This window comes from Toxorhynchites rutilus, chromosome 3, assembly GCF_029784135.1.
Source record: "Toxorhynchites rutilus septentrionalis strain SRP chromosome 3, ASM2978413v1, whole genome shotgun sequence".
Taxonomy (NCBI): domain Eukaryota; kingdom Metazoa; phylum Arthropoda; class Insecta; order Diptera; family Culicidae; genus Toxorhynchites; species Toxorhynchites rutilus.
In genome coordinates, this window is record NC_073746.1 from 21,662,254 (window position 1) to 21,723,201 (window position 60,948).

Genomic DNA, 60,948 nt, shown 5'->3' on the forward strand with positions numbered 1-60,948 from the left:
TTTCAAAAAAAAAAAAAAAAAAAAATGAACATCGATTTGGATCCAACTGGACACCCCTGAGATCTGACGGAAGCAGAGGCACCCACGCCCCCCCCACCCCCGAGAAGAGGACACTTGCGGAGAAAACGTGGCGTAAGTCAGACTCGAGTTAGTCTAATCCTTTTATATACGGATATCATGTAATAAATTTATAGTCGAGGCACAAAATATTTTTTATCGTAATACCCACGCGGCAGTAGGAATAGGTAGTAGGAATTAGAAAAAAAAAAAAGCAATTACAATACCCACAAAATTGGTTTTACATATGTACCGTTGAAAATGGGGTTATTTAATACCAAACCCGTTAGTAACACGGGCGACGCTCAAATCCAAATTTTAAATCACCTAGAGAACCACAGTGTAATGCACGAAGCTCAAGGAGCGATTATCTGCGTCACACTTGCCCTCATATCCATACTACTAATTTCGAAAATATACAAAGCATATAAGGCATGCATGAATGCACATGCTATGCAAGCGGCAAAAGCTCACGCAGCCGTAGTCGACACCGTCTAAAAGAATTCGAAAATTTTAAAACATGCGTTCGAACGCAGCCTCAGCATAATAAATTCTTTACCGATAACCATTTTTCCTTGTCTCCTTGAATGGACGAAGTAACAAAGCTCATCCAATTGAATATACAAAAACTAAAACATATACACCTGACTATACAACAGGAACTGGTCAGAAAACTAAGGAAAAGTACTTTAGCCAAACGCCTCACGGAAGCGGAAGCGCTCGTGAAACAGATTAAAAAATTGTCGTCTACGTTACTAGACACAACCCACGGCTCAGAAATCATAAAAATAACCGAAAAGGCGGACCAACTTTTGAACGCAATTAAGGCGTCAATCGAAAAGGGTAGACCAAGAACACTCAAGGAAATTGCGCTAGCCGTCCTATTTTGCCTCAGGTTACAAAGAAAACCGAAAATGGCTAGCATACTCGAAATAATCAAGACTACATCGTCTATAGTTCCGCAATTCGACGGAAACATAGACAAACTGAAAGCCTTCGCTGACGCTTTAAACTTGGTGAAAACATTTGAAACACCGGAAAACAAAGCAACCATAATTAACGTCATACTAACCAAACTAGAGGGACGGGCGAGAAATGCATTCACTGAAACACCGACATCGGTGAGCGAGATAAGCAAAATTTTAAAAGCTAAAATAACGACCAGCCCACCGGAACAAGTTCTAGCTAAAATGGCTAACTTGAAACAAAACGGTGGAATCGAACAATTTTGCCTGGATTTAGAAAAATTGGTGTTCAGTTTGGAAACAGCGTACACCGCTAAAGAAATTCCGCCCCAAGTTGCCAAATCTATGGCAAACAAAGAAGGCGTCAAACATTTAGCCGGAGGGTTAAAAAACGAAAAAACCTCGCTCATCATAAGAGCAGGGAATTTCAATTCATACTCCGACGCGATGACTAAAGCGTTGGAGGAAAACTTAAATAATGCGAGCGCATCAGTATTTGCATACTCGCAAACCAACAGAAACGCCAACCGTTTCAACAACAACGTTGACACACATTATAATAATTACAGGCGCAGGCCAAACGACTTCCATAACCGCGGTAGAAACCAAAACAATTTCAACCGCAACAATTTCAACCAAAATAATTTCCAAAACCAACCGCGTAATAACTATAACCGTTTTGGCCAGCAAAACCAAGTTCGAGACCAATTCTCAAACATAAACCCACAGCGAAATAACAACAACAACAATAGGCGGAATACAAATTTTAACCGCCCTCAGCAATACATTCGCCTAACGGGAAACGAGTCACAACCGACGGATGCCCTCCAGTCCGAACCGGCATTGACATTGGAGGAAAACAAACATTACGGAGACCAACATTAAATATTTTTAAATGCGACGTGAATTGTTCAATGTTCGTTACACTATACTTACAAATGTCAAGCAAACCATGTATATTAATAATTGATACAGGCGCTGACATCTCAATAGTAAAAGAAGAAAAAATTAACGGAAAACAATTAATACACCCCGGAAATAGATGCATTATTAATGGAGTTACGGAGGGAAAGACCGAATCCATAGCGAGCACAAATACAAATATCATTTTTGACGATATCCAAATTCCACACCAATTTCAAATCGTCAACAACAAGTTTCCTATAATTGCAGATGGCATTTTAGGCAGAGATTTCCTCACCAAATATGAATGTAACCTATGCCTCAAAACATGGCTAATGACCTTCAACTATGAAAACACCAAAATTGAAATTCCGATTCAAGATAGCTGGGAAAACAATTACATTATTCCCCCTAGATGCCAAATTATAAAACACTTCCCGTCACTCAACCTAAACGATGATGCCCTTGTGATCGCACAAGAAATCAAACCAGGCATTTTTTGCGCAAACACAATAATAAACCCAAACTCACAATTCATTACAATAATTAACACAAATACCACACCAACATCAATCCCAAAAACCTTTGCCCCCACCACTATCCCCCTTAAAGAATACACCATAAATCACATTACAACGGAATTAGGAGAAAACCCAAAAGGTAGACACGAGAAACTGATTAAGGAACTCAATTTGAATCATACACCCCAACATGCCCAGGAGAAATTAACAGAATTATGCACTAAATACAACGACATTTTTGCACTAGAAGACGACATATTGACAACCAACAACTTCTACAAGCAAACCATTCACCTTCAAGACAAGACACCCGTTTACATAAAGAATTATCGAACCCCGGAAGCACAAATTTCAGAAATAAATAACCAAATCAGCCACATGCTAAATAACAAAATAATCCAAAATTCCACCTCACCATACAATTCCCCCATCCTCTTAGTCCCAAAGAAATCAAATACTCAAGATAAAAAATGGCGATTAGTGGTTGACTTTCGACAACTAAATAAAAAGATAACCCCAGATAAATTCCCCCTACCAAGAATCGACGAAATCCTCGATCATTTGGGCAGAGCCAAATATTTTACAACCCTAGATTTAATGTCAGGTTTCCACCAAATCGAACTTGACGAAAAATCAAAAAAGTACACAGCATTTTCGACCTCTAACGGTCACTACGAATTCAATAGGTTACCATTCGGTCTAAATATATCACCAAATAGCTTTCAGAGAATGATGTCCATAGCACTTAGCGGACTCCCACCTGAATGTGCATTCCTTTACATCGACGACATCATCGTCGTCGGCTGCTCAATAAACCATCACCTTATTAACTTGGAAAACGTTTTCAAACAATTACAAAACTACAACTTAAAATTAAATCCCAAAAAATGCTCCTTCTTCAGACCAGACGTAACATATCTAGGTCACAACATTTCAGCGGCAGGTATACAGCCCGACCAATCAAAGTTTTCAGCGGTAACAAACTACCCCACACCATCATCAGCAGATGAAGTGAGGCGTTTTGTTGCCTTTTGCAACTATTACCGGAGGTTCATACAAAATTTCGCAGAAATAGCGTACCCATTAAACAAATTGCTCAGAAAAAACGCAAAATTTGATTGGTCTCCCGAATGCCAAAATGCATTCAATAAATTGAAAAACGAACTTATCTCACCAAAAGTTCTCAAATTCCCCGATTTCACACAAGAATTCACCCTAATAACCGATGCTTCAAAAATAGCATGCGGCGCCGTCTTAGCCCAAGAAAACGACGGTATAGAACTACCCATTGCATACGCAAGCAAAGCCTTCACAAAAGGTGAAGCCAATAAATCGACAATTGAACAGGAATTGACAGCAATTCACTGGGCAATTACGTACTTTAGACCATACCTCTACGGGAGGAAATTCACAGTAAAAACGGATCACAGACCGTTAGTATATTTATTTTCAATGAAAGATCCCTCATCAAAACTCACAAGAATGAGGTTGGATCTTGAAGAATTCCATTTTGATGTAAAATACGTTCAAGGTAAGCTAAATGTGACTGCAGATGCGCTATCACGAATAGCAATTAATTCCGAGGCACTTAAAACTATAAAAGTCCTGGGTATACAAACCAGAGCAATGACTAGAAAACTAAACGAAACGAATAACGACACAGAAATTACAGACAATAATTCAAACCCCGACGATACTGAGTCTGATCAGCTCAGAGCGTACGAGGCTATTGAACCCCGAGAATGGCAAAACCTACCTAAACTTCTATGCGGACGCGCATTAGAAATGAATAAAGAAACAAACGCTAGCGGAAACAAAAATTTGAAATGCGCAATAATGAATAAAAAAAGAACCGAAGAAAAGTCGTCGACAATAATTGAAAATGCAAGCAACACAAAAGAATCCCTGGGAAAACTAGTAAAGAAAGTTGAAAATATGGCCAAAAACTTGAAAATTAGCATGATAGCTCTAGCGTTATCAAGCGTAATTTTCCAAATATGCAGCGTGCAAACCTTTAAGAAGATTTGTAATGACACGCTCAAAGACTTGCAAATAGTGCTCTACACACCCAAGCGTGTGATAGAAAGCCAAAACGAAAGGTTCGAAATTATAAAAAACAATCACGATACACCCACTGGTGGACATACAGGAGTCACCAGACTATACAAAAAGTTAAGCAGACTCTATTCTTGGAGTGGCATGAAAAAAGATATCAGTAGCTACATCAAGAAGTGCATAAAATGCCAGCAAAATAAACACACAATACGAACAAACGAAAATTTCGTCGAAATTAAAACACCCCAAAAAGCATTCGACTGCGTATCGATTGACACAATTGGACCATTTAACAGATCCAATAATGGAAACCGATACGCACTGACCATTCAATGCAACTTAACAAAATACATCATTATTAAACCCACAATAGACAAACAAGCATCCACCATAGCCAAAGCCTTCATAGAAAACTTAATTCTGGTCTATGGAATTCCAAAACTCATCCAAACAGACCAAGGAACTGAATATAAGAACGAGTTATTCGAAAACATAGCTTCATTACTGAAGTTTAAACAAAATTTTTCCACTCCATATCACCCTCAATCAATAGGAAGCCTGGAAAGGAACCATCGTTGTCTTAACGAGTACGTAAGGCAATTCGTCAACCAAGCACAGAGTGACTGGGATGAATGGTTGCCTTACTACACATTCTGCTACAACACAACACCACACACAGATTTCTCATACACTCCATTCGAGTTAGTTTTTGGAACGAATGCTAAATTACCACAAAACCTCACAACAAGCACATATGTAGAACCAATTTACAACATGGATTTATATTACAAAGAACTTAAATATAAACTACAAATAGCATCAAATACCGCTAGGGAAATAATTGATAAGGTAAGAAAAGCCAGAAATGAGACACAGAAAACCATGGCTAGACCATCAAAAGTAGCCATTAATGATCTAGTATTTCTATCAAACGAAAACAGATCCAAATTAGACAAAGTATACGTAGGACCATATATAATAATTGACATTAAACACCCTAACGTAACAATAAGAGATGATCAAACCAATAAAGTCCAGACTGTACATAAAAACAGAATAATACCATATGAGCAACCCCACCCTAAGGGGAAAGGGATACCTAGTTAGCAGTTAATCCTTCCGACAGTTATTATCAAATGTAAAATGTATATATTAGTTAGTTAGCAGTTAATCCTTCCGACAGTTATTATCAAATGTAAAATGTATATATTAAACAAATATTAAAAATAAATATATTTATAAGCAAATAGAACACCCAACGAAGACAACCCGTATAATCATATTATAAGGATAATCTTTATAAACAAACTTAATTTTTACCTGAATACACGAAAAATGTACATATCACAAACATTGAATAAACACTAAAATTGTAAGGTCAGACGAATCTTTCCACCTAATTTAACTTGAATGACTTCTCAATGTTACGTCATTCTCCGAAAGGGGAAAGGTGTAATATGATCACGCTTAAACCCAACTCATCAATATTCAAGGCCTCTAAGGCAATAAACCACCCCCGAGGGCGCTGGGCGATATAAACATAAAATGTGATACGATACCCGAGCCAGCAATCTGGCCCAAGGGTTCGTTTACTATTTATGATTGTATAACTCGACGCGCACCAAGGGCAGCGGCGAGTTTGTCTTCCTTCCGCCCCGCTGCGAGTTTAGCTAGCAGCAGAAATTTAACCAAACATGTGGCGCGCATCCGGCACACATGTTTCAGCACTTTCTTTTCCTATTTACTTTGACCCACAAAGAAGTGCTTTCTCTCTCTCTCCGAAGAACGCGTCTGACCAAGGCCATCACAGCCCACTCTAACTGCTGGTGCGATGCTCCGCCCAGCATAATTTGTAAATATTCTGTGTAGAGTTTAAGCCTATTTTTGTAAACTAGTATTTAAGCCCCGAGAGTCTTTTCTTTGAATACAGATGTCAGTTGACAGTATACAGTATAGAGGCGACGCTTGTACGAATAGCGTTTGTGTTTATTAATTTACCAAATCCGAAAGTCGACGCCACCGAATGGCGTAAGTTCCTTCTTCTCGTTTACAGTGCCATTTTTGGTCAAACATCCGTTCACAATGATCAATCGATGAGCTGTTGCATTATCTTGCGCAAAATCCAAGTGTTATCCTTTCACAAATCTGGCCGTTTACGACAAATTTTCCGGAAGGAATTCCAAGGACAACACCACGAATATCAAGGAAAACAGAAACAGGCATTATCTTCACTTTCGTTCGATTTTGACGTTGTTTTTTTCGGTTTCGACTCGTTTACAGGGGTCCATGCTGATGATTGTTGTCTCGTTTGCATGTCATATTCGTACACCCATATTTCGTCGCCAGTAATTATGCGCTGGATGAACCTGGAATCAAAATTTGATCGATCAAGCATGTCTTCAGGCATTTGATTACGATTGAATTTTTGAAGATGTTGTTGCTCTTTTGGCACTAGTTGAGCTGCAATGTTTCTCATTCCCATAACATCAATATTGCGAACGGTCTCGTGAGAGATATTTACATCACAAGCTAGCTCTCTCAAGCTTGAATGACGAATCCCAAGCACCACTCCTTTTATTTTGTCGATGTTCTCATTAGTCAAAGAGGTGAATGGTCGTCCTCGCCGTGGCATCTCGTTCATCTCTTCTCGGTCATCTCTAAATGCCTTATACCATTCATATACCCGTATTTTCTACATGGTAGAGTCACCAAATGTATCCTGCATTGTTTTCAATGTTTCGGCATTGACGAATCTACGATAGATTTACAACCAGATGGCGCAGCGAGTAAAATGATGATTTGGGATTGAAATACGATTGAATTTTTTAGAAAAATCGGAATTTTTCTCCAAATTTTCCGGTTTCAAGTTTTTTTCTTCATCAAAAAGTTTAGGAAATCATCATTACACATTGTTTTATTATTAACATATAGAGAATTACATGGTATAAGAGTTGTTATTCACATTTTTATAAGGCAAACGATGAGTGGCATATGATGCGCTTCTAATACTGCAGATCCTTCTCATATGGCCGAACGGAATCCTCTACATAATCAATGATATCAACAAACTTAATATGATACCGACTGCATCGCTATTAACCATAACATAAGCTTTTGGGAAATGTCCGGAAGTAAGTACTCATAACCTATATGCATTAGCAAACTTAAGAACTTCGAAGAATATCTATGACTTTTGTCCAATCAAGTGTTGACACCATTGTAAATATACAAAAATCTAACTTTCTCACCGTTTACTGATAACATTTAGTGGACAAAATAAATTTAAAAAGAAATTAATAAAAATAATCACGAACGAATCTCGTTTTTGAAGCGCGTAGAAATACAAACATCATCACTTTTGTGGTTCTGAGCTTTAAAGTAGGTGTCGCATGAACTGAGCTTTGCGTGTCCATGAATTTCGTTTCCAACATAAAACTTCACACTTTGACCAATACAAACCAATATCCATATCAAAAATCGTCAAGCAAAAAAAATAAACTTGTTCTCAATGACACTGTAAACAAACTAAATGACAGACCGCGCTCAAAATTGAATTCCCGGCATATATTTGATAGAATGTAGAAATATAAAATCAAAGCTTCCCACAAACGGTGTTTATTTGCAACGAAACTCAACATTTTGAAGTTAAAATTAAACTTGTTGTGCAAACAAACGATATGTGAACAATATGTGGTTTTAAGATGTCGACATTCCACGATTCAGCAAAAATCAGCTGTTGCCGCCGACTATTTATAAAACCTTCAGCCATATTGTGGATACGGAACGAATCAAGTTGTATACTGTGTGTCCCTGAGCGTCCGCGGGATTATCGGTAAGATGACGGAAGATATACCGAGAGCCCAACCCACTTGATCGCTAAACTGACGATGCTGGTGTTGCCAGAACTGGGCATGCCACACATCTTCTCTCTTCTCCGAAAAAAATAATTGATAAAAAAGGCGAAAGAAAAACCAATACATATGAATATTGTTCCAGTGTATTTTACTTTACATAAAACATTTGAAACACCTTTGGAATGTATGAGCTAATTGATGACGTTTAAGTAAAAAAATATCGAGTCAAGTTCTGTTCTCCATACGGTCGTCCCGACCCCGTACTTGTTCTGCGTGGTCGTCTCGATTTTACTTCCATTTTTACACAGCACGATCGTTCCGATCCGCACTCTTATCATTATCAGTTTTTATACGGTCGTCCCGATCCGCAAATATTTTTACTTCCATTTTTTCGTACCCATTAGAGATGAGCACATCAGCTCATTACGGTGAGCGACTCAGAGCCGTTCAGCCCATACAAGTGAGCTGATCATTTGGAACAACTCTTCAGCTCAGTTGAATTTTGCGGTTGTTCACACTTGCATAAGAAGCGTAACTACCATTGGACATTGTATAGAGTGTATTTTCTTAATAGACGGAAAGCAAAAAAAAACTAATTGTACACAAACTAAAACTGATATGAATTGTAATAACATAAATATATAACAAATACTGAATACTAAAATCCAACATAGAAGATGCTTAGGAGATGCTGTACTCAAACAACAGAAGAAAATGCCTTCAGAAACATTGTCCGAAACAAAGTTTTTTGATAAAACTGAGAAGGCGATCTGGCGTACAGGTAACGTCCGTCCGTACCTTGAAAGTCACTATAATACAGAAATGTAAATTTCATGTAATTTCAAGGTGTTCCCCCAAAAGGTTCTACTGCCCTTTTACACACATACAAATTTTAATGAAAAAAAAACAGATTATTATAATTTCTGCTTGGAATAAGTCACACACGGTGGGAATCACACCAAATGCACTTCGGAAACGAGAAATTTTAGTGTCACTTAATTTCCACGCGGATTCCCTGAAAATATTTCGGTTCAAGGCGGTTTCCGATTATTCCATTTAAGGTGAAGGTGGAAGCTAGCCATTGTAGTAGTATAGGTAAACCCTCGTGTAAAAATGGGGTAATAGTGTTTGTGAGAGAAGAGCAAAGCACACGTAAATAGATCAATTCACTTATCAGACTGTGTGGCGCTTCATTGACACGAGTCTTCGAATACATTTGAAAAAAAAAACAAATAACAATTCAATACTAAAGTAAAATGTATGAACGATATGTTCCGATGAACAATTGCAAATATAAATATATATAGAAGGTGCATTTGCATATGATTCTGATTATACGCGAGCGTAACATGAGCAAATTTATAACACATGCGAATTGGGGCTCTTTTGGTATTAACAAGTTCTTCCGCATAGTAACTCGATGTTGATAATTCCTTAATATTTTCCTTCGTTGATCGTATTGTTTTCACATATTCACGTTGGAAAGCCTTAACCCTTCTCTTCGTTGGCCGAGGCATTTAGATTGAATTTAATACTTTTCCGTTTACTGTTTTTGAAAGCATAGGCAGCCGTGGCAGTGTTCCGAGCTCTGCAATACAATTTTCTTACCCAATGTTAAAGTTGCTAAAACTTACATTATAGACCCATTAAACGTAAAAATAATAATTGTATTGATGTCAACACAATTTTATTCTATTGATTTTCATGACATGGGACGCTATGACTCCGGAATAACATTTTATTGAGTGGTTTTTATAGCTGTTTCGATGATGTTGTTTGGCATCAGTGTCGAAAAAATAACGATGCTTCCACCAATACAAACAAAACCATTGCTGAAAATTGGAAAACGAAAATTTCACTTTCAGAGCACTTGCTCGAGTTTTCCGACGTTCTTCACTATACGGTGCGGAAGCAGATGAAAATTTAATATCTTGTGAGTAATCGATTAAAGTTTGGTTGATATTACTTGATGGGAAGTGTGCAAAAACGATCGCCAAATTATTGATTTTCTGGCGAGGGGTGAGGGAGGGAGATGAAAGAAATGAGCGCCATTGTAGCAGCCATTTGTGGCTAGCTTCCACCTTCATCTTAATTCTCCCACGGGATAACCGAAGACCGCCCGTGGGTCAAGTGTGGAGCAGAAAAATCGCTGTTGAGAGAAGCGTAATCCCTGTGGCTCTTCAATAATTACGACAAATCTCACAAGAATCGCATGCAGGCATCGTTGCTATAAAGATACATTTACGACAGAGAGTATAGTGGTCCGTCGTGGAAAGGCAGGCAGGGAGGGAGGTTAATAGCTGTAACTAATATACGAATGCCAGATAGAGCATGAGACCCTGAACGCTGACAGTGGTCCATAATATGCAAGAGAATAAATTTACGAACTCTGCCAAAAAAACAGTAATAACATCGAAGGACCACTCCATTTGGACCACAAGCCAAAGACGAAGTTGATTGTGTAATGAAACGATTACGAAACATTTGAAAATAAGTGAATTGAAGGAAACTTAAAAGAAATTGGATTTAAGAATGAGTATGATGGACTGGGATTTCCTGCGGATTTGAGAGGCCAAGTTTAATCTAATCACGACAAAAAAAATCTTTATTCTTGAACGATGTTCACACATTGAATATTGAAACACGAATGAAAAATGGTGATTACCACTGTTCAGCTTCCTCTTTACACGGGGCTGCCATCCGTCCAACCAACATGACAGTATGAATGACAGTATGACAGTATGAAGAACCAAGGTATATACGAAAGTAGGTGGCACAGTAGTTGCAATCACAACAGAATATACTTAGGTTTAATTCAACACCTCACACAACTACGGGAATATTTCCATCTCTTTCAATGTTTGGAAGCATTATTCGTTCCCAGCTGTAAATCAGACAGCTCTACTCTGGCATTTCCCTATGCTGGTGAGTCAAATACCATGAGAAAATTTACCATCAACCTCGTATGTGCGTGACCAGCGATAAACTAGATTCCGAGTGCATTTCTGTTTACGAACAATCGATAGAGATGCTGAACCAACTCGTGAACGTGGCGAGCGTCAATAAAATGGATAGGGGTAGTGGGGGCAAGTTGGTCACTGGGGGCAGAGTGGTTACGTGCTTGTTTGGTAGTATAACTATTGACTATAGCTGCCATATTGATAGTCACCCTTAGTTCGATGAGTTTCATGACTTTTGAGTCACCCTGTACTCCAGAAGAGCTGTCGCATATCAAAATATAAATAAAAATGGGTGGGTTATATCTATAATATAACCTCAAGGTTGACTCGGGACTACCTTAGATTATCAATCGTTTGTATTGATTAAATTTTCGATTGAATGAAACAATTTCCGAATTCAATCGAATTCAATATATTTGCTTTGTGAGTAAAGAGATTGAATAAATGCCATGTAAGTCAATTCAGGCATTGTGATAGATTATGTTCTTCGTTACAAGTAAATTTTATGAAAGTCCTTTACGTTCGTTTATTTGCAAAGCCGATTTACACCTTGGTTTTGAAGTCTGTGTTAGGCAAACACATTTCAGTTGGAACAAAAATGCCCCCGACTTGCAAGAATTTGCAATGCCAATTTCCCCACGCTCCATGAATTAGAAGTCTGTGTTAGGGAATCACATTTCAGACATTTAGCATGATATGTGCATGTGACCACTTTGCCCCCCCTAGGTGACCACTTTACCTCCAGGTCAAAAAAAAATTTGATTTTTCAACTTTTTTTTTCTGATGATGCAAAATGTACTATTCTATTTTTTTTAAAGTAAAAGTCGATTGCTATCTTCAACAACAATAAGTTGAACTACAATATCGTTCGAAAAACGGGGATTGAACGGTATGTGAACGCAGTAAATGGACATATTCTTTAGGGTGACCACTATGCCACCACTTCCCCTATATACTCGCGAGTATACTCGTGATTCGAAATGCTCAGAATATGAAGCGTTAGGGTCAGTGCACCGAATAAAAAAAAACTAGAAAATGATGAAAAAAGAGTAAATTGACTATTGTACTGGTTTTGAGCTATATTATATTAAACATATCAATAATTATAAAAGTTCATGATAACAAATATATAAAGAAGGATTTTGTGCTCAGCGTTATTGTGAAACTTGAAGAAGTAATTGTGTTCAAAAGTATCAATCTACTTATTGTCATATGCTTGTTGTCACGGAAGAGTCAATTAAACGCATGAAAAAAGGAAACATCGGAATCGTCAAAGGATGTGGACAATGGGCAAATTGTGTGTTAAAAATGCATAACGAAATTATGTAATACGTTTTGAGAGAGCTTTTCGAAGTCATGAATATATTCTTATGAAGGTGAATTTGCAACATGCTACGAGTATTCTCTACAGAGCGTTTAATATACTCTAGTTGATGTGGATAATGTTGTAATGTTTAGATTTCAATATGTTGACATATTTAGTCCTGATAGTTATATTGCTTGTTGTATGGTTAGTTTAGTATAATTTTTCCGCCAATCATTTATTTTTCGAATATTGTTCTACCAATTGAGTGTTTTCGAAATGAATAATGTTAATTCCTTCAATATTATCTGCATTCCACTCTAGCAGAACAAAACTCGGGTATCCGCTTGTCACATGTCCACACCTCTCGATACATTACGCTGCATAGTAGAACTGTTCGAGCCCGAGGCCGGTTTGTACGGAGGAGGCTTTGGTCGTAGATACGTGTTTCTGACTCGTGGACTACCCTCCGGGTAGTGACTCTCCGTTGGACTACAAATTAATGGTTTCAATGGGTGTACAGTTGAATAGAAATGAAATTGAATCTACCTAGCTGAACGCAAACTCAAATTCTCCACGTAGGAAGGTTCCTTAAGGCTTTTAAGCGTTCCGGTTGGCTGAATCGTAGACTGCTGCGAATACTGGACCATCTGAACCGCTTGCACTGGCCGATACTCGTGTCTGTAAAATTTTTTCAATCTTTTAATCGCCACAATATCGGTACTGTTAAGCACTGTTTCATAATCTGCTTCGAAAAAATCAGTTTAGGAACATAAAATCACCTGAAGAAATCTGTACAAATGTTAAAGAGAAAGTCGAAATAATATTCAGAATCGTCATCTCGCCTACAAGAAACGAATATCGAAATAAAAACACAAAGAGTAAAAACATATAACATCGAATCCACGATAGAACATCAATTTAAGCAATGGTCTTACAACTTCTCGTGCTGGAAACACAATATCACCGTCAGAATGGACAGAAGCAGCACGAAAATCATCCCAGGAATGGCGAATGAGACGGCGAATTCGTCACTATAATTCCTCTCCGGTACCTCAGACTTCATTGGTGCTTCCCACTTATCAGAGCGATGGAGATTGCTGAGCTCCGATCCCTTAGCTGGTTTGTAACTTTCGTTCGGATGATGTGGCATAGCCGTGATGTCATCGTCTGCTGCTTGCTGAAATAAACGATTCGGTTTGAATTTGTACACAAGTTCCAGAACAGTCTCACCATCTTGAACGCACACCAGTCCAGCTTGAAACCAGAATTCTCGAAGGTTGTCTGCACCGATGTTCTCTTGTATGTGCACGACGCTATCTTGTAGAGCGGTTTAACCTCCTCCTGAAGATCCAACAGTCTAGAGGAAAAATCGGCCCTGCTTCCCAAATGGACTACAACCCCCTCACGTTGCTGCGGTTTCAGTGGCAAACGCGCACCCAGTTTTATTGCCGAATCCATGAAAATGATGTGCAAATCCTGTCGGCTTTCCTGCCACAAATCATTCCGAAAGATGTTCTTCAAATTTTCAATCCTACCCGGATCCATCATGTGCACCCAGTTCAGGTTATCGATCTTCATCTGGATCACATTTCTCGGAGGAAGCTTCCGGTGAACGGACAGTATGAGCACGATCCGTTTCGTTTCGTAGGTTTGTTTGTTGAGGGCGATGATCTCTATTGCTACCTTGCTGTCAGCCGTTCGTTCCGGTGGTGTTCCGTAAAGAAAACCCGAATGATACTCAGTGCTGTACATGTAGCGAACCCACGACGGAAGATCCGGATAGCCCTCGAGAGATGGACGATACTGGAATTGTTCCGTCAGCCCTTGGAAGGTCCAGTTGAACATTCGCGGTTCGACCCGCAGAGAGAACAGCTCCGAGACGTAAACATCGTCCGTAATGTAGACGGCAGTGGACAGCTGAGCGACGGCAAAGATCGCCAGCAGAAAAATCAATTTTGTCGACATCTTTGTTTTGGTGGTAGCGATGGTGTAATTGAGAAGAGATTCACGAGAATACTAATACGTTTTCGTCGGAGTAAACCGCCTTAGAGATAGTCTTCATTCGCCAATGAACTCCACAATTTCAATGGAAGACATTTCTTGAATTCTACCAGTGATGTGCAACGATAGCAAATAAAAATTTCATTCACGATGCAAGAGCATTTTCCTATCTGGAAAATGGAAAACTTGACACTGACAGATGAAAATATTATATCAGAGAACACGAGAGAACGCATGCGTAGAACTGTGTGCGGGAAAAATATCATTCGGTCGAAACGCACGTGTTGGAAGCGGACGTTGCAAAGATTAATATTTCTCCGGTGCTGTTTCACTTTTTACTTTTATTCAGTCACTCATTTTCGACTCACTTTTTGTAATACGTTCAAACAATCCTTCTGGCCCTCGTTGGTCCCGGAGAATCGATAGTAGACTTTTCTAAAAATCATTTACTAACTCTGTTGCTGTCGTTCCCAATGCTGAAACTTTCCAAAGTCCGATGAGAACGGTGCGAAAAAGACGGAAAAATCGGTGTCTGTCCCAGCGACCTACGCGAGGCTCAGTATGTTAACACGTTGAGTCCCGGATTGTTCTTACTGCTCTTTCCATTCAGTCCACATCAAGTATTTGCACAATATCAGTTTCGGTCCCGTTCCCAAAGATATTTATAGTATTAAAAGAAAATAGTCAGAAATTCGACTAGAAAGTAGTCACATATCGTAAAACATTCGAAAACAAACCAGGTTTTTTTAATTTCTTTATTTAATAACCGTCAGTTCCAATGATAAACGTTTTTTTGCAATTGAAAATTCAATGTCAGTCCCTATGGCTCAACGTGTTAATGCACCATAATTTTTCCATTGAAAAAGATTTGTGATGTCAGTAATGTCTTCCAACACAATTTGAAAGTATTTGGAAGCCAAAAGACGGATTTGTGAGCGACTTCACATATACCATGAAACTAAACCAACTTGTTATTTCTGTGCAATTATTAATACGTTTCTCATTTACTACAAAGCAGCAGCGTAGTGTGCGGGTGGCAAACCCGGTATTTGCCGGAAGCGCTAACCCTTAGGGGCGCCAAAATCCAAGTATTTTGTAAAGCAATTTTTTCTTCTTTCAATTGAATGATAAATCATCCATCATGAGAAGTTGCTTCTGTTCGTACATGAAACTAACATCCTATCCTTGATTTTCCGCAAAATTGAAGAAATGCCCAACATCACATACATCAATTCCTTTTGATTTTTCGCTACATATGCCTGGGCGCCCCTCCATGCTGTGTGATGTTTTACAGTTAAAGCCAGTTTGAGTTAGAATTTGGTCGCATAAATAAGGACATTCTTAGCATAGAAATAACGTACAAAAAAGGGAAGAATGACATTTTGTAGGTTCTTTACATATTGTGGACCGCTCACGAGTTTCCTCGTGTTTCGCGTTCCATCTATTACAGATGGATCACGAGATCAACCGTGTTTTCTACACTTGATGGTGAAATTCTCGGTCTGCCAAGAATCTAACAAGGCCTACCGATGGCTCGCCTTCGTTTCATCCACGCCGAAGGAAACGATCTCATTCGTGGAATCCGAACAAATGAAGCTTACAAGTTTGCCGTGTGGTCCATAATGTGTTTACTTTAACTTTAAGGGAAAAAAAACATGAAAATTATTCGTCAGCTGTTCGGATGGATTTTCGAACTTTTCGTGTGATACCACCCATCATTTTGTGGACAGTACTGCTGGTAACCGTATTTTCCATTTGAGATGATTTCTACTTTTCCATTTGAGCTGGTATTTATGGTTCTGATTCTTCATTTTGTCTTTGACAATTGCCCAATATCTCTCGATGGGACGAAAATCCGGACAATTTGGTGGATTGATAGTTTTTTCAAATAAATCGATCGTATGCTCCTTATACCACTAGACGACATTCTGGCGGTAATTGCAGCTTACCAATTCAGGCCAGAACTGCATCGGACCTTTATGTGATCGAATGAATGGCAAAATCCTGTTCTGAAGACCCTCCTCCTTGTAAACTTTTCCTTTCATTGTTTCCCCAGTGATGAAAAGTTTTGTCTTCTCTCCACAACTACAGATCCCTTTCCAAATCATCAACTTACGAGCATATTTATCTGCGTGAACAAATTTAAACCCACCGCAAGATCCTCTTTACGCTTCACAAGGTAAAATTTGTTACCGGCTATTTGTCCGAAATCCATTTTTACGTATATTCCATCGTCCTTCAAAACGCATCCTTCGTACTAGTCGAACACTAGCTCGTACAACTTCCTTGCACGGGTTTTGGCAACCAGGTTTTGTTTCATCGTCGGGGTGTTGGGGTGTTTGCTGGTATGATACGACCGCAAAGCTTCTTGCACACTAATTCGCCTAACTATATTGTGGCTCGCCTTGAACTTTTTCGCCAAATTCCGCAAGGAGAGCCCAGAATTGTTCTAGACTGCTCGTATCACGTATGACTACGTCGCGTTCTCAACGTGATAATGCAGAATTTTTTCCCGCCTCTCACGTTACATCGTCGATAACTTTTGAATGTGTCCTTCAATCTTGATGAAATTTTAACTAATGAATAAACAAACCATCCAGATCAGAACGCTCTCAATAGTTTCTCGATGTGACAACTTGGGGCGCCGCAGTAAATAAAAATAAGCGACCAAATTCTAACGGAAACACACTTTACTACTAAGCTTCATTATATGAACGCATACTTGTATAAAGGGTGTGTCACATCAAATTGCATCACGGAAAAAACGCTGTAGAAATTTAATTTTTAGGAATTATATCTTCAGCTTTCGCTTATAATCAGATAAGAGTGCATAGATGACGTTGGCCATGCTTCACTGTCAATTTTTCGTAAATTTGGAAAAATGTCGTCGAACGAAAAAGAGCGTCGTGAATTAATTCTGTGCACTCATTTCGAGAATCCGGAGTTGTCACATCGGGACATCGGTAAGCTGCTGGGAATCGTCCAATCCACGGTCAGCAGAGTACTAAAACGATACTTCGAGAACCTAACCATCGACCGAAAGATGAAGAACAGCAAAAACGGATGCTCCGTCAGTGAAAAAGATCACAAGCGCGTAGTTAAGCAGTTTAGACGTGATCCGAGAAGTTCGGTCCGGGATGTCGCCAATAAGCTGAATTTGTCAAGTTCATTCGTCCAGCGGACCAAGCAGCGGGAGGGCCTGCGTACATACAAGGTTCAGAAGGCTCCTTACCACGACGAAAGGCAAAGCATGGTGGGGAGGACGCGAGCCCGGAAGCTGTACACCGAAATGCTGACGAAGCCGCATTGCCTGGTAATGGACGACGAAACCTACGTCAAAGCGGACTTTCGTCAGCTGCCGGGCCTGTTGTTCTTCTCCGCAGAGGACAAATTCAGCGTTCCGGAGAAGACTCGCAAGCAGAAACTATCCAAGTTTGCCAAAAAGTACATGGTGTGGCAAGCGATCTGCTCTTGCGGAAAGCAGAGCGCCCCCTTCGTGATGACCGGCACGGTAAACGGGCAGGTTTACCTTAAGGAGTGCCTACAGAAGCGCTTACTACCACTATTGAAGCAGCACGAGGACCCGACCATCTTCTGGCCGGATCTCGCTTCGTGCCACTATTCAAAGGACGTGTTGGAGTGGTACGAAGCCAACGGGGTCACCTTCGTGCCAAAGGAAATGAACCCGCCCAACGCGCCGGAGCTTCGCCCAATAGAGAAATATTGGGCGATTATGAAGCAGGCCCTCCGGAAGAACCCAAAAGTTGTCAAATCGGAGGCGGACTTCAAGAGGAAATGGATTTCTGTTCAAAAAAACTACAACCTGATGATCTACAGAACCTTATGGACGGGGTAAAGAGGAAGGTGCGAGCATACGGGTTTGGGCTCGAAGTATGAATAAAAAGAAAATGCCAAAAGTTGTTTAAAAGTTTTTATTTTATTGTCTAAAATTTTCAAAAGAATCGGTCTACTGGGCGAATTTCTACAGCGTTTTTTCCGTGATGCAATTTGATGTGACACACCCTTTATAATGTCTGTGCTACAGAATGGTTTATTGTCTCAGTATCAGCAAGCTTAAATTGATTGAAAATTATCTGCGTTCCAAAAAGAGCCAAAACCGACTCAATGGCTCAGCAATTCCTTCGATCGAGAAAGAATCGCTAGCAGATCTTGATTTAGATGCAATTGTGGATCATTTTGCGTCAGTTAAAAAGCATGCAAGGCAAAGATTTGACCAGAGAATAAGCGAAACTGGTAATGATATTACTAGCCTTCTAAGTACGAATAAACTGCTCAGGATGAACATTGGTATAAGTGAGTAGTTTTCTGAAAATATCATAATCTTAAAGTTAGTGAAAAAATTAAAAAAATGTAATTTTGGGGGTGCCATTTTCATAGTTTGCCGGGGTCGCTGTCTACCTTCACTACGACGCTTCATCAAATTGCATCAACAAGAAAACGCTGTATGGAATTACCCATTGGGTATTTTCCCTTGAACATTTGGGTTGAAGTAGTTTAAAGTGCATTGTTTACAATATATTTTTATCGCTGTCAGTTTTTCGAAAATTGAAAAAAAAGGTGTCACCTGGAAAACAACGTCGCGAATTGGTTTTGAGCAAGCACCTGGAAAGTCTTCAACTCTCTCATCGGGACATCGAAAACAAAACTCAGAATCGTGCAGTCAACGGTGAGTCGTGTGATTAAACGTTACTACAAAACTCTGAGCATCGAACGGAAGATGAAATGCGGTCAGAATGGATGTTCTATTAGTGACCAGGATCACAAGAATGTCGTGAAAGCGTTCAAGCGGAATCCCAATGCTTTGGTCAGAGATGTGCCCAAAAAAGTTGAATCCATCCAAGTCTTTCGTTCAGAGAGCCAAGGACCGGGACAATGTGCAGAAGGTTCCAAATTGTGACGAACGGCAAAATACGGAAAGTCACGAGCCCGGAAACTGTACACCCAGATACTGACGAACCCTCATTGTCTAATCATGAATGATAAAAAAGGCGTACTTTCGGCAGCTTCCGAGCCTACTGTTCTTCACCGCCCAGCATAAGTTCGATGTTCCGGATGAAGTAAGGAAACAGGAAGTTTCAAAGTTTGCCAAGAACATGATTTAGTAAGCGATCTGTTCATGTGGCAAACGGAGTGTTTGTGAGTGTGCGTTCGTGACTGACGAAACTGTACACGGGCAGATCTACCTCAAGGAGTGTCTACAGAAGCGTCTCCTTCTTCTGTTGAAGCACCCAGCAGGACCCGACGATCTTCTGGCCAGATCTAGCTTGGTGCCATTATTCAAAGGATGTCCTGGAGTGATACGAAGTCAACGGGGTCACCTTCGTCCCCAAGGACATAGACTCCCCCAATGCACCGGAACTAAGGCCAAAGTAGGTTTCCGTACAGAAGAGGCTGCAGCCAGATGTTGTATAGAACCTTATGAGTGAAGTTAAGCGTAAGGTGCAAGCATATGGTTATGGTATTGAAGCTGAATGAAATTAATATGCCAAAAGCTTAATAATGGGTTATATTTTACTGTCCGAGAGTTTGAAAACTAGGTAATTTTCTTCAGCGTTTTCTCCGTAATGCAATTTGATGTGGGACACCCTTTAAGTAATTCGGATTCAAGGATATTTAAATCCCGTTCATGTTTGGCACAGAGCCAAAGTCGAATCGTTTAACTCGTGAATTCAATGCTTGAACCCCAATATGGACTCAAGGAACTACATGATGGCTTTTCGGGAGATGAAAGTGGACATATTTTAATGTTGCCATCGTTCGATTTTGGCAAAAAAATCATTTTGACCATTTTGTCAGTCCCAGACAAGGGAGCTGGGACAATTGTTGGATCGCCTGAAAGCTAGAGACCATAGGGATCGGATAGGGACCATACAAAAAAAATCGCATAAAAAAATCTTACTAAACTTCACCAGTAGCTTTAAAAAATAGTGTTCGCTACACAATTTGAAAAAAACTTTTTTTATGCGGTGGATAGGGACCGCATAAAGAAATGTTCCTTAAGAAAATAATCCTAATGATTCCATTCGTGATCAACATTTGATTTCCGTTTTTCACTTTAATAAGCGGCATACTCTCTTGCGCAGATCATAAAATCAACATTTTGCTTCTTTCAATAAGCTCCTACAGACACTATAAAACAAACAAAACATAACATAACAATGGGAATTAGCAGACACAGTTCAGATAAAATACATATCAAGATAGAAAAAATAAAATTAATGACCAATGACTTCATTTATTTTTCAAATACCGCACAAAAAAAGTCGCACAAAAAAAACGCACGAGATTTTTGATGCAAAAAAAATCGCAAAAAAAAACCTCACAAAAACAAGTTTTACTGTATTTATTAGGAGAAGTACTTAAGGAAGACACTACTGCATTTCCGGGAGCAGCACGAGATGGATTGCTTATTGACGTGGGATTACGTCTAACCCAATGAGGTATATATCGAGGTGAAGCAGTAGGCGAAGTATAACTGTATTCGCATGCAAAATTTCGTGTCGTAATTATTTGCATTCTCTATGAAATGTATATGGAATAAATAAAACAATGTTCAAAATACTCACGTTTTCATAATGATTTGAGCCAAATTTCTCATGAAATCTTGCAACGGTTTGTTTTTTAACAGATGGTTATTGTATTGTTACTTTACTCCATTATTTATATGGTAAAAAGGTCCAGAGAGCAGTCGTATTCTTAGGCCTCGGAAGCATTTACAGTTTCGGTGAAATGCTGCTTAATTGAACACTATTTTCCCACATCTCACACTTCGACACTGAGACCCATAGTAATAACTATATGGTACGGTAAAACTAACGAAACTTCGTTCAATACCACTTTCATTCGTCTTTTTCAACGTAATTTCGCAAATATCCACTACACGCTGTCACATTATATTCATAATCAGCGAGAACATCAATAAAATGTATGTTTTTCATTGATGAAACACATACTGAAAATAACATTTTCACATGGATGTGGTAGGCAATCGAATATAAACACAACGACTGACGTCACTATTTGAGAAATAGTTATGGCAGCGCATGCTATGTCGCTCGAAAAATCACCATCTTCATTACCTTTTTTCCAGGACATTGCGTCTAACCGGAGTATATGGTGGTGAAATAAAAACTTAAACACAGAACATGCAGGAAAAAATTCAAGATTTCTGATGCTAATAACTCGAACATTTCATAATAGATCGGAAAGATGTTTGCATCAATTAATAGGAAATATGTCTACGCGTCTATCACAGTTAAAAAAAGGTTATTTTTCATTAGATAAACAATTGAATAACTATAAAATGGCAAGCGTCATCTAAACTCTTAATTGCCAAGTTTTGATTGGCCCGATTCACGGTTTCCCCAACACACTTCGAAATCAATGTGCCTGGGGGAATCCGCTTTACCGATAGATGCAAGTCGAAGGTATTTTTGTTCCCACCGAAATGTGTTTCCCTAAGATGGATCCCTAATCAGCCTAAGCCTGGGGGAATCCGCTTTGCAAATATTAAGTTGGGGAGAAAGTTATCCATCATTTTCTCGGTAGCTGGCTTTAGTGATCAACATCTCGCGTAATATCGATCATACAATTTCAAGTAAAGGTGACATTTCACACTAAAATAATCTTTTACTGTTTTTTGTTTGTTCCATTCAGTTGTGAGTTACAGGGTGTTAACAATGGAGGTCAACAAAGAGAAAATTCGGTACATTTTACGCTTTTTCTTTTACAAATGCGGAAATGCAAGCCAGGCCACCGAAATTGTGAATGATGTTTATGGTGCCGATACAGCAACAGAAAAATAAGTGCAATTTAATGTATATTATTGAACTGTGTTTTCAAAATTTTTCAAATTTTCTTCTAAAATTTTTTTTAGAGCAGTACATTAAATTAAGATCCCTACAGTCAACAAATGGACAGTTTGAAGCTGGTGATTGACCAGAAACGTCCAGAATTGGCGAACAGAAAAGGTGTTGTGTTCCATCAGGACAACGCAGGGCCACACAATCCCGGGAGTTTTATTGGGATGTTTTAATGCATGCACCATATAGTTCGGACCAAGTTCGGCACCAAGCGATTATCACCTTTTTCTCGCACTGCAAAATTTCCAATGTGATAAGAAATTGGGATCAAGAGAAGATTGTAAAAATTTATTGTTAGAGTTTTTCGTCACGTTTCGTTTCGACGTTTCGTGGAGCTTATTTAATTTTGAGAACTAACATGTACTGTTGATTGCTCGCTATCTAGAGTGCCAGTGAAACACTGAACTTACTGAATATACAAGTAGTTTTTCAGTATCTCCTTGAAAAATTGCATTACCTTCATCACATCCGGCTTAAAATGTGCTGCACTTTGGCGCCAATTTTAACCCGGAAACAATGCTCACATTTACAAAAATTTAAAAATCGATCGGAAAAAGTCACCAAAAAGTTATTCTCGTATATCAGGTTTTCTTTTAGGGACCAGATGGAAGCGGGAGCGAGGCTTTCCAAATGGCCTTTCTCAAGGTCGTTTAGGTTTGTTTTCCAAACTTGCCTTTTCGTTAGGGCTAGAAGCGAATAAACTAAGAAAATCAGAGAGTCTGAGGAAGCCTCTATAATTCAAAACATCATCATCAAAACGTCAATAAATCCGAATATGCTCCACAATTTACAGGAGCTCTCTTTAATCCAAAAATTATAAAAAACAACTTGTTTTTGATTACTTTGGATATATTTTAGAATGCAATGAAATTTTGGAAATAACTCTTTAGTCGAAAGTTTTGGTGGCCCTGAAGAGAACCGATGGTTTTTCGCGGTTTCATAGAAGCCGTTGGAGCTGGGTGATTCATGATTCATTCTTGTCCTCGCAAGAACAATACACGAGATTTGTATTCTCAGTATACACTCAGTATGAATTGCGAACATTCTTCTCGTGCTAGATACAGAGCGGTCCGAGGCGATTACATATTTTTAGGCCGTTAGCTATTTGATAAAGCATTAAATCAACAATTCGTACGTGTGATTCGGTCGAGCTCTGCACTATGCTTACTTAGCATAATTTTAAAAATGCGTTATAAAGTAATTTTCTGCGAAATAGTAACAAATAATTAGCCAGTTGACTTCGCATATTTATAGATTTTTGTGTATGTGTAACAAAGATCATTCAAACACACCAGTTGTGTCAACCAGAAGAGTCCACCGAGCCGCAGGTTGAGTATGACTGCTCTAGATGTTATCATTCACTTTACTGCAACCCCTAGTGCGGAGATTGTCAAATGAGAAACCTTTTCGGACCTACACCTCTTGTTGAAACACGTTTTACAATAGGTGATTTGTCTACTAATATAGAATCGCTATCGAAAATTTCGCTCTCGCTATTTGTTAGGGAGTGGAATCGTTGTCACTCAGTTTTTTTTTGCTAGAGTGTCCAAACAATTGAATTAGTGTTTTGTAAACGAACAGTGCTTGATTGAAACAGTTTAAGAATACTGGAAATTCTCAAAAATCTACACATATTTCCACAACTTGCATTATTTCCATCGTTCAACATTTTATTACTTCCTCTTTTGAAATTCTTAAAACTAAATAGCCTCAATCGAACATGCAATCCAATGAACAGCTTTTCAAAGAGATCAAAGGTACAAAGAAACATTGCTTAAGATACGGTTAAAATGACAGCAATAATGTATTTTTGGTAACGCGAAAACATGTATCAAAACAATCCCACGGGATGTTCTTTGTATTTTCTTCCTCCATCTGTTGAATTCCCTACCTACACTGAATTGAAGTTTCCAAATCGTCCTCAAGTAAAACAGATCGCGACGATTAAAACTCTTCCCAGTACGCCTCCACTTATTTATCGATCACATTTTAAAATTCGTCTCAATGCAAGCAGCAAAACACTAATATAATCCTCTGAGCTGCAAATTACGCCTATATGGTATTCGTTTAAAATAATGCTATTTTCCTTCTGATCTGGCTATGCTTAGTTACAAAAAAGAATTCTACCTAAAGGCCGCCATTCTGTGAGATGTTTAAACTGGTTCTCGCAAGAAAATCTATCTATTTTGCAAGTAAATATAGATTAATCGTTTGTTTGCTCTCTTTTTTTTGCATTGCTATTCTACGTTAATAAATCTTCAAAATGCTGTCTACTACCTAACGTTTTGCTTGCTTGTTGCTGCAATACTTCGATTGAATAGGAAATTGCTAGTAAATCATTTCGCAGTCTCCCGCTTAATACTTTTTGCCGTGATTGCTTGACGTAATGTAATAATAGTTATTAACACCTCCCTCCACACGTAAACGGTGATGTGCTGCTCTCGCTCTGTTCAAATTGACATTTAAGAGAAAATCGTTACAACTAAACAGCTCAGTTCGGTTCCGTTGACCGAATCACATATATCACATTCAAACGTATTTTCGTTATTTATTTTTTCATTGTTTGGAAATGGTTCCCACCATTATTGCGAAATCACACTTAGTTTCATCTAGGTTTTGGGAGCAACGGATTTGTTTTGATATTGTTTTTTACTTCTTTGGGGGTCAACACACAACAACCAGATGTTCAAATACGTCGTACATCATACCCTGCTGGCACCCATCAATCGGTCCATTCCTCGACGGTGTCCTCCTCCTCGTAGAATTCACTGTCGGAGCTATCCGAGTGGTGTCAGCTGTGGCCCACGATGCGGGCTGGAATTATTGATCCCTTCGGGGGTCGGGGCACTCGGATGGTGGTTTTAGTACCGGATACACTAGCAATCAGCGTCTGATGGTGGTCCGAAGTCGGACGCTCCAAACAAAGGCAACACCACGTGTCACATCGGATGAACAGGAATAGACCTGGTTTGGGACCGAGCGAATGGACCAGGATTATTTATGCATGGGTTGCTAATACTTTTACGTAATTACCTGCGAAAAACCATAGAAGCAGTGCGGGCCATGACTGTAGAAACGAAGCCGCGAATAGGATTGTGGATGCCAGAATAGTTACCGCACAAGTAATGACCGCCGGCGAGGTTGACGTCGTTTGAGCGTACCGAGGGATTAGCATCAAAATTGTGGACGGAATTAAAACCGCTGAAATCGATAGTTCAATTATTACTTGACCAAGCCGCTTTTTGACGTAGGATTTCGTTTTTCGGGAACATATTGGGGTACAAATGAGGCGTTCCGCCAATCGATTTTTTTTTCAATTTCATATTTTTGATTTAGCTGAAACTTTGCCAACTTGTCCGAGGTACGAAGCCATTTTATGGTATTATTTTTTTTAAATACGATCACGAAAGGACTTTTTTGGCACAAAAAAATATAATATCTCAAAAACTACATTTTAAAAAAAATCCTAACTTTTGACACATTAAAACCCATATTGTCTCCAACAACTGATTTTTCATTGGGTCGGTATTTAGTTAGACCGGACAAAGAATAAAAGAATAAAAGAAATGAGTGAATAATCAGCAAACAATCAAGAATTTTGTATAACCTACATTCTTCTTTTATCAGATCACACTTATGTTGCAAACAGCCAGGTTGTAACAGTTGGCACAACTGTTATCGTCATGTGATGTTTTCAGATTATTTATTTACCTATTTATTATTTGTGTGCATATTTATTTAGTTGTGTTTATTTATTTTGGAATCTATTTATTTACAGTCTTTTTGAAAATATTTATCTATTTATTTATTTAATTATTTATTTATTTATATACAGTCATACCTCGATAAAAGGCAACCTCGATATAACGTAACTTTTAAAGATGTCTTAGAATTGAAATAAACAATACAGAAATAGTTTTTGGAGCATAAATTATATCGAATAAATGTTTCTAGTAAGTTTTCAAACAAATAAGCACCGTTAAATGGGGTAGCATTGGTCCTTTTCTCAATGTTTTGTGAATATGTCCCATCTAAACCCAATAACATTATATTTCAAAACAAATGTTTCACGTCCAGTTTTCATTTTTTATATCAATCTGGATAACGGAATTATTCAATAAAGTTGAATTTATTTAGTTCTGGAAACTTCCGACGCATATCGATACATGATTGAATTTGTACTGAAGGGACATTTCACAAACGTAAACAATGACGCCGATCGGTACATTTAGCATTTCAAGGAATTTGTTTATCGATTCATGTTACATTCACCTGAATTTATTTTATTATTTTTTAATAGAAAGGAACTTGCGGGATTATTTCGTAATACAGTTCACATTAATTTCCCTTATGAAATACGCATGCTTTCAACCTGATATTTTGGGCGATCTTTCCACTTGGTATTATTATGGCATTTTTTTTTAACTTTCAGCATTACTTTGAATATGTTCCAAGAACAAAATTCAGAGGAATTTCCATTTGGAGATAAAGTAAGGCAAATAAAGAAACTATAAAATAAACATTGATCATAGAGATGAAACGGATATTCGGCCAATATTTGCCACTCGGCCGGATATCGGGTATTGTAAAAAATCAACAATTTATCATTAACACAACATAAATCATAACAAAATAGCTCATTAGCTAGCTAACAAGGCATAGCAAAATCATTTATCCATAAATAAAAATTAGATTTGATTACTGAAATGCCAGATTTTTTTTAATCAAATTAATGCCTAATCATAACATTCATTTATGAACTGTACTTCAAATTACCCAGTGGTAAATTATAATAAATTTTCAGAAGTTAATGATGACAAACGATTACACTTTGCTTCGTACACCAGACCAACTTCAGAGAACAATCTTCGCTGTAATACTGCTGCAAATAACCGAAAGATAAACCCTAACAATCCTTGCCTTGTTTGACTGTTTAGATTTTAATGACCACCAAATGTAAGGATCGTGATTGCGATTGATTCTAAATGTTTTCACAGTTCGTCGATTTCGCTGGCAACGGGATTTTTTCCTGAACGCGACGCTAATTAATACTTCCATTTGCCACTTCGTTGAAACAGTCCCAAAAGGCATGTGGTGAGTTTCGTGTATAAGCTTTGATTCAGTTTCGTCTCTTTTGTTTTATTTACAGGTCTTGAAGATGACGATGTGCTGTTACTCTCAGAAGATTTGTCGCAAGAATATTTTATATACTCCATTGCCAGCAAGACTGTTTACCTTTCAAGAACTCCTAAAAAAATCAAGCCATACTTGATCCTAAGAAGCTTGCAATTAGGTAATTCTGATCTTCTTCTAAGTAATTGAATCCTTATCAGATAAAACCCTGTTGAAGATTCCTTGCAGAAAACTTAATACTCTATTAAAAGATATCCATTTGAAACGGAAAATTTATTCAAAGTTCATTATTTTTTTGTAAGAATGTGTTTATTTCTTCTAAAATGTAATCCTTAATTCGCTTCCGTTTCCTCTACTTGATCATGTTTGTCTACAAAAATTATCTTAAATGGACATAAGAAAGGTTTATAAATACTGCTGGGTTGTTTTTGCGCATTTTTGAGTAATCATGAATAGTTTTGCATCAATAAAAAAATATTTTTTTGCTTCGATATAACGTAACGAGAAAAAAAATAAAGTTGCCTTATATCGAGGTAAAACTTATATCGAGATATTTATATACAGCCATATAGTGGTTCTCAGATTTCCGTGGAAAGTCGTAGTTTTGTTCTTTATCGCAAGACATTAGACCAGTATATTTTAATTTTTTTTCAGTAATGTGACAACCTCCATTTTAGTGTTGTCCGAAAAATCAACTTTTTCCAAAAATGACTTTTTTCAAAAATTCATAACTTTGGAACTACAAGACCGATTCAGATGATCGACATATCAAATTAAAGCCAATCACCTGGTACACCTGCAGAAAATTTGAATTCTGTTCTCGTTATTATTGATTGAATTCGTTTTTTATTGTTTTCATCGTCTCGGGACAAAGGACGCTATATTTTTTAAATTTTTTTTCTGAAAAGCTGAGATTTTTTCACCTAACGTATGTCGAAACCAGAGAGGCGTTACTTTTCGTTTTTTCGTTTTTATTTTTCAAAGATAACCGATGGTCCAAAGAATCATTTTTCTTTTTTTTCCTTCCAAAATGCCTTTGTTCAAAAACTTATTACTTTTGAACCACTGGACCGATTCAGATGATCGAATCGCCAAATGATCTGATGAGGCGCATTTCAACTTTAATGGAGGAGTGAATAAACAAAGTTGTCGGTTTTATGCTACTGAAAACCCTCAATTCATCGAAACGCAACATCTTTACGACCAAAAAGTTACTGTGTGGTTTGGCATTTATGCCGATAAAGTCATCGGCCCGTACTTCTTTGAAAACGAAAATGGAGCAACGGTAACCGTGAATGGGGAGCGTTATCGGACAATGATAACCGATTTTTTTATTGCCATTTGTTCGTGAAAATGAATTGGACAATTACTGGTTCCAACAGGACGGCGCTACATGCCATACAGCGACTGCCACGACCAAATTATTGCGCGAAATGTTCCCCGGAAGATAAATATCGAAAAACGGCGATTATGACTGGCCACCGAGATCACCTGATTTGACGCCTCCTGACTTTTTTTTATGGGGATATTTAAAATCCAAGGTATACACTGGTAAACCAAGGACCCTGGCTGCGCTAAAAGACAATATCCGACAATAAATTGCTGCCATATCGGCCGAAACATTGGGCAAAGTGATGGAAAATGCCGAGAAAAGGGCACATTTTGCGGTCAAGGCCAGAGGCGGTCATTTACGAGATATCATAATCAAAAAGTAGTTAGAACAAATCTCCTTGGACCAAAATAAATGAATTTCAAAATATTTTTTTTTTAATTCCACTTCTTTACTTTGCTATTGCAAAAACAAATCCTTCCACTTTAAATGGCCCACCCTGTATGTTATGTGAAAAATCCTCAGCTTTCCAGAAACAATATAAAAACACATAGCACCTTTGGTCCCGAGACTATTAAAACAATAAAAAAACGAATACAATCAATAATAACGAGAGCAGAATTCGAATTTTCTGCAAGTGTAGTATTTTTTCAAAAAAGACCCGACGATTTTAATTTGATAAGTCTATCTTCTAAATCGGTCTAGTAGTTCATAAGTTATTAATCATTACATTTATTATTTTTTAAAGTCCTAAAATGACTTTTTAAGTTATTATTTTAAAAAAAGTCATTTTAGGAAAAGAAAAAAGAAGGAAAAGGTTGATTTTTCGGACAACCCTAAAATGGTCACCCTAATGAAAAATTTAAAAAATACGGGTAACACAATATATATGCTTTTCAGACAATTCATAGTTGTTCGAAAAGAAGGAAAAGGTTGATTTTTCGGACAACCCTAAAATGGTCACCCTAATGAAAAATTAAAAAAATACGGGTCTATTTTTTTGCGATACAGAACAAAACTACCAATTTTCACGAAAATCTGAGAACCACTATATCGGTTTGGCATGGAATGGCTGTTTAATTATATATTTATTTATTTATTTTTTATACATTTATTTATTTAGTAGTATAACTAGAAGTCATTCGTAAAGTCACGTTTCAATATTCAAGATCAAATATTCAAACTGAAACATTAACAGTGTACCTCCACTAAGTCACAACTGAAAGTTATCTAATAGATACTCCGGAAAGTATACTTGAGAGCTTAGATTTCCCATCCCACCTTCCTGGAGCAGGGCGAAAGCTCAATCGCCAAAGTTGTTCGGCCAATGAGTGTCTGTTCGTGCAGCGCTTACTTTCGTGGCCTTGAGTTTGGAGAATGAGAAGGTCGTATTCAAGGACGGTTAGTTGAAGCAAGATGCACACAAGGGGATGCTTCGGGGAAGTTGTTTTCGGTTGAGCTTGAGCTCTGAATCACGAAATTCCCTGCGGTTTGTCTGAGGGCTACAATGTTCTTCGACCATTTTGCCAAGAACTGTCCGACGACGACGAAAGTAAAAGTTGTAGTTACTAAATTTTGCATGATCGATTTCGAATCCAACCTAGATCTTCCATTGACTGCAAGCGTTCTTTTTCAAAATCACGCTAACCCGTTTGCCGTTGATTTTTTTTTCCTATAAAATCAAGAATTGTACTTCATACTATTCGATCATTTCTGGTAAGTAAAATACTGTTTCAAGTCATGAAACCGGTTTGTTTTATTGTATAGGCTTAGTGGAAGAAATTTTACAGTTTTAAATCCACATCGATTGCGTACTGAATAAATGATATAATTTCATCATCAAATTGTTCAGTCATAGTGGACCAAGTGCACATAACCAGTCGTAAAACTCTTTTGATTGACTTTAAAGAGTAACTAAGAGCTGTAGAAAAACCAATTAGAGTAACATATGTCGCTAGCAACACGACGTGTTGATTGAAAAGCAACTTATCGTCCATAATTTGGCAAGATTCGTTCATTAAGCAGATTCTTCGCATATCAGGCGTTTTTATAAGTTGTTTATTCATGATTTGATACATGTATTTGAATATCCTCTTTTAACCAAAGAAACCGGATCAGAAAGACAACAAATCTATAAAACAAAGAAGCATCGAAAATCACCAAGCGAAATGAAAATAGCAGCGAAAGAGATTGGCTGATAAGTACAGGGAAACTTCGATATAACGTACATTTCGCTTTCAAAATTGTACGTTGTATCGAATTGTACGTTATATCGATGCATAATAAAGAACTTAAAAACGTAGCCTATAATACATTATTGTGTTGCTGTTTTAGTAAAGTTAATGAATAAATTTAATTAGAAGAGGAAGCCAGCCTTTCTTATGATGTTTCCCTTCGTACTGTTGATTGAAGCTTGATTCATTTTGAATTCGGAATCACAAAACCAGCTGTATTTTGTGAATGCTTAAAGGTACAAAACATGTTTGAGCGTCACAATACAGATAATTCATTGTCCTTTCAGAAAAAAATATTCCAAAAAAATTTCCTTCACCCTTTGGAAATGTGTACGGTAAAATGTACGTTATATCGAGTGACGTTATATCGAGGGTACATTATAACGAGGGTACGTTATATCGAAGTTTCCCTGTATAATAAATTACAAATTCCGCTCGCAAAAATAGTCAAGAAAATATTAATCGTTGTATAGTCAATCATCTTCGATCAATAGTCAACACATATTTTGAAAAGGGGAAAAGTAATTATAAAAAAATTCGGGATGAAGTAATATTTTTATTGAAGGAAACAATTAATGAATCAGGAAAAGATGATGGCGAACCTGATGACAGTTATGAAGAAGACGAATAAAAAGAAGAAGAAGAAGAAGAGGAATGTTTTGAAAAAAAATATTTTATATTTATAGCAGAATTTGTTTACTTTACTGTTTACTGTTTACTGTTTACTGTTTACTGTTTACTTGTGTTCAAAGATCATAAAACTATATTAAAAAGGATGTAAGAAATACCGCGGGAGGGATGTGCAAAAAACCCAAAAAATTGGATCACGTGCTTTATGGACAGCCCCAAATTAAAAATGGATGCCAGATTTGTATTCAGTATCTCGAATTTATGTAAATACCATGTTTCTTTTCGCATTTAACCATCCTTTTTTTTGCTTGACTAACCTTTGTAAGGAGCCGCCCCACTGTGAAGCGTTTTAAAAAAGTCCACAAAATTTTCTCTTATCCACTACTAATCAGTTGCCAATCTCCTAGTTTCTCCTGAATATTGCTAGTTGTTTAAGCATGCCAAAGGCAAAAAGTGTGCGGAATTTTTCCGGATTTTTTTTCGTTATTTTCAAGTTTTTAATTCCTCAAAATAATATTCTATTGCCACATGCTTACACTAAAATGTGTTTATCATATCATGGCCATGCGTGCATCATATACATATAATAATATAAGTGGATCTACACTCTGCAACATTGCAATCACGTTGTAGAACGTTTTAATTTATATGATCAGTAATTGACCCGACGAACTTCGTCCTGCCCAAAATTGATTTTTTGATATGAATTCTTCAAACATTCACATTTACCAAGCGAATGTTTGTGGGTCCTATCGCAGAACTTTTCATTGATTGATTACCTATTGACCCTTTAAAGTTTTCTTTCACTATAGATTTCCTAGTACTTCTACCAAAACTCGTCATTATAATATAAAATTATTTTCAGACACAATTCTCGTTCAAAATTCTTCAATCACTTGCAAATACGTTGTTTATCCGTTATATGGAATAAATGTTGTTACAGAAAATATAATAAAATAAGGACAGTTCAAATCGGACGATTCCTTCCTCGAGTTAGACCTTAGAGATGAGGAAGAAGTATCGAGCCACTATAAAAACCTTTATTGCCCCCAAAGACCTTCACATGCCGAATCTGGTTCCGTTTGCTTCATTAGTCCTCGAGTTATCCAGAAATTTATGTTTCATTTGTATGACTGCTCCCCCATAGAGAGAGGAGGGGTCTGGAACCATCATAAGAACCTTACCCGTCCCCAAAAACCCCTATATACAAATTTTCACGCCGATCGGTTCAGTAATTTCTGTATTTTTTTTTTCAGTAAAGGAAATTTGGAAAATCAAAAATTTATTTTCGATACCAAATGACTCAAAAATGCATTCGAAATTTGGTGTCATCTCGAAAAAATCGACCTTCTGGGACTGAGTGGCAGTGAAGGTATGAAAAAAAACATCGAATTTAAATAACAGACCATGTACATTTTGTTGATTGGCGCAAAAAAAAATACCTGTGCAAAATTTCATCTCATGATTAAGGGGTGCTTTCAGGACTCAAAGTTTTGAAGGTTGACGTCCCAAATGGTCGATTTTCGGCCAAAATTTGTTTTGTGCAATTTGAAGACATTTAGTATCAAAATTTTTTTTTGAAAACCCCATTTTCATTTCATGGGGGAAGAACGGACATGTTAAGAAGAACTTCAATTATATCTTTGGAAACTCATGTTTCCCAAAACTTTGATTCAGTTTCTTGCAATTCAATTAACTGTTTCTCTACCTAATTGGCCAAACATTTTACAAAAAAAAAGTTTTTCAATATTTTTTACCGAAATTAAAACAGACCGAAAAGTACAACATTTTTTTCGATGCGGGTAATATGGACATATAGTGGGGGTAATATGGACAGGTTTGTAATATATGAAGCGTAGAGATTTATCGATCGCGACAGCAATAATTTCATTCAACCAAGGTCAGAACTCATCACGAATGTCCGTTGAATGATGAAAAAATCAAATAATCCACCTAGAAGTGATATCGTCCTTTTTAGCAGTATAAACGAACAGACCTTCAACTATTTTGCTCTTGGTTCCAGTCAGCTTCTAAACAGCCCACATTTGGCGATTTGATTTCCATTTATAGACGCAGGGCATTCCTTAGAAACAGATTAAACAGACTTTACACACTCCACCTCACTCCCACTGGCCGTTTTACCCCACCAGTACAATTATTTAAATAACTTAAATTTTACACTCAAAAATGAATTTACTTTTCCGTACATACCTTATATCGATTCTCTGTTAACTTACAAACCGAAATATAACCATCAGCGAATTGAATTTTGATATTCAACCACTCAAAATGTTTAATATCGAAGCAGCTAAAATTACATCCACACGCGGAATCATGTATGATTTTAGGTTTTTGTTTCCCTTTTCCTCTTTTGATCAGTATTCATTGCCATAGGGTGGCTTAAATATTGTAGAATAGCATGTAGAAGGTGTTCTCATTAACATAAATTTGAAATTCGAAATGTAACTATACAAATCAACCACCTGTCCATATCACCCCCACTGTCCGTATTACCTGCGGTTCCCCGAGGGTGAAAAAATCTAAACTTTGAGCGTTTTGAGGCACCCCTAAATCATATCCGATTGAGATGAAACTTTGCACGGGCCATTTGTTTGTGCCAATAAACAAAATGTACATGGTCGGTTTCTGAAATTTGATATGACCATTTTCACTGCCACCCTACAGAGGATAAACCGTGAAGACAATGTTTTCAAAATTCCAGAGTCCATAGAAGTTACCTCACCGATTCTCTCAAATGTTCGGTAACGTTGATGTACAAACCAACATGATCCTTTTCTGTGCAAACCAGCGGTCCAACAAAATCTCCGGTGCATTACTCGAGAATCAATCACGCAAACGAGACCAAATTTGGGATGTGTTGGGTACGAGAAATGTTTCTATGATGGTATGACTCCCCTCCCTCCTCTGGAATGGAAAAAAAAACACATATTTCAATAAAACATATTCCAACAGAAAACTCTGAAGAAAATGGGAAAATTTGCGAAAATTCAATTCCCATATGTTCTATCACTTCATAGTGACAAGTGTTGTGAGTCCATTTGATGTTTGCGCTAACGAAATTAATCTTTGTTCGAAAGTGGAAATTGATTTTTATGTAATAAAACTCACTCCTATAGCTTCTTCTATCTATATAAATAAAAATCGCTCGCCGAATGTGTTGCTAAGAGCAAAACTCGAGGAAGGAATTTTCGATTTAGGGCTGCTTTATTCTATCATTTTTTTTTCCGTATCAAACATTTATTCCATGTAACGGAGAAGCATGTTATTTGCAAGTGGTTGAAAAATCTTGAACGAGAATTGTGTCTGAAAATAAATTCCCTAATAATAATATTATAATGATAAGTTTTGGTAGAAGTACTAGGAATTTTATAGTTAAAGGCAATTTTAAAGGGTAGATTAGAAGATCAATCAATGGACAGTCCTGCGATTGGACCCATGAACGTGCGCTTAGTAAGAAAACGTGAATGTGATAACGAAAAATAAATTTGGGTCGAGACGTAGTTTGCCGGGTCAGCTAGTAGAAATATAATAACGCTATGAACTTATACTCAATATTTTAATAATGTAATGTTTCAAATACATACAAAAACAATGTGATACAAATACCCTAACATAATCCTACGTCAACTATGCGGTCGTGTCTCAGACACATCCCTCCTGTGATATTTTTATAATAGCTTACCGTTCGCTCCTACGATAACTGAATTCATCTCCCACAGCATCAGACCTGTCGAAGTAAGGATACTTCCCCCGATGATTAGTGCGATCAGCAGCAGTGCGAACCGCCAGCTTGTGGCCGTCGGAAGTCGCAGCGTGTTACTGTCCAGTGGACCAGCCGTGGAAACCGTCATCTTCTGTCGATACTCATCCACGATGGCGTCTATGTCTGTGGAGCTTTCCTCGTCGGTGTCGCAATTCTCCGGCTTCGCCAGGGCAATACACTCGATGTCGGAGGTCTGATCCGAAAGAACGGTCGATTCCATGTTTGGTGGGATGTCGGGAGCCTTCGGCGAGGGTGGCTCCCCCAGCAGCAGCCACTCGCGTTCGTGTTCCTCCCGGGCGTTGCTCTTGTTGGCACGGTTGCTTGGCAGGACGTGATGGGCTAGGGATACTGTGGAAGGCCTTTTGAAGAACCACACCGATTTCTTCGACTTGTGGCTACTCGACTGGGAAGATGGTGGTTTGATGGAAGAATTGAGTCGACTGTATGCTAGCGAAGAGTCGCCTGAAAAAAACACAGTTACAATCGTAGACATTCGATATGAAATCCACGGAACTTACTTTGCTGCTCGGTATACTGTGGCCGGAAGGGTATATACAACAAGTAAAAGGCCCTTAGGAAGGTTGCCAACACATTACTCGCTGCCAGGATGTAGATTAAATTCTCCAGCGGACATGCGAAGGCCAGCATAGCGCACAAACTTCCTCCAGTAAACACCGCTAGGATCGGACTTCCACTGTCTTTGTTCTCGTACCCTATTTGCTTGGCAAGAATTCTCCAATCGGAAGTTGTCAGTTGCACTATTTGGTAGTACATTTCCGGAAACAGTTCCAGCAAAGCTCCGGAACAGGTTAGCACCAGCAGACAGGCGATAGCGGGGATTGCCTTATGAAAGTCCTTATTCTCTAGAATCGCCAACATCGGGACGGCTTCATAGTCGCGATTAGTGCTGAAAACAAACAACACGATAATCTCAGCATGCTCGAATTCTACATTCGAATGTGTGTACCTAAATTTAGTCAATGTCGTCAAACACATACCAATAAGTTCGTTAGATAGCAAAACAACCAGAATAACAACTAATCCCAATAATCGCCTGCAATAATTGCCGTTAAAAAGATCATTCGAGAAGCTAAACGTTGATAGCGCCGCGCCAGAAAGTAGCTGCAATTAGAACCAAAAATAACATACATGAAACGCTCCACGATTCAAGCTAGTGAAATCTTACCCCAGAGATTCCCTCCGGCAGAATGGGTTCGCTGGTGAACTGTTTAAAGTTGCCTCTCAAGCCAGTGACAACACCGATTATCGTTCCCACCGCAGCCACCCCCAGAAACATAAGAAAACCGAAAATCTTAGTGTTTTCCAGTCCGAGCATAAACATTCCGGAGATGAGAAAAATAACCATTACACCAATTACATCCGGCCACGGTTCGTTGGCGGGGGAATTACGACCTGCGAGTGGAAATGTGCGCGTTACACTCACTGGACAAAGTTTTAATTGAAACTCACTAGCTACTCACCGAGAATGTACATCCTCACCAATCCCCCCGTCATGGCGTCGAGCGACGAGCTGAGTGTCCTCACGAGCACCGCACAGGCCGAGAACAGCGCCAATATGTCCAGCCACTTGGCGAGAAACAGGTGGAAGAAGTCCGTCCGATGGGTGGTACGAATGTAATACATTTGGAGCGATTTAACGCTCGATTTGCATAGACCTGATGGATCGCATCGATTTGAAAAGTTTTGCTTTCATATTGTTATTAAAACTTCAGCTGCTATTGGGATACGTACCGGCAAAAATGGAAAACACAGCGCCGATTGCCATCCCAATCATCGCACCTGGGCCACCGGTTTCGTTGTACGCAATCAGATGTGCCAGGATGAGCGTACCCATGGTCCAGCGTCCTCCGGTGCCGCTGACGACCACGTCCCAAAGAGACCCCACCGGGAAGGCCCTTGAGAACAAACAAAATTGACGGGAGGTTAAGGAAATTAGTTATCTGTTAGTTATTTCTCGGCAAAAATGATTCCAATTTGTAGTGAACATGGTTCTCTTTCATAAACTCCCATACATTTAATGATTTATGTAAATGCTTGAAATTGACACAATTGTATTCGTCCGTGTGCAAATAGCTATAAATAATAAATAGAAATATTCACTGGAAATAACAGTAACCGTAGTACGGAAGCCCTTGGACTGAGGTTCCTGTATAACGAAACGCCAAGTTTGTATAGTTAAATCGAACAAATCCACGATGTGTAATGGTACCTTTCGTATTTCCGGGTCATGGTTAGATTTTTCCCGAACCAACACGGTTCTGAAATCCACGGTACTACCACCACGGTAAAAATCATGTATTTTGAGTATGAAGAAAAATATTTATAACAGTGTCTTATTTCACTACGATTTATTTGGAAACCCCATCCTTTCAAACATTTATTTGACCTCTTCAAAGAGATGATGTATCTGCCCTACCACTGAAGTTGTTGTTAATTTTTTATGATTTTAGGCGTCGTGCACAAATTACGTAATGCGAGTAGGAGAAAGGGGGGAAGGTTGGTCGGAGTTGCGTTACTTAATGTGACATAGGGGGAGGGGGATAGCCGTGAACGTTACGTAACAGAATAAAAATTCATTTTTATTCCTAAATAAATTCACCGGCCTCTATATGCTTGAGCAGCTACGTTCGATTCTGGGACCCAATGAGGTGTGTTCCCTGAGCCAACATGATAAAGACCGTGTTTTATGGGTTTAACAGTAGCCAGTAAGCAAGTACCGATATAATGCATCTCGAACAGGGTTACCATATCTACATAATAATCTGTATTCCTACAGATTTTTTAGACTTTTTTAAACCAAGAATCGGAAGACACAGATTAAAATTCCGTTTCTATGTTTTGGTAGAAGTAAGAAGGGTGTAAAACATAGTTTTATAGCTAACAATTTTTCTAGCCCCGTTGTACATAAGCCAAATATGCCATAAGCACACTATATTGTATGCCTATTGTTTCAATTAGCCGGTCACCACACAATTGTAGCCACAGTTAGTAGAAATAAAGAACTCGAAGCATCAGCATCGTCTTTCATCTCGATCTCGTTCGGCTTTTTTCCATTATTGGAAGAAATTAAAATATCGTCGTTTTTCGAATTAATCTTCTCTCGTACATCGCGATTTCGCGATTTTTTCATAGTGTCGTCTCGAACAAAGGGATTGAATCAGTCCAGGAAATATTGAAGCTCGAACCATTGAAAATGCTGAATTCGCCCGCTCTCACTGGAATCTGGAATAACCTAGAGAGATTCAACTACGATCGAAATCCTATTTTACTGTTTTTAAACAACGTTTTGCTACGATTGTTGAATCGAACAAAACAAACTGAAACACCTGGATTCACTCAGATTAATTCGGAAACCAGAGCACTTTATATTAGGCTGTCAAAAAAGTCCTGCGGTATTTCCGCGAGGTGTCGTTGTAAGCGCGTAGTTTTACTTGTATTCATTGTATCGAGTCATACTATAGCTTGTTGGAAAGGTATTTTTGGGCGCTATAATATAGTCCTTGACAGTGTTTTGTTTGGTTAAGTCATTCGTGAGTTATAGTGTCGCAAATATGGAGCAAAATAAAGAGAAAATCCGACATATTCTACAGTACTACTATGACAAAGGCAAAAAAGCATCTCAAGCTGCCAATAAAATTTGTGCAGTTTATGGACCCGATACAGTTTCCATTTCCACCGCACAACGATGGTTTCAATGTTTTCGTTCTGGTGTAGAGGTCGTCGAAGATGTGTCACGCTCCGGATGGCCTGTCGTCGAAAATTGCGACAAAATCGCTGAATTAGCCGAGAAAGACCGGCATAGTAGCAGCCGTAGCATCGGCCAAGAGCTGGGGATAAGTCATCAAACCGTTCTTAATCATTTGAAGAAGCTTGGATTCACAAAGAAGCTCGAGGTATGGGTGCCACACACGTTGGCGCACAAAAACATCTTTGACCGTATTGACGCATGTGAATCGTTGCTGAATAGCAACAAAATCGACCCGTTTCTGAAGCGGATGGTGACTGGCGATGAAAAGTGGGTCACGTGAAGCGCAAACGGTCGTGGTCGAAGCCCGCTGAAGCGGCTCAGACGGTGGCCAAGCAAGCTGCTTCCCTATGGCCAAACGCTCAATTCAGACCTGTACTGTCAACAACTGGACCGCTTGAAGGTAGCACTCATGAAGAAGAGGCCATTTTTGATAAACAAAGGCCGCATTGTCTTCCATCAGGACAACGCCAGGCCACACACTTCTTTGGTGACGCGCCAGAAGCTCCGGGAGCTCGGATGGGAGGTTCTTTTGCATCCGCCGTATAGTCCGGACCTTGCACCAAGTGACTACCACCTGTTTTTGTCCATGGCGAACGAGCTAGGTAGTCAGAAGTTAGCCACAAAAGAGGCCTGTGAAAATTGGCTATCCGAGTTTTTTGCCAATAAGGAAGCGAGCTTCTATAACAGGGGTATTATGAAGTTGGCATCTCGTTGGGAACAAGTCATCGAACAAAACGGCGCATATTTGACTTAAAACAGATGATTGTAACTAATTTTATGAACAAATGAAAATTCAAAAAAAATACCGCAGGACTTTTTTGACAGCCTAATATTACTTTCTTGAGTAAAGCAATATAACCCCGATTATCCGCGAGCGAATGATCCGTGGTGCGGATTATCCGCGAAAACGAGTTCCATAGTAATTCTATAGAGCTTCCCGAAATTAGTCAGTGAGAGGTAGGCACTTGCTCTTTTGTTTTGGTCATGACTTTCACATTGTCTGACCACTGGTGTACACGATCTTACGGACGGATGGTTGAATAGCTTCTGTATTGATAAAACATAGTTTTCAAGCTCAAATATCTTTATTTCATGTTTGCACCTCAATTTTAGTCCTTCATCGCGTTATCCGCGGTTTTCGCTATGCGCGATGGCCTAGCCAGACTATTTCGCGGATAATCGGGGTTCAACTGTATATGAATACAAGAATAAAATCTGATGTTCCAGGATCAGTCTTTGGAGATTTAGCAAAGCATCTGAAGATATTTGCGTAGGTGTTGAAGATGTAGAAATAGAAGCTACTGAACTGGGCGAGAACAAAACAATATATTTTATAAAATGGTTAGACGACTAAACAGAAAAAAACAGAAATTTAAATAAAAACATACACGATTAATTTGTTTAGAACGAAAAATTCCTGTCCATTGCACCTAAATAAAGCAATGTATTTTTACTACAGTGTATATGTTTCCCGGTATTACGTGAATACCATCAACATCGTCTAATCAATAATTTCTATAGCAAGATACCCTGAACAATCTGTTCACGTGGGCCCTCAAGCTGGGTATCGAATTCTCTACGGAGAAAACTGAAATGGTCGTTTTTTCTAGGAAGCACGAACCCGCCCAATTCCAGCTTCACCTATCCGGCAAAACGATTCAACACTCTATGTTTTTCAAATACCTGGGTGTATATTTTGATTCTAAGTGTACCTGGGGGAGACACATTGCGTATTTGAAACAGAAATGCCAGCAAAGAATCAATTTTCTCCAAACAATTACCGGAACATGGTGGGGTGCCCATCCAGGAGACCTCATTCAGTTGTACAAAACAACGATATTATCAGTGTTAGAATATGGCAGTTTTTGCTTCCGGTCAGCTGCCAGGATTCATATTCTCAAGCTGGAGAGAATACAATATCGTTGCTTGCGTATAGCCATGGGGTGTTTGCATTCGACACATACGATGAGTCTCGAAGTTTTGGCAGGAGTACCCCCGCTTACTCTTCGGTTCACAGAATTATCCTACAGATTTCTCATCCGTTGCAAGATCATGATTCCATTGGTGATTGATAACTTCGAAAATCTACTCCAACTGACTCCTCAGTTAAGTTTTATGTCTTTATACCATGAGTACCTTACCCACGACGTACACCCTTCACCAGGCATCTCCAACCAAGTTTGCTTCCCTTACTTCTGCAATTCCTCTGTCATTTTTGATCTGTCCATGCGACAAAAAATCCATGGAATCCCAGATCACCTACGCTCCGATTCTATTCCGCCGATATTTTCGACAGAATATGGGAAAGTTAGATCTGATAAAATGTTCTTTACTGACGGTTCATTTATAAACGGGTCCACTGGCTTTGGCATCTTCAATGAAAATTCCAGTGCCTCTTTCAAACTCAAAGATCCTTGTTCCGTGTATGTCGCTGAACTGGGTGCGATATATTACGCATTAGGGATCATTGAAACATTGCCCATCGACTACTATTTTATTTTTTCAGACAGTCTCAGCTCAATAGAGGCAATCCGCTCAGTGAAAGTTGATAAACGCTCATCTTATTTCCTAACAAGAATAAGACAACTATTGAGTGTTTTGGTCGAAAAATTATTCAAGATTACCTTAGCATGGGTTCCCTCTCATTGCTCGATTCCGGGGAATGAGAAAGCGGACTCGCTAGCTAAGGTGGGCGCTTCAGAAGGCACACTTTTTGAAAGGCAAATTGCTTATAATGAATTTTTCCACATTCCTCGTCAGTATACGCTCGTAAGTTGGCAGCGCATGTGGAGTGGTGATGAGTTCGGTCGTTGGTTACACACGATTATCCCTAAGGTCTCGACGAGTGCATGGTTCAAGGGATTGAATGTAGGTCGTGATTTCATTCGCGTGATATCTCGGCTTATGTCCAATCACTACAACCTAAACGCGCATCTCTATCGCATTGGGCTCGCAGCAAACAATCTTTGTGATTGTGGCGATGGCTACCACGACATCGAGCATGTTGTCTGGTCGTGTAGCCGTTTCCATGCTGCTCGCTCTCAGCTCTCTAGAGCACTGAGAGCACAAGGCAGACAATCGGATATCCCCGTCCGGGATATCTTAGGTAGCCGGGATCCTGATCTTCTGCTTCATCTATACCTGTTCCTCAGAAACGCCGATGTCAACGTTTAATGATGTTTCCTTCGTTGTGTCCCCGTTTCATATCCCTCCTATCCGATCGATAAACTTTTACTTAGTCGCGGCAATACATACACACACTCTTAGCAGATGCACCGGCCGAAGGTTGTGCAGTCCACTGATCATTCAACAAGAGCCAAAGGTTGTACCGCTCATGACAACTCTACACGAGCTGATGATTGCGCCGGCTAGTGACCATTCTATCCTGGATTCCTCGAGTCGAGAAAGACGCACCACGCTAGATATGGGGTACAGACTAGGGGGGCGTTGCTGATTAATGGTCAGCTGCATCCCAATAGGAAGTATCCCGTGTCGGGCACACGTACAGAGCATCGAAGACTGCGACATACCAATTATGAGAACACTTGTAATACTAACCTCGAGTCAACCGCGAGTAATCGGTTACATATTACTAACATAGTTCTAAGCAAACATTGTCAAAATATTGAATTCCCGGCCCCGTTAGGCTGACGCCATATGAGCCTAAATAAGATATATATTTTGGATAAAAAAAAAATAAAAAATTCTATGCCAATCAATGACACTAAAGGTAAAATTATGCCTCAAAATTGGACTTACTTTACCTAATACAGATTTCAATACAGTTTTTTTTGAGAAAAAGCTAAGATAAAAAGATTTTTTAAAACCAAAAACACAGATCTTGATTTTGTTATGGCCGCTAAACAAAAGCTTATTCCGTGTGTTATCGCAGGATGATAGGGCACCTTAGCCATGCTGAAGCAGTTTAATACAGTGGTTTAGAATACGTTGCAGTTCGTTCAGGTTGCACTGTTCTTTGAACGCATTTTCTCATGGGTTCGATTTTAACACTCCTATACTCGCGCATTGGTCTGTCAGACCGAGAAATCAATAATTCATTCATTTCTCAGAAAATATCAACACTATGACTTTGCGATTCTCTCTAGCTTCGTTATTCGTCGTTCGTCATCGTTCAGCGTATCGCATGTGTTGGTACAAATGGGACGTGTGTCACTTTTTTAACACTTTCGGTCTGAAACACCGACGCGAGTATAGGAGTAACTTTTTTGGACAAGTGCCTTTTTTCATATTCTAGAATATTGTTGAATGAAATGTTTAAATTAATTTTAGTGGCGTGGAATATTTATTAAATATAATGCATAAGATCATTACCGGACCTTTCTTATTTGATTTCAGTCCCTTTTGTAACTGGATTGAACGGATCCATATATTAACTATTCGTCGATATATTTGTCGCTAGATTCACGTTCAAAAGCAAAATATAAATGTTTGATATTATAGTATAGTTATTCGCCAAATATAATGGTCATACATATACACACTTGTGAAAGAATTTCCCTTGCGGAAGAATTGTAAACAGTGAACTATAAACTAATCGGTAGCTTATGGTAATTTTCAACGGTTACAGTTTCGGGGATATTTTTTAATAATGGACAATATCGACAAGAAAACAAGAAAAAGAAAAGGAAGTTCCTAGAAATCCTTTTATATCATCTTTTTACCCGACCTAAAAAAAGGCATTAATTCTTAGTTTACCAAGAAAACAGAGACAAACAATATTAGAAATATGCAAATTTTATATTCCAGAAACTTTATCATCTGGTAATTACCTAGAAGGTCGTTATACATTCTTCTCTTCGATAAAAGACCCGAAAAACAAGCAACAACTACATGAAATGTAAATAATATGTTTGTTTCGAGCATGCAGTTATGCCATGCTCTGATTCTTACTCCAATGAACCCACAATCGATTAATACGTTTTTATGTTATTTTATAGCTTTTTATACTTCCATGAATTATATTCAGTTGCTTACTCTTGATTAATAACAGTGAAAAATTCGAATTTCGTTATTTGTGTTGGAGTATCAAAAATTACTCTATTTTGATGAGGCTGAATTAGATGACTATTAAAACATAATAAAGAAAAAGAAAACATATGTTTTGGATTTTTTTCATTCAATCATACCCTCTTCTTCAAATAAATGCCAATAAAGCCTGAAAAATGCACAATGGCACCATTACAAGGAAGTTCAATTTTCGGTCTGTGACACCGTGCGCGAGTATACGTGTTACGACTTTGCACGCGTGTACAGGAGGGTTAAAAGAGTGAGTTAGACTCGAGGAAATGTGGATATATTTTTTGAAGTTAACCAAATCTCAATACTTTTCGAAATTTTATCTTCTTTATAAATATTTTCTGGGAAAAATTAGATTCTGCACGCAGATCTTCATGGAAAACTACATTACATTCAATTAAATTTGGTTCGACAGTCGACAGACATTATTCCATCACCAAATCATTTAATAGTCCAGTATCATATACTGAATGTTAGTTCATTATTTTTCTTATTTGTTGTCAATGTTAGCCATAAAAAATCTTTCTGACTAAAAAATACCACTTCAAACATTTATAATACTTCCAGCCAATATTTTTTCCTGAATGAAGTCCTCACCATATCCTGCATGTGAACCTAAGTAACATTTTTGAAGTCAATAGTTTCGAATATTTTGGTTTTTCATTAAGGGTTTCGTTGAAAAGTCTAACAAAATTTTCATAACAAAACTTCATTTTTTGAATCAATAAAACTATACTATTCGAAGTGCTTTACGATTCACTTTCTGGCGATCAGTTGCAATTTAATTTTGAGCATCTTCTACTGCACTGTGTCCTCCTTAGTGACTGAAGACCGGAAAAAATAAATAAAAGATATTTCCATTTGGTGTCAGAAAATGAATTCTTGGATAGCGCTTACTAACCGTCAAGACGCGTGAAGCTTTTGTGACTTCTTGTTAGTTTTATCGAATATTATAATAAATAAGTGTCTTGGTTGGATAAATGAGATGTTTCATTCAAATACGGAAAAATGACTTGTTGATTAGAGGGGTGACACCTAAGACAATCGTCCCGGGTGTCATCCGGTCGCGCTATGCCACTAATTTGACCGGTATATAATTGCAACGAATCTGTTTCTTTTTTTTCTTTTTCAAAATATTAAAACTTTACATTAACTAATTAGAACGAAACTTATCGAATACATCACGCTTTTATTATATCACGTATAACAACAGGAGAAGAACCAAAAATGGCTAAATGTACAACTAGTATTAAAAACCGGTAAACGTACAGAATATGAAGGAATAAACATTGACAAACTTATTTCAACAAAAAAGGTTTTATTTATTTTATCGACATCCTCATTTTATTTTTATTAAATTTTATATGGTTTGTCGCAGCCTTTTCGAACACCGCTGGTCCTCCACGAGATCCTGGTCTCTTTCTTCGATGCGTTCCCGTTTCTTATTCTTATCCTGACACTCGCTTTCATCTTCATCCTCGTACTCAACATCTGACTCCTGTAACGAACCGTGCGATATGTCACCTTCCGGCACTATCTCACCGTCCGCCGACACATCGAACAAGCTGCACGATTCCGACTCGTCATCGTTGTCGACGTCGTCTTCGATGTGGGGAACATAATAGTTTGCAGCCGTTTCGTCGGCACCCCTTGAGTCCTCGTCCAAATCTGAGTACGGAAATGGAATGGTATCGCTGGAAGTATCCAACTCTTCATCTGATTGCGAAAGCGGAAGGTCCTCACGGCTGCATTGTTTCTGTACTCCCATTTTGGATTGTGAATGTGATAATGATGTGATCCTGAAGGATGTTCGTTTGAATCTAACTTTAGTCCGGTGTCGAAAGTCGTTTTATACAGATTAGACCTGGATAGAAATTTGAGAAAATGTACCGGTAGAAATCGGTAACTTTTTAAGTTCGGTACTCGCAGGTAACACTCAGGCAACAATGATTTCTTTAAAACTGTGCATGTGTTTCTGGGTAGCAGAATTGCATTTATCCACATTTTCAAGAATTAGCCAGCGGAAAGCTGTCTGTGGCGTATGTAAAATAAATACAGCATTGACTGCGGTGAATTATTTCAATCAATGGTATATCAGCAGGAACTTTACTGCTCTAATTATTGATATTTATAAATATTTTTAATCAGTATAAAAAATTAACCAAGCCGCGCTTCATGGTTGGTGAAGAAAAATGTAATCCTTGCAGTGAGAGAATATCGGTCCAATAATTCAAATGTTCAAAATGTTTTGAAACCGCGTAAAGAGCAGTCATTTTGTATATATCTATTGGAACGCATGTGTAAGATTCTATTTTTTTTTAAGTTTTTCCATATTACTGCTGTTGCCAAATGGGTGCAGTATGTTTTCTAAATCTGTGAGGAAGAAAAATACTATTTAGCCAATACGAGGTTTGAATCAATTGATTGAGGAACAGCATAAATCCTTTTTCCGGAAAATGGGTTTATTGTAGTTTTTGAATCCTCAACCATAAATTCATCTTCCCTCTGAGTGCCAGCACAAAATAATGGGAGGAACCCCTCCAAATAAAGGTTCGAAAAAATCATTTGCTTGATAAACAGCGTTAGTCCATTTGGTTCAATTTCGAGAAAACAAAAAATTGAATATGCTAAATTATATAAGCGCACCTTTTCTGAAAATGAGGTTCGCTAAAACTACAAAAATCAAAGACCATTGGCGAAACTATAGGTGGATGATATAAAGTTTCTGACCTATTTCTGTGTTTTCTACATACAGCCAACCATTGTCAAACACCGATATAGTGGTTCTCAGATTTTCGTCAAAAGTGGTAATTTTGGTCTTTATTTCAAAACGACCCGTATGTTTTTTTTTTGTTAAGGTGCCTATTTCCGTTCAAGGATGGTTGGGAAAACCCCATTTTTGCCTTTTTCCCAAAAATTACTTCTTTCAAAAACCCAACTGCTTTTGAACTGGAGCGATTCCGAAAATCGGCATATCAAATTAAAGACAATAAGCCGTTCGTTTTTAGAAAAATACTTCAGTTGCAGAAAATTTGAATTTTGTTTTCGTCAAAATTGATTGTATTTGTTTTTTATAGTTTTCATGGTCTCGGGACCAAGGTCACTATATTTGTTATATTTTTTCTTGAATACTGAGGATGCTTTACATAACATATCTCGAAATGAGAGAGGCGTTTTTTTTTGTTTTTGAGTTACGATTTTTCAAAGTTAATCGATGCTCCGAAAAATGATTCTTCTCCTTTTTTCCCAAAATTGACTTTCTTCAAAAAATTATTACTTTTGAACTACTACACCGATTCATATGATCTATATATCAAATTAATGCTAATTCCTCCTTTAAAAAATTTGGAAAAAATGGATTTTAGTTGCATAAATCTAGTCTAATCGCATACAAATATTGACCAATTCCATTCTATTGAAAACATGATTACTTTGAAAAAAAAAACTCAAAAACTAAAAAAAAACACCTCTCTAATTTCGTGATATATTATGTGAAAAATCCGTAACTTTCCAGAAAAAATATTAGAAAAATGAGCATCCTTGGTCCTGAGACCATTAAAACTAAAAAACACAAATACAATTAAAAATAACGAAATTAAAATTTCCAGCAATTGTAGTATTTTTCCGAAAAAACAGCTAATTGTCTTCAATTTTATATGTGAATCGTCGGAAGTTCAAAATTTTTAATGGTGGAAAAAGGGGAAAAAATTGATTTTTCGGACCATCGGTTAACTTCGAAAAATCATAACTCAAAAACATAACCTCAGAAACAAAAACCTCTCTGATTTCGAGATATGTTATGTACCAAAAAATTCAGCTTTCAGGAAAAAAATATAAAAAAATATGCAACTGTATGTAACTAATGAAGACCAGCTAACTGTCTTCAATTTGATATGTCGATCGTCTTAATCGGTCCTGTAATTCGGAAGTAATGAATTTTTGAAAAAAGGCATTTTTGGGATTTCATATTTTATTTTATTTCTTTTGAGGCCTAAATGCAGGAAGTAAATGTTGAATAAAAATAAGTTATTGGAAAAGTAAACGAACATAAGTGAAGAGTGCTTCGATGTAATGCAATAAATCAGATGCAATAAATTCTGAGCCATCGTGTGGAGATGAGGCAGATTGTATTTAAAGTGAAACATGTGGTACTGAAGATAACGATGAGGAGTCGATCACCAACAACAGAATTATCTAAAACATTTGTATTTATTGGGATTTCATATGCTTGTGGAGCTTTGAGAATATTGAGAGTAGTCCAGCTTGCTATCGACCAGGACAAAATATTACAGTTGACGAGCATTTATTTTCGACAAAAATCGAATGCAGATTCTCACAGTATATACCTAATAAACTCAATAAACTTGGCATACAATTGGAATGAATGTTTTGAATGGTTTTTCTTATTTGGGGAAATACAGGTCGGACTCGATTATATACAGGCTTTAATTATATACAGTGAAAAGAAATCAGAAACTGTATATAATCGAGTCTGCGCTGTATCATCAATGCTTCTCAGTGAACACGTTGTTCTGAAACAACAAGATGTTCAAGAAATATCACAACCAATTTTCCCTAGCATGTCACTCGCGACAAAATTATCGACAAAAAAACAATTCTGTTTGGAACCATTAGATGAAACAAAAGGGAACTATCCAAATAAGCTTATCAAACGAAGGAAAACATGCCTCGTTTTTCAACTCTGTTATGTAAATTCGAGAATTGTGTTCTTACAGTATATAAAAGCGGACTAAATAAAAGAGTAACTGTTCTAGATTCTAAGCATGAATATGTGAAAATTTATAAAAGTAATGAAAAACACATGAAAAGATTTTCACCTTCATTTTCGAAAAAAAATACATAAATAGTCCAAGAATATTTTTTTAAGTAAAATAATCTATTTATTGTTCATATTCACTAATAACTTGTTATGTAACTGTAAATGATATAAAAAATATTGAAAATAATTTAAAATAAATTTCTTTACACATCAGATATTCCTTCACAAAACAGTCATTTTGACTGCTTTTGGGCAATATAGCCATATACTAGGTTTCGGTTTTTCTAGTGTTAATGCGTCTGGCGTTTTCACAATTGCAAATTATAGAAACCTGCTTTCATATTCTTCGTTTTGTTTTTCATGTGCCAGTATCGATTCCGTAAGCGCTAATTCTCGCTCGGTAGATGCATTCTTGGTAAACAATAATTCCATTTTTTTTCTATCCAATTGCTACATGTAGCCCCGGAGTTCAGCGTTCAAATCTTGCCAAAGATAAATACAAACGCCCTAGAATCTAGGGCCTAAAAAGAGCAAAGGGAGCAAACGGAGTGTACATAATTCTATGCAATGGCTTGTTCGAAATGATCGGAATTTTTCAACGGTTACAAGCAACACTTTAGATGTTTTTTTTACTACGGTAGATCCCTTATTTTACAGTACTAGAGACGCTAAGACACTAGCGTGTTGTATGCACTTGAGAGACTTATACATAACTTACGGACATTTTTGAGAACCCATGTTTTTTCGTGATTGAGATATATTTTAATATCATAGAACCAGGGTTGCCACATTTAATTCTGTATTTAAAAAAAAATCTGTATATCTGTATTTTTAGCCAAATAAGCTGTATAAAAAATCTGTATCGAAAAGTTAAGGGGAAAAAATTAAATAAAGGTTTATTCACTTTGGGCTAATTTTTTTATTTATGGATTGATAAAGTCGTGTCAATACAACAAAATAAATCATAGAAAAGTTTTTCGCCTCTGAATTGTATGATGTTTTTACATGGTTTTGTTGAACTTTGTCTTGAAATTTTCCTTATTAACTTTATTTTATTAAATAGAGTCCATAATTATGGGAGCCAACAAATATATTCGCTCAACACATGCTGATGAAAATCATCAAAAAACGTCTTATAAACGACTTTAGCAATGGATACAAAAAATTCCCATCACGCCTTTTGACATCAACAGCTGGTACCAAGTTATATCCGAGTCGCTCAATTTTTGTCCCATAACATTCGACTTGAGTAGCCTGAATTCGTTATCCAAGCCTTGTATATTAGCTGCTTCAACGAATTGAGGAAATTGGCGCATCAAATCATTAGGTTTGACGGTAGCTTGACGAAATATTGAGGGTTTAACAAAGCCTCACGCTTCTTCAGAAAGTCTTCAATATATTTCACATCAAGGTCAGCATCAGCGAATCGTTGCACATAACTCTCCGAACAAAAGTTACCCAACGTGATCAACAATAACATTCTGGTCTCATCATAAATTGGCACCTATGTATGCACTGTAATAAATTTAATATTTAAAATTTAATTTTAAAATAATCTGTAAATTCTGTATCTTTGCTGAAAATCTGTAATTCTGTACATACAGATTCTGTATCTGAAATTTGGCGAAAAATGTGTAAAATACAGAATATTCTGTATATGTGGCAACCCTGCATTGAACATATGACTTAACATTAAGAGAAACATTTATATCAATAACAAAAAGACATATCTTTCTAATGTGTGATATGTTATACAAACAAGTTCTCAGCTTTTCACAAAATAATATAAAGAGCTGTGATATAATTCGCACCAACACCTCAAAAACCTCATATCACAAATTCGTCCATAATTCATCGATATATTGTTTGTTGAAAAAAAAACAAAAATCGATAACAAAAAGTGAGTGGGTTTATACCTATAATATAACCGCAAGGTTTACGTTGGCTCAGTAATCATTTACTTGTATTGATAAAATTATTGATTGAATGAGCGTTGTATTCGTACCCGCTTTTGTAGTCCGTGTTAGGAAAACACATTCCAGAGTACAGAAATGCAAACGGATACAAAAGCCGATGAATCGAAAACTCCAACTCCAACTTTTCATGCTATACAGGCTTGAAACTTGAAATGAAAATTCATTCGTCTCTAGTATCTGTAATGACGATTTTCCCAGGCTCATCGGTTCTACAGTCCGTGTCGGGGAAACACATTTCGGTATGCACAAATGCAAGCAAGTACAAAGGTACCCGCAGCTTGCATGTATTAGGCTGTCAAAAAAGTCCTGCGGTATTTCCGCGAGGTGTCGTTGTAAGCGCGTAGTTCTAGTTGTATTCATATAATATAGTCCTTGACAGTGTTTTGTTTGGTTAAGTCGTTCGTGAGTTATAGTGTCGCAAATATGGAGCAAAATAAAGAGTAAATCCGACATATTTTGAGCGAGCTGCATGAGTTCGGAATTATTCAGCTTCAATCAATAATCAACCCAGTAATCATAATTAATGTGGATGGAGGAACAGATGAGATCCCGTTTTAAAAAGGTCATGGATATTTTCGATTTATTATTTTAATCAATTTAATCTTGATACAATACGCTGCTCCTACAGATGCACCTGGACGCAGTGCTTTCAATCGTTGAACGTCGGATGGCTCCTCTTCCCCGAGAGTTAGTAGGTTCAATACTTACTCATGATCATGAGGGATCTCAACTGGAAGTGAAACATCTTAGGTATGCAGGGGAATCGTTAGCTGATTTGTGAGTTAATCTAGCGATCGACGGATATTCCCTCAAAGCAGAATATATTGAGTTCGCCAACTCCAAAATCGATGAAGCGGAATTAGTAGGATATTAAGCCGAGTGGTTTGCTGGTCACGTAAGGACATCCAAGAGCCTTTTGCAAGTAGTGAAATGTAACGACAGGAACTGCTGCATTGAACCAAGGAGTAGTGTAAATCAACATCAATTTATATCAGTCCATGTTCCTCTCAGCTTAACGTCAGATGGGTTGAGAGCACCAATCCCAACTGATGTCAGCTTTACTTTTCCGTCTATGTTTTTCAAAATTATATGAATTTGTCGAAAGTTCTTCCGATTGCATAAAAGGAATATACGTAAGAACATTTGATTCCGACCTGGGCAGATATTTTTATTTTATGTTGAACGAACGACTCTGACTTTGTGTAAAGATTAGCGTTACGTAACATAAGGGTGAGGGGGTTTGTTTTGCGTCACTTTTTTGTTACATAAGAGGGGAAGGGGTCAAAAAATCGCATTTTTAGCGTTACGTAATTTGTGCATGACGCCTTATTAGAATTCTTCACCATAAAAGGGAAGGAGGATTTTTTTACTATTGATGTGCAAAGTGTCAAATACGATGAGTTATTCATTTTTTTTCCATTTTCTGCACGAATAGTAACACTGTTACCGTCTTGCAATCCCATTTTAAACCACTATAAGCTATAGGTCGGGTGACCATTGGGGCTTCCTCATCCGCACCCTTTTTTATGCAATTGGTCAAAGATTGTGAAACACAGAGACTTCAGTAGACATTTCGACATTCCCTGCCCAGAATCGGTCGCTATGCTTGAGAGGGTATTCTAGTGTAGGGGCACGAATTTCGTACGTTTCTTCCGAGCTCCGAAAAAATAAAACAATGAATATTTTTACAACTCGTTAAACCGCTTGTTCATTTGTTCATCTATATTGACGTAGGACTACGTCTTTCATTTCTATACCGGGGTGTAAAATCAAAGTTTCGAAAACGAAAGCGTTACGCCGGAGACCGAGATTTTGAGCGTCAATAGCTCTTAAACAACTGACCGAAATGGTATGATAAACACTTCATTCGAAAGATAAAATGTCTACGCGGTATACTTTTGTTACTTTTTCATCCAAAAACTTGTTTCAATTGCCTTAAAATTGCTTTCAAAACAGGCTATTGAAATCACCAATCGGTATATAAGCGAGCGCCGCTCGGAAATCCACTCAGTTATAATGTTATAATAACCTGACCTGACCTGACCTGACCTGACCTGACCTGACCTGACCTGACCTGACCTGACCTGACCTGACCTGACCTGACCTGACCTGACCTGACCTGACCTGACCTGACCTGACCTGACCTGACCTGACCTGACCTGACCTGACCTGACCTTATGTTTTCTAACATTTGGTTTTGTGATTTTTCAATCAAGTGCGATCAACGTAAGACCACGTCTTTCGGGATGTTTACCCAACAATTTCTCAAAAGAGAAATGGGTGTTCTGAGAAAGGATGAGCGAACGCAAAAATAATGTAGACTAATTTGATGCAACAGATATTTTGTCTATTGGAAATGTAATACAAATCATATCACAATACAAGCAATGTATTATGCATTATACAACTTTCGTGTGTTTGCTTTTTTTGCTAAATATTGTGCCTTCAACGTAACGCTCTCGTTTTCGAAGTCCCCCAAATATTCATTTATTCATTCATTCAGAATTGATTCAGATGCAACTAAAAACAAATGATCACTGAATCAACGATAGTCCTACGTCACCCTTGCGGTTATACCACAGATATAACCTACTTCCTGTTTTTTTTACAATAAAACAAAAATTGAACGGAAAAAATATTTTTAATTAGAATAATAATTATAATTAGGCGTGAAGATGAATTGGTGTTCTAGCCGTCATCCGAGACCTATATTGGGAATGAAATATTACAGTCCTATTCGACCAAAGCTTCTACTTGAATCTTAGCATTCGTTTTCCCAGTCTGGATGAATCACTGCGTTACATTCGAAGATGGAAAAAAAGAACATTCGAGCTCGTCTACGAGTTTCTTTGACATGCCAGAACACGGAGCGTAGCTTCAATGCTGTAAGGTTGAACGGCAATCGTTGGTCACATGATCCTCGCTGGAACATGATTTTGGAGGTATCTGTAAACTGTTGGCCTTTATTTGCAGCAATACAAATAGACACATGAATGACAACGACATTTATAGATTCATTTTAAGAACTATAATAGTATATAAATTGTGACTTCGGAAGCAACAGTGCCACCGCCTTACTTAGACAACATAGAATTACATCGAAGTCAAAACTGACGGCTAAATTGCGATCATTTGCTTCGCTCAACACAACAAATTTCTTAGAACAATGCATAACACCCAGAATAATTCCGTTGAACACCTGAAACATAACCTAGTAAGCAACCGATGATATACTCACATGTTTGAGCACGGTTAGGACAATGGTCCGAGACAATAAGCCAATGCCTCCTATGGTTCCTTTCCTCTAATGTAATCACTGTTTTTATGGCGCCACCGTTCGTATGGTTCCCTTCTTTCGTCCTCTGTGGCTCAATCCGGGTCTTTTCGCAGGATACACACAAGCCCACGTTCGTTGGTTGGCTTTCGGCCCGAATGGGGTTGATTTATATTTAATTACTTGCTAGCTACTACTTTCGGGGGTTCATTTTTTTTTGTTTCGTTTGATGTGGCGCGGATTTGCTCAGGTCACACGCGAGCTTCACAGCCATTTCACTAAGTTAGCGAATCGTGGTTCATTTTCTTCACCGGTCGGATTTCTTGGCGTAGGAATATTTTCACTGTATTTATGACGGTAAAAAATCAATGTCCTGTTTGCGAAAGGTAACCCAATAAATTTCCATCCGTTGCCAGCGGGGCGAAGCGAAAAAAGAAACAAGGCACGCGAAAATGATATTTTGATTTAATTTGTTTTATTTTTTCTTCTAGCGAAATAGCCGACGCTAGGTTATTGTTTACACAGAGCGCGTTCCCGTGAATCGAAGCTCCTCAAGCCCGTCGTCTGTTGGATGGTATCTAATAACATCGTTATACGCACATCAACATCCGCCCACGAAGTAAGGCAGCGATAGAATCCCCCCCACTCAACTCGCGTTATGTAAACATCAAAGCTTTTCCCTCAATTTGCTGCTTCACGGCGGCTGTTGATATCGGGTACCGTAGCCGAGGGTGAACTCGTTGTGATTTGTGGCATAACGGAATGAACCTCTGTATCCGTCGTTGAAGAAAATATGAATGGCGGTTATAAGGTATTGCGAATAATCAGGACAAACTCTCAGGTCGAACTCTCGGATTTTAGTATCGCCACAACACATAATGCTAACCAAAGTATCTTTCGAAGAAGTCGTTGCACACATTTCAGGAGAAGATCTCCCAGAGCAGTCTGGAAATGAGATATCCTCTACATTAATTATTTGTTAACGAGGGTATAACAGTTCGGCTGAAATGTTCAAAAGGTTCACGTTTAGATGGCGCCTCCTGCAAAAATCTACTTGACTATCACAAAGCACCATCTTTCAATGGTTACGTGTCAAAATTTGACAGCAATCAGTCGGTTGGTTCGTGAGTTACAGCATTGAGAGTGAAGCAACTATTGTTATTGTGAAAAAAAAATGGAAAAATCACTGATCAATGGCAAAATTGCATGAATTGGGCTTCGAATTGCTTCCCCATCCACCGTATTCTCCAGATCTAGCCCCCAGCGACTATTTTCTGTGCGCAGACCAGAAGAGAATGCTCGTTGGCAAGAACTTTAAGACCGATGATGAAGTGTTTGCCGAAACTGCCGAAAGAGTACTATAAAAATAGTACCGAAAAGATACAAAATCGCTACAATCGCTGTGTCGTCCTCGAAGACAATCATGTTGAATAATAAAATTGAATTTTGCAAAAAAAAAATTGTTTTACTGTGTTACCTTATGAACTTTTCAGCCGAACTGTTAATACGTAATCAACCGCTCGTTGGACTTTCTCGGACTTATAATTTATTTTGATAAACAGTGGAGAAAAATTCCTGGGCAGTAAAAAACGCTACCGAGAGAGCTCAGAAATTCATAATAATCATAATTCGCTGTTGTAGTTCCTATGGATCTTATGGTTCCTTTCAACATTTAATATAATAAGGTTTGGCATGGAAAAGTGTCCATTGTGTAGATTGATATCAAAACTACGAATACTCATCACCTCTTGATTGATCACATTTAATTTGAAGTCAAAATCCAGAGTTTTCAAAAACCAAATCCCTTGTGAATCCGTGATTTGAAGGTTCGAGATGTGAAAAATGGCGAATCACAATGCAAGGAAAGTACGGTATCAGTAATTGTTACCAAAATTACCAAAATCATGCGGGGAGTAAGAGAAACTCCAAAGGTTATTGCCAGGGAAACACAGAAAACCCTCGCCTTGTAATTTTTTGATCGAACTATTCGTCAGAGATGTGCATACATGGTATAAAAAGTAAGATTGTTCGGAACATACTATTCCCCAGCAAAACTAATAAGGTCAATAGACTGAAGTTTGCTGGATACGCCGGTTGAGCACATGATGAAAGCTCTGTGTATAGGTATATTCGTGTATGACGCAAACCGAGAGATTATCACCCCTAGATCTCCTCATGAAATAGTGGATAATACTGCCGATTACTACATCAACATTCTGCGTGAAAACTTGAGATTGTGTTTCGGCGAAACAACAATCCTAAACACGCAGAAAGGCAAACCAAGCCGTTTTTTCGTTCATGCCGTATCACACCCGCTGTATGGGCCTCACAAGGACCGGATTTGAACGCCTTGGAGGATTCGTGGACCATTCTAGACGCCCACGTCAATAGAACCGGAGTCACAAATAAGCCAAAATACTGACGAAACTACCCATGCAGAATCAATCATAGTAACCCATGAGTCAGCAGAAAAATTTTGCTCACAGCTCTATCAGTCGAACTCTAACCGTGATGGCGAAAACAGTGAAGCTACTCCGTTCAGAAGTGTGCGCGTTCAAAGAATGGTACCTCGCCGCGTCTGAAACGGACATCGTGTGGCACTTTGTGAATGCCGGATACGCCAGTTTCGGCATCTACAACATCTTGACACTTATGGACAACAATCAGAACATCGAGAGGAAGCCCGGTTCCGGTCGTCCGACGACCCTGAGAAACAAGAAGCTCCAAAGGATGCTGAAGAGGAGATCGAGGGAAAAGTGGCTGCATCGCTACATGCACTTGGCCGGGAGGTTGGTGCAACCGGCCAAACAGTGAAAAAGTACCTGACGAACATGAGCATACATGTCAAGAAGCGGAAGTCCCGTCCACTGGTCTCGGAACTGCAAGCAATGCCGCAGCGGCAGCGGCTGAATAACATGGTCAACACGGCGAATCGCGACGTAGCGGTGATGACGGACGACGAGACCTTTCTCACCCTGGAAGGCAACGACTGGCAGGGCACTTCGTATTTTACTTCAAAGCCGCTCGTTTTTAGCTCCGGACTGGGCGTGAACGGGGAAATTTATAGTACGAAAAGCCTGTTGGTCGTTCATCAAAAGTGAAGTCAAAAGTAAAGTGGTCGTTCATAAAAAAATACCATAAGAGAGAAGACGCGGTGTTCTGGCTGAATCTGCCGTCGGCCCACTATTCGAAGCGATCGTTAGAGGAGATGGAGCGGCTGAATATCGATGAGATACTCAAGACGGCAACGTCCCCCAGCTGCGTCCCATCGAGAATTTCTGGGCAAATCTGAAGCGTAAGATCTACTCCAACAGTTTTGTAGCGAAAACTGAGAAGGAATTGATAAACACAACGAAGAAAGAACTCAAAAACACGTCTACACGCATGTTTTCGTCTGCCATGGCGCGAATGTTCCGTTTAACTGCAGGAAGGCCGCTCGCAAGGGCGTAGCTTTTTTGCAAGTAAGCTAGTATAATTACCTTTCATAGGGAATTAATCAAACTAAATTATCTGTTTTAGTTTTTTTATCACCATCCGAAAAAAGTCCACGTTATTGAAAAAAGTGGCATCCGAAAACTAATGAAGTTCGTTAGCCTGGAGAATGAGTGAAAACCTTGGAATGATCAGGGAGTGATCAGGGAATAGGCGATAAACTGCGATACATGTACTAGGTGAGATATCGTTCTTAAAATAGATATGGCTTAAAGACAGAATCTCTATCTAGCATTCTTTGGAAACATCATCACGGCACCTCTCAAATAACGTACAATGAAGATGGCTTGGTCCATTTCGTCGCCGCTGTCATCGCAATGGTGCTTGTAATGTCTCAACCGAGATGTAAAGGATGCGAAGAATAACGAGCTTAAAAAGAAAAACAAATTCCCACCGCATGTGATGTCGAGACGGTTATCCACTTACTTATCGCCACCCGGAGACGTAACAAGCTCCGGAAATTGTGTCGATGCTACATATCTACTCGGCGCCTGATTGTGTGAATCGAACACAGTTTGGATCCATTTTATTTTGTCTTATTTTTTCTCAGTCGGAAGAAAAAAGAAATCTTAGCACCATATGCAAAACCCTTTCCAGGAAATTTCTTCGCTCCAACTTTTCCTCTCGACAATAGCGCAAATCATACTTTAACAACTTGCCATTCGCTGTGGGAAGAAAAACACTGAACCAAACACAAAGTTCGAAACTCAAGGTTCGAACGCCAGCCAGAAATCGATAGAGATTAGCATTGGTTCTCCTTATTTCACTCGTTCCGTGGTATTTTCCTCCGTTGTTCGTTCTTGAATCCATTTTTAGTTTGACCAAACTCCACGAGTATGCTAATACACGGAAGAGCGCACTAATTACATTTACAACACTCGGCACTGCTATCCAGACACGAACATCCTCGGACGGTGCATGTCTTATCGCGTGGAAGCTTCCAAACGGCTTATGTTTGCGTACTTAGCAAAGTGTTTCATTTTTGCGAGTTCTCCCAAGAGAACCGATGAATTTTGAATGAAGAAAATCGATCCAACAGAGACACACTTCGGTTTCGTCATTGTTCGCGTGTCCACCCCCACTTTCCAGCAATTGTTTTGATCGTATGCTTGTTTTCTTACTTCAGCTCCTCTTCGATTTTTTCGCACATATAATCAATATTATTCAGCAGATCGGTGCTAAATGGGTCACAAACACACAAAAAAAAACATACGCCTCTTAGGCACACGCTGAGCTTCAATCGCAATCCCAACGAGATATCATCGCCACTTTGCACGATTAGACACTGATTAGGCGAACCTGATAAGAGCGATGAGCTACGGTGAGAGATGAGGCCGCCATATAGATACGGATACATATAAAACACTCGCAGAGATGTTCAGGTAAGCTGCTCTTCTCAAGCACTCATCAGCATTGTTAATGGAAACGTAATTCGTGAACAAAGCGTTGTTCCCACCGTCACTTTAGTGTCTGTCTCACATGATTATTAAATGGAGATTCCGTCGGACACGCAAACACGGGGAAGTGTTTTGTGTATTAGGCGCTTGCCCCCTAGGGGTTCTCACACGTTCGTTGGGTGTAGGCGTTGCAAAACGGGGGAGGCCCCAACAATAGCAACCACGCGGGCTTACACTTCGACGATGACTGAACCTGGCCGGACGGAGGCATGATGCTTTGTTTTGGGCGAGTGAACAGGACGTGTGCCCCCTGACAGCTCAGGATCCTGCGCAGTGGCAGTGTACAGTGTTGGGATTAAAAATAAGGAACATAATGGTGTATTCTAGTGTTGAAAAATAAGGTTCCAGGATTTGCACTCTGAATGACATCAACCTCAATGCTTCTGAAAGTCCAGTAACCACAGTGAATGTGAAGTCAGACTATGAATCTCTGCTAACATTTTCGTGGATTCTCTCGTATCTCTCGAAGCTCCTTCGTTAAAATAAGCTACAGTAGAGAACGATCGTAGATCATTATGAAGCTTTATAGGTACGAATCTGGAGATCTCCGGTACCCTTCGACCCCAGAAGCGTGTGTAATTGTCTTTTATCAAATTGATCGACATGAGAATTAGCAGTAGCCTTACGATGTATCAGTGGATGATGTTCCTGACGACAGTTTTCAAGTGATCCTCAAACGACACCATCCTGTATGTTCGTTCAGACATCGTTCAAAACGATCCATCATTTTTATCCGGTCTGCCGGATTTAATTGACAAAACGCTTCGCAATTTCTTGTACGATATCCAGCTGTTTTACAAACACGTCATGAACTCAACAGCGGTGTTGCAGCAACAGATGTGCCACTATGTGCTTGAATTGAGTTTTTGTCCTGCATCTTCGAACTGTCAGTTTTAACTGAACCTAGCAGCTCAAATGCAAAATGGGACTTACCAAATGATTATACAACTCAGGTGCCTCCCAGCGATCGCATAAATCCAATACTGCCAACTCATATTTGTATAAATGTTTCTGAATGTTTCTGGACGAGGTGATTCCGTTTGTTTAACCTTCCATCTTCCGCAAATCACGCCAGTACCCGTTGAAACCATCAGGATCATTCAAATTGAACTTTTTTTCGTCAGTGAAAATAACTTATACATTGAAGAACTTTTCGTTATGGTATATAGCAAAATGTATTTTTTTGAAACATTCTTTGTCGCAACATACTATACTCAGACGTCTTTCGATATAAGGTGGTGTAAGATGAGGAGCTTTAACCTTGAAATATTGCTTTATTTGCATAAGCGATTTTGAGGTATTCGAAGTTGCTCTAACTTTTTCACTTATCCCGGTCAGAGAACTTCGATTTACGTGGAGCTCTCTCCTTCTTACCGTATACTTGAGGATTCGTGAAATAATTGAGCATTACTTGATGGGATCGTCCAATCCGACGAGCAATTTTTCTGATACCAACATTTTCTTGGTGAAATGCATCGATTTTTCTTTCTTCTTTCTCCGTGAGCACTTTTCCCTTCGGCATTTTCCAGATTTACTGATCAAAACAA

The 60,948-nt window shown here is 38.4% G+C and overlaps 3 protein-coding genes across 16 annotated transcripts; 1 reads left to right on the forward strand and 2 right to left on the reverse strand.

Annotated features, from left to right (window-relative positions):
• Positions 1-971: 971 nt before the first annotated feature.
• LOC129772949 (probable cyclin-dependent serine/threonine-protein kinase DDB_G0292550) lies at positions 972-1,907 on the forward strand. Its single transcript, XM_055776484.1, has one exon. It carries the CDS (start codon positions 972-974, stop codon positions 1,905-1,907), a length of 936 nt encoding a protein of 311 aa, XP_055632459.1.
• A 10,741-nt stretch (positions 1,908-12,648) lies between these two features.
• On the reverse strand, positions 12,649-14,807 carry LOC129779129 (epsilon-sarcoglycan). Of its 3 annotated transcripts, none has more exons than XM_055786404.1 (5): positions 13,852-14,807; positions 13,557-13,798; positions 13,401-13,463; positions 13,168-13,299; positions 12,649-13,110 (listed from the first exon to the last, which is right to left on the reverse strand). In XM_055786404.1, the coding sequence occupies exons 1-5, from the start codon at positions 14,584-14,586 to the stop codon at positions 12,969-12,971; spliced, it is 1,314 nt and encodes a 437-aa protein (XP_055642379.1). In that variant the 5' UTR covers positions 14,587-14,807; the 3' UTR covers positions 12,649-12,968. The 3 variants fall into 3 exon arrangements, with proteins under 3 accessions (XP_055642379.1, XP_055642378.1, XP_055642380.1); XM_055786403.1 differs by having other exon boundaries at positions 13,168-13,317; XM_055786405.1 differs by lacking the exon at positions 13,401-13,463.
• A 9,354-nt stretch (positions 14,808-24,161) lies between these two features.
• On the reverse strand, positions 24,162-59,604 carry LOC129775255 (probable cationic amino acid transporter). Of its 12 annotated transcripts, none has more exons than XM_055779754.1 (10): positions 59,424-59,604; positions 54,417-54,795; positions 37,369-37,532; positions 37,098-37,292; positions 36,803-37,029; positions 36,584-36,738; positions 36,135-36,523; positions 35,536-36,078; positions 25,539-25,706; positions 24,162-25,469 (listed from the first exon to the last, which is right to left on the reverse strand). In XM_055779754.1, coding segments are annotated over exons 2-10 (2,016 nt in total). In that variant the 5' UTR covers positions 54,419-54,795; positions 59,424-59,604; the 3' UTR covers positions 24,162-25,296. The 12 variants fall into 12 exon arrangements, with proteins under 12 accessions (XP_055635729.1, XP_055635722.1, XP_055635726.1 ...); XM_055779747.1 differs by having other exon boundaries at positions 54,417-54,825; XM_055779751.1 differs by having other exon boundaries at positions 59,401-59,604.
• Positions 59,605-60,948: the final 1,344 nt, after the last annotated feature.

Bases quoted from the DNA above. Each gene is read 5' to 3' on its own strand.
- LOC129775255 (XM_055779754.1), bottom strand. The intron at 36,524-36,583 runs GTACACACATTC...GTTTGTTTTCAG, and splicing joins ACGACATTGACTAAATTTAG to CACTAATCGCGACTATGAAG. The intron at 25,470-25,538 runs GTAATTACGTAA...GTCCCAAACCAG, and splicing joins GCTTCTATGGTTTTTCGCAG to GTCTATTCCTGTTCATCCGA.
- LOC129779129 (XM_055786403.1), bottom strand. From the start codon at position 14,586: ATGTCGACAAAATTGATTTTTCTGCTGGCGATCTTTGCCGTCGCTCAG. The intron at 13,464-13,556 runs GTAAGACCATTG...CGTTTCTTGTAG, and splicing joins TGTTTCCAGCACGAGAAGTT to GCGAGATGACGATTCTGAAT. The intron at 13,318-13,400 runs GTGATTTTATGT...GGCGATTAAAAG, and splicing joins ATTTGTACAGATTTCTTCAG to ATTGAAAAAATTTTACAGAC.
- LOC129772949 (XM_055776484.1), top strand. From the start codon at position 972: ATGGCTAGCATACTCGAAATAATCAAGACTACATCGTCTATAGTTCCG.